The sequence below is a fragment of the Populus nigra genome, chromosome 4 (genome assembly GCF_951802175.1).
Source record: "Populus nigra chromosome 4, ddPopNigr1.1, whole genome shotgun sequence".
Taxonomy (NCBI): domain Eukaryota; kingdom Viridiplantae; phylum Streptophyta; class Magnoliopsida; order Malpighiales; family Salicaceae; genus Populus; species Populus nigra.
Genome location: NC_084855.1, coordinates 12,892,471 through 12,962,538, shown reverse-complemented (window position 1 = coordinate 12,962,538; position 70,068 = coordinate 12,892,471). Strand labels below are relative to the sequence as shown.

The window sequence follows — 70,068 nt, the reverse complement described above, 5'->3', positions numbered from 1 at the left end:
CATGTTCACAGAACAGTACATAGTGAAATACTTTCTCAGCGACCTGGTACCTTGGATCACAATCCAGCTTGTTGCCAAGGACCTGGGGACTTGGGATTATTTGTCCTTTAATTCCCATGCTGTCTGCAGTACCCTCTAACTCAAAAGGAAAATGGATCTTATTTGTGGGATTTAATGACCATAGTGACACTTGCCAAATTAAACTGGTCTTAGGTTTACTTTGTTCTTATGACTTAGTATGTGTTATATATTTGATTGTACAACCTCAGCCTCACTCCAAGTTAGGAAGTTCAACTAGGTTTACCTGAGTCAGGTTGTGCAACTTATGGCGCATTCTCATGGTCAAACATTTTCTATTTTGTAACCTTATTTAATATACGATTAGTGGTAAAATAATTGAGTTACAATTGCTCTTATTGCAGTGTATGCCCAATTGCTATGCGAGGATAATGAGTGTTGGTGACGTGGAGAATCGGATTGTTCTCATTGCCAAGACCGATGTTTCTGCCGGCGACGAGCTAATGTATGATTTAAATAATCTCTCTCTCTCTCTCTCATTCTCTTTAAGTGAATTACCATGGTTTTGATTCAAGTCACTGGTCCTGATATTTAATTTGGGAAGGACATGTGTGCCATTTGTTGTGTGGACAGGTACGATTACTTGTTTGATCCAGATGAGCGTGATGACTTGAAAGTTCCTTGCCTCTGTAAAGCTCCCAATTGCAGGAAGTTCATGAATTAAAGCTCGAGATTGACTTTCTGATGTACCTGTGTGAAAGCATCAGACTCATCTATTAATCTGCAATGAACCTGTAATTTAATTCATTTACGTACTCTGATAACGATCCAATTTTTTGTAGCTATAAAATGTAAATTCACTAGCTGTCTGGTTGGCACCTTGAATTTTGTTTTTTTAAAAAACAACAGCTGCTGATCCTTTTAATCCAAATTGCAACGTTAACCCGCATCATCTGGTTTCAACTTTCAGTTCTGTCCTCCTACGGTCGCAGGGGTTGGATTTGAATCTGAATCTGATGCATACTCGTGTAAGAATGGATGAGTATTGTGCTAGTTTTTGTCCATCAGAAATTTTTTCGGTATATTTTCCATATGAAAGGAGCCAAATGATGGAACGAATTGAAAGCAAGCCTCAAGCCTAACGGCTATTAGCTGGAAATGAGGCATGTTTCAGTGAAAATAGTGGCTGTAAACCAATTTTGTTTTTGCTTTTAAAAATATATATTTTTATTTGTTTTAAATTAGTTTTTTGGTTTAGATTATTTATTTGATGTCTTGATATTAAAAATAAATTTAAAAAAAATATCATTTCAATATATATTTAAACATAACTGTTATTATAATACTAAACTATAATACTAAATAGACTCTGAAGTAAAAAGTTGTTTGGAAGTGTGATATTAATTGTTTTTTAAAGTGTTTTTCACTTGGAAATGTATTAAATTAATTTTTTTTATTTTTTTAAAATTATTTTTGATATTAGCACATTAAAATGATATGAAAATATAAAAAGTATTAATTTAAAATAAAAAAATAAAAAAATTTATTTTTTTTTTAAAAATATTTTTGAAACACAAAAATAATCTACATTAAATCTGATTATAGAGCTGTAATGAGCACCCCAATAGCTCATGGCAACTACATCAGGTGTCTTCAAAGTGATTTCCAAAGCATTGATATTTTTTTCTTTGATGATATTTTCATTGAAAGACTTTTGAAAAAAGTATTAATTTGTTTTTTTTTAAACAAAAATTATTTTAAAAAAGCCAGATGAACAAACACACGGCATCTATAGAATTAGCATGCAAGTTTACTGGAAATCGCTGATGAAGGCTTAAGGATTTTGTCAATGGTTCTTAAGAGCATAACCATTATCATAAAGAGTCAGCTTGCATTCATGGATTATTTATATTACAACCATCCATAATTATTTAAAGACTAATTACAAAAAAATATATAAATAAAGGGAAATAAAGGTCTAACACGCAACTCAAGAGTCTGAATATTTCAAATTGAATTTGAAGTACAAAAATTACAGTTTCTATTATTTTCTCATGAATGCTGCTAAACAGATCGGAGTTGAGTTTGAGTTTGTGTTTAGGTTTCGAAGCTAAAGATGATCAGATTTAAGTTTCTGTGAGGAAGAAAATCAGGCAATTAATTATTTTGTTTTACACTTCAACTGAGAAAGGTATGAAGTGGATCTATGGACGGAAATAACTAAGTTTTTGGATAGGAAGTCTCTGGCGAAGCTTGCGGCGACTTGCCGATGGTTTCACACCGTCATCATGCATGGCAGTGTATATATGGAAGTTTTCTTGCTTGCGTGATCTTCAAGTCCTAGCCCCATCCTAGCCCCATGTTATGTAGCACTCTTGTCCGAGAGGCTCAGCTTGCCACTGAATATAATTAACAAAGATGATGTAGAGAAGGCCCAGGAATCCTGTGGAGCTTGTGTGCTAAGTAACATCAGAGAAGGAATCTGGATAGCGGGCAACTCTAATTTGGTTTTTTCACTCTAGAAATTTTAGTTCTGAACACATTTTTGTCAGCAAATCTAACAAATTCTGGATCACAAGTGAAAAAAATTGCCATTGTCTTCAGATCTGCAGCTCAGTTCGATGCCCTGCTTGTGAACTCGATACATGTGAGGGCGAGCTCAAACTACTCTACTGGCTAACTATAGGAGCTCCGTGCAGGTCAAAAGATGAGCTAGATTTGTTTGTTTACTGGAAAATATTTTTTTTTTAAATAAATTTTGAAAAAGTAAATTATGAGAAAATAAATTATTTTTTAATATTTGATAGTGTAATGAAAAATAAATTGAAAAACACTTTCCAGTATTTGGTTATGTTATGGAAAATGAGCTGGAAAATAACTTATTAATATTTTATTTTTTTCAAGTTTATTAAAATAATGATGAACAAATTTTACAAATTAAAAAGTTAAATGAGAATGAAATTAAAAAAAAAATTCATAAATTATCTCAAATAAAATAAATAATAATCAAAATAATAGAGATCAAATCTAAAAAATAAAAAAAATAAAAGATAAAAAAATTAAAATAATAATAATTAACACTTTATAAATTATTTCAAATAAAATAAGTAACAATCAAAAGAATGAGGATCAAATTTGATACATAAAAAGTTTCAATAAAAAAATGATAAGGGAAAAGCAAATAACAATTATAAAAATGAGGATCAAAGTTAATATAAAAATTAAATTTTAAAAGATGAAATTGAAAAATAAATATTTAAAACAAAATATATATAGCAATCAAAAGTTTGAGGACCAAATTTGATATAATCAGCAAATAATATGACATTTCTAAATTTTTCACAACTTTCGAAAAATGTTTTCCGCCCAAATTTTTCAGGAAAACACTTTCCTGGAAACCAAGCTAAATTTTTCTTTGACTGGAAAGTGTTTTCCGTTGATCAACTTTTCTAATGGCAAACAAACATAGGAAAGTTTGGAAAGTGGTTTCCCGAAAAGTGAATTCCAAAAAACAAACATAGCCTAATAATCATTCCATAGATGTAGTATGTTATTTGATATAGATATTCATTTATTCTATTTAGAGTATGTTTGTGTTTGCATTTAAAAAACATTTTTGATATTTTTTTGAAATTATTTTTTGCTTTAAATTAATTTTTTTGTGATTTTAGATCGTTTTGATGTGGTGATATTAAAAATAAATTTTTAAAAATTTAATTAATTTGATGTATTTTCAAACAAAATCCCTTTGAAAAACAAGCTAGAAGAAGAAGAAAAATTGCTTTTCTGTACGGTAACAATGCAGACATTAGAAGCAAGGCATATAGAGCTGTTTCTGTGTAAGGGATTCCGGAATGGGAGCTGGAACTATGAGCTGATTGGATCCTATACAATCAACAAGTCTGTAGGTGCAGCTTCTGGTGGCATTTTTGATCTCAAACACATCAAGGACCGCGTAATGGCTGGTAAACTTCTCCTCTGATAAAATGAACCTTTTCTTATTAGAACCGTAAGAAAATAATATAAATCATATCCTGGACCTCACCTAACAGCTTAAATTTTTGGGTTGAGATGGTTTCTTGACATGGTATCAGAGCCTTGATGACCAAGTGGTCACGAGTTCGAATCTTACCATCCCTATTTATTTAATAAAAATTAAACACAAGATAAAGTGGGCCTGTGCAAGTTTCAAGCCCAAATAGCTTTCACTTGAGGGGGTGTGTAAGAGAATAATATAAATCATATCCTGGAACCTCACCTAACAGCTTAAACTTTTGGGTTGAGATGATTCTTTGACAACTTTCCCCAGTTTTTCCTTCGGTCAAGAGTTTGCTGTCCATTTGGGTTCTGCTTTTAGTGAAATCACATTTTTACGTTTCAATGAACCAAATTTTTAGAAGGGTTTAATCGAAGCTTGCGTGCTATCTTGATGTTTAAGATAGAGGATTGTCCATGCCACTTGTTCTGACTTCTTATTTTGAGCAATATCAGCCTAAAGGCTTATTGTTCTTGATATGATGTATATGGAATTGACAGGCTTGTTTAGTTTCAAGTCACGGGCAGGACAAACCAGTGACTTGCAGCCAAAGGCTATCAACACTTTCCTTTCAGTTGCAATCCGCACCAATTTACAAGAAAATCAAGGTAAGGCCTCCCAAGCTCCATATAATCAGAACTTCCATAATCTTGCCCTTCTGCATGTTGCTATCCATGACAATAATCGCAATCACTTCAATTATATCCCTGCGTCTGCCCTTTCTGATTTTAAAGATTTTCAAGCAAACTGAACTGCTAACTTCTTGGTATTTCCTTCTGCCTACCAATCTCTTATTTCCTGGGGAAGCAGGGCTTCTTACAAAGTACTACACGATGAGAGCAGGATCAGATGAAGAAGTAGTTTCCATTAGAATCTCTCAGCAGCTTGTGTAGTCCTGCTCCAACACGCAAATCTTCTAGGCCAAGTTCTGCGTTCTTCTCCCACAGAAATTGCAAAGCGTTTTCAATACTGTTATTCAAATTCAAAGTCGACCAAGAGAAACCAAATTAGGGCAGGTAATGGCTCGTTAGATTTTCATTTACACCTGGTTGCTGCTTCAGCGGGACAACCACCTAGATAAATGTCCTTTTGGCTTCCTTATATCTTGATAGTTAATATCTTGTTATACTGTGAAGTTCTGCCATGACCAAAAGTTAATAAAAGTTCAAAATATATACATATATTTGGGTGAAACGATCAGGGCTACTAGCTAGATTCAATTATAATTTATACACATATATTTCAACTCTATACGTAAAACTCTCACTGTCATTTTCTGACCAGCCAGGTTAATTAAATAGCGGATGGGGTTGTAAGCCTAACCTGTTTTTCTGAGCATATCAGAAAGGCATATCTAACCTGTTTTTCTGAGCATATCAGAAAGGCATATCTTAATGTTTTTCCAAAACAGTTTCAACTCTTAAGAAACAATGCGTGGGGCGCACGTAGCCACTTATGCTCATTATTTTATTTGGAACCTAAAGGCTCCTCCTCTGTTATTTAACTCTGACCATATATAGTTGACTTTCAGGCTAAAGCAATAGTATTTACTTGAAAATTGCTGCCACGCAAGTGGCCACGAATGCCTGAGCTCCTTCTTATAATGGTTGACATTATAAATGTTTGTTCCAGTGTGGTTTTAAATGAAGAAAAATCCTAGTGTTATAAGAAGGCCTATTTGTTCCTGAACCAGTCCTTTCAACGCTATGTGCATCTTAGAAGTTCTCTTTCTCATCAAGCTCCTTCATTTTATCAACGCAGCAGCAGATTGCTCAATCTCCGCGTGCAGCATCGATGATGTCCCTGTTCGATTCCCTTTCCGAATAGAAGGTCAGCAACCTCGAAACTGCGGCTACCCTGGTTTCGATCTCAGCTGCAACAATCAGAGTTCGACAGTTCTAAAACTTCCTCACTCCGGGGACTTTCTCGTGCGTGGCATCAATTATCTCACACAACAAATACAGCTTTACGACACGGATAATTGCCTTGCTAAACGCCTCCTACAACTCAATCTCTCAGGCTCTCCTTTCCTTGGTTTTTTCCATCAGAACTACACCTTTCTAAGCTGCCCAACTCAGCTCGTGAAGTCTCGCTTCACCACCATCAATTGCCTCAGTAATTCAACAATATCAGTTTTAGCTACCTCTTCCATGAACCTTGTGAATGCAATGTCCTCATGTGATGTTATTAGTACGCTGAAAATTCCAGTTTCATGGCCAGTTAAATACAATGAAGGGTTCACATCTGATCTCAGTGAGGATCTTCTATTAACATGGTTTTCTCCTGATTGTAATAAGTGTGAAACACAAGGCAGCATGTGTGGTTTCCATGGAAATGCTAGTCAAGAAATTGGTTGCTTCTATGATTCTAAAAAAGGTAACATTTCTTATCTTTATTTCTATTTGTTAAGCAACAACTTCATAACCATCTTTACTTGCAACTTAAAAAAAGAAAAAAGCGGAAATACCACTTAGAAACTGCTTGACTGGGTCAAAACTATGGTAGTTGAGGAACAAAAGACGTTGGAAAATTCTCAACTTGGTGTTGGTCAGTAGATTCAGTACAGTAATGCATGACATAGGAATCGTGCATTAGAATTTAGAGGTGTAGAGGAATTGACTTAACTAGATAATTAAATATCAAGCTACCGTCATTAGCTAAGCTACAAAAAAAAAATATTAATTAGGAAGAATGTCAAGTGGGATATGACACTGGATAATCATTCCCAGTAATATCATGGATGGTTCACCCCCACCTTGGTATCGACCTTTGTTCAGTCAAACAGGCCATGATAAAGTGTCGTACGTCGACCTTCCATTCAGTTGCCCCTTCTGCTTTTTTTATTGGTAGAAGGTGCAAAAATGGGACACTGGTTCAATAGGCATGATTGTTCAGTGAATTCTAACCAGTCAAAAGGGTAGAGTGGCGTATGCCAGGAAAGTTGATTTACTGGTAAATACGAAATTTTGGGATCATCCCAAAAATTTCTTGTTTCTTATATTTTAAAAAATTGTCATAAAAGCAAAGTAGGCTGAAGAAATGCAATGAAATCTTATGCAACACTAACAAACAGAATGAGCCTAATCAACTTAAAAATAAACAATAGATGAAGTGAGAACATCAATAATATGGATCAAATATTGACAGCTTCTAATTTCAGGCAAGTCTGCCAGTGATCTCAGAGTTTTTGGGATCTTTATCCTGTTGATTGGAATACCAGTTCTTGTATGTGCAAGTGGGATCGCTATTTCTTTATACCTTATGCCCTGGCATCCTCGAACCAATGAGGCAAATGCCACGCAGAGGAACTCCACCATAGCAGCAGTATCACCGCAACCTACCATCTTGGTGCTAGGTCTTGACGAGTCCACCATCGAATCATTTGACAAGCTGGTCCTCGGGGAAAGTAAGCGGCTGCCTGGTCCCAATGGTAGCACCTGTGCTATATGCTTATCAGAATATAACAGCAAAGAAACAGTAAGAATCATACCAGAATGCAAGCACTGTTTCCATGCAGACTGCGTCGATGAATGGCTACGGATGAACAGTACTTGTCCAGTTTGCCGGAAATCACCATCCCCTGCTCATGTTAGATCATCAAACATTTGACATTAAGAGATTTGATCTCTCTGTCTCTCTCCCCTTGCTAGATTGCGGCTGTTTTGTCCATACAACCCCCCACCACCAACACACAGGCACACACAATGTTTCGTTTTTCAACAGTACTGTTTCTTATTTGTTTTGGAGGAGCAAAATGTTTGCTAGTTTATAAATGATTAGGTTAATTGCTTTTAAAAAAGACTAGAAGATTCAAGGCAAAAAATGTCTCAGCATTATTTCGTTTATTTTTTGCCAAGCTTGCTAGTTGCTGCCAAAGATGCAAGTAGATTTGGTTCTGATTAACAAACCCACGTTCTTGGTGCCCAATCGCACCCATTATTTCTTTTGCTTAGCTTTTTTTGAAAATTCACTATCCTACAAGAGCGAATAAACTGTATGATGTCAACGGTAAAATGTTGTCATTTCTTATCCACCATCATTACATCCCGATTCATTGAAGATCAGTCCTACATGGATCATTCTGCATAGGCTCTCCGTCACTCCTTCCATTGGAGTTCTCAAAGAAAACCAACACCCATTGTTAACGAGATAGGACGATTTGAGGGGCAAAAACACATAAAACCCTGCAACCCATTATATCTCTGATAATCCCTGAAATCTAACATGATCAGGAATGCATTACATAAGAACCCTGAGGACACATAAATTAAAATAAGAAGAAAAAAAATCTTCCGGATCCGTCTTTGATTTTGCATCACCAAACCTGCAACCCGTGGTTGATCAATTCGAAATCCAATGTCAAAATTGAGAGTCTAACTTGACTTGAGCACCACGCAGGTCAAACTCTGCAAGCAGTTTGGCACAAGACTCATTGACAGTGATTAAAGCTTCATTTAACATTTGATTGCTTTCTTGATTTTCAATAGTAATGAAATTTTAACACGATAAAAAAGGCCTTTGGAGTCTTTTATTAAGATTTTAATTATGTTTAATTTATCAAATTGTATTTTGCAGTCTTTAAACCCTTCAAAATCTTAAAATTTTAATTATTAATAAAATAATGCAATAAACATTAATTATTATATCACGAATATAAAAAGAATTTTCCTATGTCAGGCCCTCTACATCTGAAAAACTTGCCCTTGAATTATTTGTTAGAAATTGAACTTGACCACTCATAAAAATAAAAAACTTTGAACATAACATTGTAGCCAACATATTTAAGTATATGTTTTTGACATGTAAACTTCAAATTTTAATTTATGATATATGTATGCTAAAGAAAAATTTATATTTAAATTTACACCTTTTGTTCCTGTAAAATCCACTTATATTTCCTTTACACATTTTTGTTCTTTCAAACTTGGTCTCTTCATCATCTATGACTTATATATCTAAAAAAACTACAAGATAATATTTCATAATATCTTTAGAGGAATTATCGTGAATTAGTATGTTCTCCATGTACTTATTTGTAAGATCTTCATAATCATTATAAGATATTAATTTATGAGCTTTTTTATTTGTTCTTCACCATTAGTAAATGAAACATTGACAAGTAGAGTAGATGAATTAGAATGCCTAAGTTAGTGTTTTGTGATTAATTAATGTAAATATACATGAAAAAGAAATAATGGTTGATGAATGATTGAAGAAATTGTTGAATGTGATATATTAAACTATGAAAAACTTATAGGTAAAATGTTATAATTATTTGAATTTGATTTGAATAATTATGAAGGTAAATATGTTAATTAGAATAGAAGGGGTAATTGGATAAGGATTTCATTAGAAAAACTTGAATGAATTTCTTGTTTTGGCTAAAGATCATAACCGGCCATGAAAGGGGTTAAGGGTTAGTGAAGAAATTATTTGAGTTATGATATAATTGTGTGGAAAATAGATTATTTAGATGATGTAATTTGGTGAAGAGAATACAAATAATAAAATAAAGGAAAGAGTGATTAACGGGGAAATTTCATAAAAAAAGAAGAAGAATTATATATGATTCTAAAAGATTTGATGAAGATTTGATGATGTATGAGAGGTTGCTGGAGAGTCGCATGCGGTGAGAACCATGGTGCAACATGCAGGTACAGGTGGATGAATAATTTATCATAATTAAATAAATTATATGTTTATTTGTTGAACATTAAGATGGGTAATTATATGGAGATTTAATTTTAGGTGGATAATTAAGATCGTGATAAAAAAAGAATCAATGAATAAAAAACCTAAAAATATCCAAGAATAAATATTTAATTTTGTGGGTATTCGAAAGTGAATACTGGATTAATTGACTTTCAAATTAGAAATGTCAAAATTAAAAATATCAAAGAATAAATATGTAATTTTATGGGTATTTAAAACTGAATACCAGACTGATTGACTTTCAAATTAAAAATGTTGAAATTAGAAATATTTAAGAATGAATATTTAGTTTTTTAAGTATTTGAAAGTTAATACCGGATTGATTAGCTTTGAAATAAAAAATGTTGAAATTAGAAATATTTGAGAATGAATATTTAATTTCATGGGTATTTGAAAGTAAATACCAAATTGATTGGCTTTCAAATTGAGAATGCTAAAATTATAAATATAAAAGAATATACATTTAATTTTATGGGTATTTGAAAGTTAATATCAGATTGATTGATTTTTAAATTGATAATGCTAAAATTAAAAATATTCAAAAATTGATATCAAATTTTATTGGTAATGAAAAGGAAAAATAATAATACTACGTGGATTGAGTTTCCGCTAAATTAGGAATGTTAATATATGAAACATGTGTATGTGTGAATGTGCAATATTATTATTGAATAAAGTAAATAAATTGTTAATAAATCTAGTCTTGTACTAATGAACATGAAAATGTTTAAATTTTCGGGTTTCACTCAGCTTCACCATGATTAATGTTTAGCTACACATGAATTCTCTTTTGTATGCATTTTGTTATAAATATTTTGTGTATTAATGATGTATGAAGAGGATTATGTTTAATGTTTTGTAAACAATGCTTAAATGAATATGGTGTGTAATTAAAACTAGATGTTAAATTGTCTATAGTTACTTAATTATTAGTTCAATACGTATTTATTAGGATTCAAGGAATATATTTATGTAATGTTATTTATTTTCCTATGCTATTAACTCTTAGGTGTGTCAAGTTTGTTTCATGTCATTACTAGATTGTTTCATTTTTTTTTATTAATGAGCATTATGACATCAAAGGATTGATATATGTTGCTTTAAGTAGATTTTGAGTTATAAAACATTAGATGAAAGTTTAATATGGAGAAATTAATAGATTTATTATGGATTATGTACGTTGAAAGATTTAAAATGATTGAACTATTGAATATTGTTCATTCAAATTGTTGATGATATGAAATTGAATGATTATTGATAATTTGGATGCTCTGAATATAAAAAAACTTTACTGAAATTTCAATAAAAATATAAAAATATTGATGAATATATATATATATATATATATATATATATATTGAGTTCTTTATTCTCTTAAACATGAGATTTTGTTTAACAACTTGGAATTTAAATAGAGGTGTTACAAATTTAATCGACCAATCAAGAACTAAGTAATCATCCCAAATCAAATTTGCAGGCTAACGGCATGACATCGGCACCAACTCAAGCTTTGTTAAAAGAACCTATTTGGTGTGAGAAAAGTACTCTACACTTGTCCTATTTATTGTGAATTATAATAGTAAATTAATATTTTTGTCATTCGCTGGAAAAACCAAAGAACTAGTCTTGAAGGGTAAAAAAGTTTTTTTAAAGGGTCCATTTGTCATTCTAAAATTGTTTAAAGATATCTTAGTCTTTTTATAGTTTTTTAAACAGTTAAATTACTTTGTTACCCTTAAAAAGAAAAAAAAATCTTTGGTGTCTGGGCTTTTTTGACAATTACTTTTGCTATGCACATTGTGATTACTCTATTACCTTTGAATTGAAAAATTCTTAGGGTTGACTTTAAGGGCATAATAGTTATTTCACATTAGTGTTTTGGCAATAGTCATGTTGTCCCAGAAGCAATTCAATAATATAATTAATAAAAAAATAAAAAACAAAGAAAAGTTGATGGCATGTTCATGTGAGTCACTCTGTTATCTTCCAGCAGCACACGTGGTGGCTTATAGAGGTAGAAAATGAGTTTTCTTGGTGTTTTCTGATTCCTCACGCGATTAATGGACAACGTGTTTTACTATATGACCTTCGGTTTGATAATAATTGGCTTTCTTCTCCTTTCCCCCTCTTTTCTCTCTCTTTTTCGGATTTCATGCCTAGCCGTGCAACATCTCATATCATCCTTTTAGTTTGTTTGGTCCTTAAGATTTGGTCGATGATTTTTTAATTGTAATTTGTTTATTTCAATTAATTTATAGAATTGAATTTATTTTTTAATTTTATCCTTTATTTTTTTCAGATTTATCATTATTCTTTTGATTTTTATTTATTTTATTTAGGATGATTTTTAAAATTGATTTTTTTTACAATTTCATCATCTTTTATTATATTTATATATAAGATTTTATCCTTTTTTTATTGCTATTTGTTTTTACTTTGACAAGTTTTTTAAATTAATATATTTTTTAAAATTTCATCTTTCAACATTAAATTAAACTTAGTAATTGACTCCAAATCTAGGATTTAAGAAGTTGCGAATTTGAAAGCTTAATCCATATTTAGAAAATTTACCCGAGTTTATTTATTTATTTACTTATTTTAAAACTCATTTTTTAGTTTCATCATTAAGCATTTGATTTGATTGGATATTGGAATCCATAATTTATTTATTTATTTTTCTTTATATATGATTTTTCACTTATTTTAAAAATTACTTGGTTTATTATGGTTTCTTTTATTTGTTATTCTTTGTTAGATTTATCTTCTTTTAAAAGAATTTTCTTGAATTAAATTAAATTGATTTTTCAATATTTTTCTTAAAATATGTTGTCTAGCATGTCACCATCTTTATTTTTTCTTTTATGTCTCAGATCACGAATTAGATAAAACCAGCCCAGTCCATCGACATCTTCATATTTTTTAACTCGTAACTATGACAAAGATGACCAAAAATGGCGGTGATCAAATGTTCTCTCAAAAGGTCCCCTGAAGTCCAGGATAGTAATGCTGCAAAACTGCAAAATCATTCTAACTCTGCATGGATTAAAACTCGACTCCAGCATTCAATAGCACAGATGAATACGCTACATGGCAATTTCAGCATGCATTTGAATATGAACGCTAAGAATAACCAAGAACACATGTCGTTCTTCCACAAGCAAGCTCCAACCATTTATGTTGTGCCAAACAAGTAATAATATAACAAGTAAAAAAGTACGAATTTCAAAACTATACATTGGAAAGGAATGAAAACCTCAAAAAACTACCATGTCAGATGAATCAAAACAAGTAGGCTCATTTCTTAGCAAGTAGTTTTTTGGGAAGCTTCTCCAAAGGGGTAGATTTCAAGAGGAAAAGCCGTGCAGCGCGTTCCTGCAAAGTACCTCCACATTTAAGCCCACGGACCTGCAGCTCAGTCTTCAGCCTTTCCATGCCAAGTACCTTCAGAAGGAAACGACAAAAGAGTGTGTCAAGTAGTTGCAGAAACTGAGCTTCATTAACTAAGCAAGCATTATACCATTGATAGCAATGAAAATGCAGACATGCTATTTTATATCATAAGTTCATGTTTGCATTAACAAATGAGCCATCAGCTCTCAGTGATTGGAAAAACATGTTCTCCTATATTTATTTAGGCTTATTTCCGATGGCTTCTGGAAGAGATAGAAATACAGCTCAAGTTACAGTTCTCGAACCACATCTCTAATCAGAGCAGCAACAAGTCTTATTGCTCCAATTTCTGTTAATTGTTTGATCAGGAAAACCATCCAGGTCCATAAATTCAAATTTGGAACACCTACCCTATCCCAGCAGTCGCAAGACCCATGCAGAGACATAGGCATACTACAGCAGAGTGAAAAGTTGAAAGTTGATTAAGCAGCTGACCTTCTGACCAACCTTCTATTACTTTGCTTACTTCGTTAGAAATACAATAGTGAAGAAATGAAGAAAAATGAAGATGGAAGGGTAGTCAAGAGGTCGCAATTCCATTCACACTCAACCTATAACGCTAATCATGACATGTGACCCTAGGTTTCTGATACATGCATATCGACTTCTTTTGTCTACTCAACTGTACTCAATAAAAGCATAATTTCCCAGTGGTATTAACTCTATGGATCCTTGTTCTCCATCCACATGTGTAAGATCACATCATTATGTATTGCTAACCACATAATTTTTGTTTTTGATAGGTCAAAACTTTGATATAAAGAAATGGGAATTGACAACATGGCACTTAGTCAAGCAAATTAAGTAAATGTGTTGATGAACACACCTCCAACTCTGATGCTGAATTGAATTCATCAAAAATTAGTGGTTTCTCCATATCTCCATTGCCTTCGTTAACTAATTCATTTGACTCAGGTTTTGATTGAGAGAAACCATTGGCTTCAGGAATAACCAGTCCGCTTTCAATAATTCCTCCATTTCCAGAACTTGAAGCATCTGGACATTGAGAATCAGGTCCAACATTCTCCTTCTTTTCAGCCTCAAGTGCTTCAGTTTCAGAAATCTCTTCTGTCTTCAAGCAAGCTACATTGGCATTCTGTGCTACTGTTTCCTCAAGAATCTGTGCTTCAACCAATTCATCCTCTTTGTTCAAGGCAACTTCTCCACAGGGATTAGATTTCAAGCTTCGCTCTGAAGAAGCCTCCTTTTCTTCCTCAGAGCTGCATGAGGCACCACCAGAACATTCTCCGTCTCGAATTCCAGTAACTGAGTCTGAATTTCCCTCAACTTCTTTATTTGAATCTGAATGACTACCATTATTTAAAACAACAGATTTCTCATTTTCCTCATCACTGCTATCTTCGTCCATTCCTTCACTGTCACTTTCATCCACTTTTCTCTTGCCCATCCTAACAAAAATTCAATCAACAAAAATTCAATGTATGCATTACACGGAAGATAGGAAAGAGACAAAAATACAACACCACTAAGAAGAATCAGGTAAAATGGTCCAAGAAAACATGTTTCAAGCATAAAATTTTCATTACCATGCGCACCAAAACAACACTAATCACACACCTACACAATTTCGATAACCTAGAAACTTGAGGTTACTAAATCAGAATCCTATATAGCACATAAAAATTCAACTTTGCACTCCCAAACCCTTAATCTTCATTTTCATACACCCCGCTATAAACCTTTCCAATTTTCAAAACTTAAACTATTTCTTATCCAGCTAAGAAATAAAGAAAAAAGCAAAAGCATTTAAATCCAAAAAGTTAAGAACACTCACCAAATCTTTAATTTCTTCGCTTCTGCGCCGTCCACAACCCCCTTCCCCTTCCCCTTTCTCTTCCTAAACCCATTCCCATTCCCAAGAACCTCCCTCACAGCCTCCTCAACTACTGCAGCACATTTCGCCGAGTCCTCCCTATACTTTGCCACATACTTCTCCGCCTCACCATCTCCAACCCCTTTCTTCCCTTTCTTAGCCTTCTTCTTAATAAACTCCTCCGCCATCTTCTCCATCCTCCTATCCTCTTCCTCCGCCTTCCACTCCTCCAACTTCTTCTCCGCATTCACATGCCTTAACCTCCTTCCACTCATATCCCGACACGCGTCAAAATTATTCGTCTTCTTTTGGCCCGCTTTTGTAGCGGCCCCACGGAGAAGTGACCCGAAACCGCCTTTGCCACCTAGGAGACGGAGGAGAAGACAGACGGTGGATTCGGGGGTAGTGATGATTGCATCGTCGTTTAATTGCAACCCTCTGCACATCAAGCGTTGATAGTGAATAGGGATTTGAGTGACTTGGAAGATTTGCTGCTTGATTGCTTGGGCGGTACATGAGCTTGGGGTTTTGAAATTCAAGACTTTTGTTTTGCCGTCTAGAAATTTTGCGAAGATCTGGAAGGGCATAGGATCCTTGTGATCTTCCATTGCTGCTGGTTTTGGTTTTGGTTTTGGTTTTGGAGAAGGGAAACTGATTGAGAAGATTTTGGTCAAAGAGGGGAATGGAGGCAGGATGCCCTTAAATTGAAAGGAAAGCCCTCATTGTTTTTGGGCTGTGATGGGCTTGTGAATTTTGGGTTGTCACTTGGGCTTATAGTTGACTATATTAAAATCCAAATTTCATTGTATTTTCATCCTTTTCTATTTTGACTATTGCATCCCTTAAAAAGATGGGTGGGTTGGGCTGGCCCGTTGGGAGATTGTGACTTGAGTCAGACTTATGGGTTTGGAATTCTTACACGGGCACCTCCAAAGTCTTCTAGGCTCAAGGCTCAAGGCTCAGGCCAGCCCGTCGAGCTACGGCTAGTCTAGTAGCCTACCCTTCTAAAAACATTTTCCCATAAAATAAATAAATAAAAAACCTCGAAACTGCTATGGTATTGTTTAGTTTAGCTAGCAAAAACAAAACAGAAAAAGGAAAAGAAAGTAACCAAATTACCAATGAAGGAGGAGGATCCTATGAGCGATAGGAATCAGACCTTTCAAGCGGATCCAAATCTTCCTCGATGGGTTTGCCAGAACTGCCGCAACCCTCTTTGCATCGTCGGCGTCGATTCCTTCGCCGACAAGTTCTTGAACGACTCTTCTTCTCGTTCCGGTTAGCCTTTTCTTTTTTCTTTTTAAAAACTTCAAATCTCTGTTATAGAATTATCTGTGTTTATGACTTGCGATTGATGGAATTTGAATTGGTTTTGTGGTTTTCACTGGGAAAGATGGATGGGTTTTTGGTTGAGTGTGGAGGAGATTAAATTGTTACTGAATTGTTTGAATTAATCATTCTCATATCTTAATCTTATCCTCAAACTGTGAGATTTATTCAGTGGCTTATGGCGATTATTGAATTTTAGTCTGTCAACTGAAAGTTAACTGCTATCATCAGTCACCTTACTAATTGGGGGTTTAAAAACGCGACCGGTCCAATAGCTTTCGATGTTTTGAGTTTGTAAAATCTAGGCCGATTTATCTAGCTAGAACATGCTTCATTGTAAGGGGGTATTTGATTTTTTCTTTTTTTGATTGCCTGGAATGGGATAAATGCAGGAATGCAGGGCTGTTCTGTACATGGGGCCAACAGCATTTTAGGCTTAACACGTATGGACAATTCTTTTGTTGTGTTGCCAAAGCAAAAGCCCCAGGCACCAGGAGTCCCTCCACGTCCTCGTAGTGGAGCTGTTCAGCCTGATACTGGCCAGTCTGGCAAGGCAATGGAAGAATCCTTTGTGGTCGTGTACAAGTCCGAGCCATCATCTGATGGAGGTGGTTCGCATTTGCCATCAATAGAAGGAGGGCCTAATGGTCAGCTGCATCCCAATAATGCTGGATTCAACTCTACCATAACTGTTCTCAAACGAGCATTTGAGATTGCCACAACCCAGACACAGGTATAAAAATCTCAAGGTCTTTAGATTGGTTTTCACTAGTCTTAGGGATCATGGTCTGTGCGGCTGATGTCGAGGATTGTTATTGGTGCATTGGGATCATGATCTTTGTTTTTCATTTTGTGCTTCCAGGTTGAGCAACCTTTATGCCTTGAATGCATGAGGGTGTTATCCGATAAGCTCAATAAGGAGGTTGAAGATGTAAACAGGGACATTGAAGCTTATGAAGCCTGCCTTCAGCGCTTGGAGGGGGAAGCTCGTGATGTTCTTAGTGAGGCTGATTTTCTTAAAGAGAAACTAAAGGTGCCTACTTATTAACCAGCTCCTTTGCATTCATCTATAAACATGCCAGGAAGGTTTATGAAACCTCATTCATGGATCAAGGCATCTTTAGATGGTAAAAATTAAAATATATTCTGATTTTTAGCAAGTCCTTTGCTTTATACTGAATTGTTGGTATACCTGCTGGGCTACTACAGAATCGTATTGCATTGATATGAGGAATTAAAATGTTTTATAATTCCTTTAATTTCAACCTTTTCCTTTGCTTTAGCTGGGTTGTGGCTGCAGGCTATCCTGCATGCAGTTGAATGTACTTTTGAGTTCCAGTTTAATCTGCTATTATGGAGATGATGGGTATAATTTCAAGAATTGATGTGATGAGTATCAGGAATCCTGGTCTATTAGTGATATCAAATTCTTTCCGTTCTCTAAGTAATGAAGCAGAAGTTTAAGAAATTTAAATGGATAAACAAAGTTGCTAACTATTGGGTTGGTTTTCTGTTAAACTAAATAATAATTTGTATATAAAGTTATGGACAGATCACAGAAATAGTGCTGGTTCAATTTACTTGAACATGCTAACAATCTTATTTGGAAAGGAAAAGGAAAGAAAGAATTTGTCATGGGTGATAACCTTTTGAATATTATATTTTCTATCTGATATCAAAATACTCATTTGATTATTTCTGGACACTCTTTAAGATTGAGGAAGAAGAAAGAAAACTTGAAGCAGCAATTCAAGAAACAGAGAAACAATATGCAGAAGTAAATGCTGAGCTGAAGGAACTAGAAATTAAATCTGACCGCTTTAAAGACTTGGAGGAGCGGTAAGTTTCTTCCCTGTTTTTGGCTTTCAATTTCTACTTATGTGTGTGCATGCTTGACTAGATTGTTCCTTTCTGAACTGACCATCTTAGAGATTGACGTTTCAATGTAATATTTGTTTTATTGGAATGCACATCATGCATTAGAAACTTCAGCTCATGAGTTGTTAGCTGTTCATGTTTACAAATTCAATTTGTAACAGGTATTGGCAGGAGTTCAATAATTTTCAGTTTCAGTTAATTTCTCATCAGGTGTGTTGCTGATTATCTACTTTTTGTAGTTTCTCTGTTCCACTAACACTGCATTTCATCAGATATAAATGATTGTTCTGCCTTACTTTTTTGGTTTGATTTGGCTGTCATTCTAAAATGGTTTTAGAGCGTCGTACGGCATGTTGAATGTCATCTATTGATCAAATATCTTTGTTTCCATTACACTCTTATTGTTTATCCATCTTATATGTCCACAAGAGCTGGATAGAGAGGTTGTTTTTGTACAATGAAATTTTTAATTGATCATTAGAAACCTTTTACATGCAAATCAATAAGGTGTCTTTACACGAATTCTCTAGATGGATATTGTGTTAATATTGTCCTTGCAATGACAATATTTAAAGCAGTCTGATACATAGAGCAGCAGCAGCAACAAGACATCTTTCTTTGGTAAATTGTTTACCTTCAAGCTCAACATGGTAAATGAATTAACGCATCTTTATGTTAACTTTCTTGGTGGAAGCTACATAGATATTACCCTTCTGGTTACTAATTTGTAAACATTTTTGTGAATCCATCACTGATCCTGAAGATGTATGCTTATTCAAATGCTGCTTTTTTTATGGCCTTTTATGACAAAAAACTTGGTCAACAGGAAGAGAGAGATGCAATTCTGGCAAAAATTGAAGTTTCACAAGCTCATTTGGAATTGTTGAAGAAAACTAATGTACTGAATGATGCCTTCCCCATCCATCATGATGGAGAGTTTGGTACAATAAACAACTTTCGACTTGGAAGGCTTCCTAAAATTGCGGTAAAGAAATAAGCATATACTTCTCCTTTTCTTTTTTTCTGCTTTTAAAGATTCTGTGCTGGGGGTTTGATCATAAGGCTTGTCCTTTTTCATCTTCATCATTTGGATATGACAGCTGGAATTTTTTATGCTACACAGAAATGCACTGTATTCTCACCTAGGTATTCTAGGCACCAAGTTAAAATGAAATAAACACCCTCCTTTTTTTTTCCCCTTGGCTATTTGTAATCGGCCCTAATGTAAAGGTGGGTTGATTTTAGGTTCAACTTTCCATCAAGATGGTACTAAATCGAGCTCAAGCCAGAAAAACCATAATCCCAACTATTACTATTAGATTATTCAATTTCTATGTTGAAGATTATTTGTAAAGCATTCAATAGGGAAATCTTGTCAGATAGTGTGGCACATGGTCTATCGTCTATGTGCTTTTACAGATGCAGATTTAAATATGGACTCTTTAGTCATGTACTCTATGTTTTTGGGGAAACTCATACACGTCATAATGAACTAATATTCTGTCATTCATATAAATTGGCAAATGTTGATAGTCATGGATCTAGATAGAGATCTGGGAGTGGAGAGGGAGTGCTTTTTTTTTCTTTTTTTCTTTTTTTTTGGGTGGGGGGGGGGGGTTGTTGATGAGATATAGATTGTGGGCGGTCATGCCTCGCTGAGTTTAGAATTCCTGGTCAAGGGTCATGTTGAGTAAAAGAATAACCTAAGTGCAAATGTCCTCTTGCTCTGACAATTACAGGAATTCCTTCATCAAGCTGATTTAAACTGCTATTCAGGACTTCTTTTCTGTGTAATAGTTTGCTTGGATACTTCTGTATTTCTGAGCGTGAAGATGTCTTGATTGGTTCTGCAGGTCTTATAACTTTATGCTGCTGTTAAACATGGAGTAATGTTTTCTTATAAAGTACCATTTCTTCTAGTCTTGCCATTGTTCTTTACTATTTGTTGATGAGGTTGTATGAACATGCAGGTTGAATGGGATGAGATAAATGCTGCCTGGGGCCAAGCCTGCCTTCTCCTTCACACAATGTGCCAATACTTCAAGCCAAAGTTTCAGTATCCTTTGTTTCATATTACATATTTGCTTCCCATCAGCCATCTGTGAAGAAAAACAATCTATTAAAATTCCTTGATACATTCAATCTGAAATGAGCATGGAGATGCTGAAAAACTAGCCCTTATTGTTAAAAGAGATTATGTCCTCGAGTACCTACATGATGCTTCTTGATAAGTTAATACATGAACCAATATATGATATGCCATATGTTTGAGAAGCATAGACCATGGTGAATTTTTTTGCTCTTTGTTCTGTGAAATGACTTGATAGATAGAAGAACTTTTTTCTTGCCTTTGAGAGGTGGTGGTATTTTTACAGGAACCAGTATATAATGATGCGTCTTAATAAGTTAATACAGGAACCAATATATAATATGCCATATGTTTGGGAAGCATAAACCATGGTGGATTTTTTAGCTCCTTGTTACATATAGAAAAACTTTTTTCTTGCCTTTGAGAGGTGGTGGTATTTTTACAGGAACCATATATAATGATCCATCTTGATAAGTTAATTCAGGAACCAATATATGATATGCCATATGTTTGAGAAGCATAAACCGTGGTGGATTTTTTAGCTCTTTGTTCTGTGAAATGACTTGACATATAGAAGAACTTTTTGCTTGCCTTTGAGAGGTGGTGGTATTATTAACCATATTTTCTAGCATTTTTATTAGGCGTGCATATCCCAGGTTGTGCACTTACCTCTGTAAGTAGTAGTTTCAACCTGATTTTTAGGACCCTGAATGCACTAAGCATAGATACTGGCAACAACTACTAATCTTTTTATTCAAGTAATAATAACTTTTAGTCCGTGTTATTTTTATATGTCTAAATTGATTGTTAGCTGCTGTCACTACCACTGCAAGTTTTCTTTTTAAAGTAATTTATAAACAGAAACAAAAAATATCTTTGATATGAAAGATACAAGTATTCATTAGATGTGGAGTTACATATTTGGCAATTTAGTTATGTCAAAAACCTGCTCTGGGTGTTTACAAGTTTAAAACATGTGCTTTAGCAGAAAATTGATTGTCTGATTTCTCAAGGTATTGCAAATCTGACCTGGTGCAGTAAATCTATCTTTTAATTAGATTATATTATAGAATATGTTGTAACTTTACTTGCGTTTGGCATTCAATTTTTCCTTCTTTGATGGACACCTAATGTTAAAGTCTTTGTGTTTCCTTCCACAAGTTTTCTGTTTGAGAAAACCATCTGGCTTTGAGCTTTTAAAGCATCTTTTTAAAATTGAAGTTCATAGTTTCAAAATCATGTAAAGTGATAGCCATGTCCTTAATTTTTACTTTCTAGATATAGAATAAAAATACTTCCTATGGGGAGTTACCCCCGGATTATGGACAGCAGCAACAATATCTACGAGCTGTAAGTATTAATTACTCCTTCATATATTATTGTGTTCCTAATATGATTCAATTTATTATGGAGAATGTGATTTGAGAACGAAAGCTTTATCCTGTTATGGGAAATGTAATTCGAGTATGAAACCTTTATCCTATGAATAGATGATGCAGCATGCATGAAAAGGGGATGTGGTGGATTTAATTTTGGTTCCATTTGTCTGGATGGCCTGGTTTGATCATTAGGACTAGTTGTCAGATTGGATCTGCAAATTATGAATATGGTTTACACTTGAATTTTTCACTGCCTTTTGGATTCTTTTGGCTGATATGAGCTTTTCTTAGGTTTGGTCCAGTGAACTTGTTTTGGAGTACTCGCTATGATAAAGCAATGACTTTGTTCCTAACATGCCTCAAGGACTTTGCGGGGTTTGCATATTCAAAGGATCAAGAAAACAACATTCCACCTGAGAAACGCTTCAAACTTCCATATAAGTAAGTTTTGTCGCCTTCATGAAATATGACAAAATAATGGATTGCCAAGTTTTCTAATTCTGTGGACTAATTTTTTCAAGTTCATCTGTTGCTTTACAAAACATGGCTGGTTTCAAGGAGCATATGTTGAAATTTCAATGTAGTGTCAGCAGTTGTATTTGGTGAACCTTTTTACATTTTTGTTTAATTAGATTACATGTGTGTGTGTGTGAAAGAAAAAAGATGCATGTAAAAGGATTTCACCATTGATGGTGCTATTGAATTTTTGCATGGACATGAAGGTATGAAAAACTTATTCCTCGGATCAATGTATTGGTGGGAAATGTTTGTTTAGAAATTCTTTTTTGTGCCTTGCTGCTTGCAACTCAATCATACAAATAAATCTTGCAGGATTGAGAATGACAAAGTGGAAAGCCACTCTATTACACAGAGCTTCAATAAACAGGAGAATTGGACCAAAGCACTCAAGTACACGCTCTGCAATTTGAAATGGGCTCTCTATTGGTTTATTGGAAATACAAACTTCCAGCCCCTTACTGCAATGGTGTCTCCCCGAGTTGAAGTTGCAGCTGTAAATTCTTTCTACACAAAGCGTGGTAATGATTCCAAGGCTGAATCTAGACGTCCGTGAAACATGCTGCAGAATCGCAAATCATGCAACATAATATATCAACGTGTAAATAGAAATAGGTATTCTGCTGTGCAAATCCCATTTTCATTTCTAGTATTGTATATGATACCTGTTTCAAATATTCGTGATGGAAAATAGATCTTGCTCTTTTTTCTTCACCATTTCCTTTACTGTAGACAATTCAATTACCTTGCTTTGAACATAACTCGTATTTGCAGACTCTGAGAGCCCTGGATTTCATTTAGTATTTATCTATTTGCTATGGAGTAAAACTAAAAAAAATGAATAAAAATAACCCCAAGTTTTTTTTTTTGTTAGTATTTAAAAAATATCACTTCCAACAAAAATAAGGAAGAATGTTTTCTAGGCTTATGTTAGGGTTTTGAGGTTTCTATTTGAGAGTTTTTCGCCATTTTTTTTTAAATGGTATGTCTATTTGAGATTTTTTCACCAATGTTGGTGTTTGGTGTGCTGATGGTTTAAAATTTCTTCATTTGTTTTTATTTTCTCTATTAGGTTTTCTTTACGTAGCAAATAGTGAATTCAATTAGGAAATGATTTGAAAAAGTATATTGTTACTTTTCAATGTTTAACTGTAGAATATAAAATGAGTTGAAGATCATTTTTTGGTGTTTGATCGTGTTTTAAAAAATAAGCTTGAAAATAATATATATAGCAGCACATTTGCTGCTTGCAAGACAAATTCCAATCACAGGTGCAGACAGTGCTAATTTAAATATTGCTCACAACATATTTTCATCTTTCGGTTTGAACAAAAAACTTGTAGTCCCAAAAATTTAAAAGCTTCAAAAAAGAAGTAATAGTAATAGGAGTGCGCAGAACGCTTACAGACATTACTAGACAGATGGTACATGCTACGCTGTGGGGTGGGGTTATTTTTTTTAATATAAAAATTGATATTCATGTAATATCAATGCTTTAAAAAGAAATGGAAAAAATTAATAATTTAATAATTAAAAAAACAATGTATTTATTGTTAGAGTAGTGATCCGGAAAACAAACACAATAAAATATTATCAAGTAAGCATTTCATGTTTACACTCACACAATTAATTTAACTTAATTAATTAAATAGGTATCAAAATTGTAAAAAACAATTGTAAAAAAAAATTAAAAAAATCACCTCAAATAAAAAAAAAATTAGGTATCAAAATAACAAATAAAAAAAATCAATGGGAGATAAAATTTTAAAAAAAAGTTCATAAATTATTCTAAATAAAAAAAGTTATAATCAAGAGAATAGTGATCAAATCTTAAGGATAATAAACCTCTAGGGCTTATTTGATTTTTTAAAAGGCCAGCATCAAAATCGAAGAGGAGAAGAAAAAAAAAAAGTTACACGCGCTAAACTAGTAAGAATTATTTCAGACACACCACAATACATGGAGGGGACGTCAAGACGCTTCAGTCACTGTCTTGGAAGTAAGATTTTGATCACTAAACAACACCACATGCTTTCTGGATCCTACAGGCACTGTTCACACACCTCTAGTTTTGTTTTTAAATTTGTTTATTTATCAAATTACTCTAATGCCCCTAATAACACTCAATGACTAACAAATAACTAAATGTGAAAGACAAAAGAACCCTTAAATCAAAAGCAAAGGTTTTTAAATTTCAAGAGCAATAAAGTAATTTAATTGTGTTAAAATTAAGTTGAAGATCAAAAAACCTCTTTACCCAAGTTTAATGTTTTTTTGCCTTCAAAAGTAATTTAGTAAGTACAATAAAAATATAAAAAGACTAATTAACCTTATTTATTATTGTAATGACCTATAAGTTTTATGAAAAAGATCTTCCTACCTCTAAAACCAAGTTAAATAAGTTTGTTCTTCAAGAAAAATATAATAATTTTAATGTGCGAATACATAGTAAAATGTGAGTGTATATAAAGTAAAATACCGAGCCCTCTTACTATATATTTTTTTAAAAATATAATTGTAATATATTATTGTTAAGAACTACACAAACATAAAACAACCTTGCAAATTTGTTACTAGCTTGCTAATGGAAAAGTGGCCTAAAAATTAGTGGGCCGGAAGGTGGAAACTAGAGCAATGAATGCTTCGACGTCGTCTTTCATATTTGAGTATAAGAAATGGAGGATTTTCTTTCATCGGGAAGAAAAAAGAAAATCAAAGCCAAACATGATGTATGCCACCTTATTTTTTTTCTTTTTTGAGAAGCTTGTATGATATATACCATCACCACCACCTTAGTTGCCAGAAAATATTTGAATAAAAAAAAATCTATAATATTGAATATTGAATTATTATGTTTTGTTGAAATTGTTTTCCATTTAAAACATTAAAAATAAGTTCATGAAAATATTTTTCAGTGAATCCTAAAGCGTATTAACTTATAAATAAAATATATTAACTTGATAAAAAATTATTTTTTTAACAATATCATCTCTCATGATATTTACTCATATCATAGCAACCATAATCGCTCTAAAACCATCACCATCACGGTCTCTCCGTTCACCATTATAACCATCATTTTGTTATTAATATAATTATTATCATTACTATATTACTAAAATAATCATCATCACCATTATAATTGTTGAACCGGACCAAGATTCCGACCGGCTAAGTGCCCCGCTTCACTCTTTCGCCTTTATACACGTGCCAAAAAATTCAGTCTAAACTCCTCGGTATATGAATTTACCCGATACCACGAATTTCCTTCACAAAATAAGGATACGGAGAGTACATTGGATTTGCTTTCCCCCATGTGACGAAAATCTGCTTTTTAGCTTTCTTTTTTTTTTAATATTTTTTTATTTAAAAATATATTAAATAATAATTTTTTATTTTTTTAAATTAACTTCATTAAAATAATTTGAAAACATAAAAAAATAATTATTTTTTTCATAAACACTTTTAAAATATAAAAACTAACAAACATATATATTCCCTTTTGTTTTTGCCTTTTCAATCATGCTTTTACTCTCGGTAGAAATTTTTGCACAAATAAGAAGTGTATGTAGTCTAATTCACAGTTTACCTAAAAGAAATGGATCTTCTGATTACTGTTTCTGGTAGATTCATTCTATACAACATTTCGGCCAACATTGGTGTATTTGGCAACACTTATGCTCTACAAAAAGAAGACTAAAAATCATCATTATAATATAATATAGTGGTAGTGATAGTGATGATATATATATATATATATCCCTGCGTCCGTTTTTGAAGCCTGTCAGGGCAAGTACAAAAATGATTACAGTCAAAATCACAGAACACTAAATGCTCAAACCATTATTATATACAAATTTACACCTAGACCTCTGGCGTTTGAGCATGCAAATATGAGGCAAAACTAGGATAGAGTCACTTGAACTGTTCTGTTACTTGTGATGTTGAGCGGAAAAGTCCGGCTCTGTTGGTTTTTGAGGCAGAAATGACAATCTCTGCGCCAATCTAGCTGCGTGTGTGCCATTCTGCCGCAGATTTCTTAATGCGTTGGCAGCAAACTGTGATGCATAAATGGCAACATCAAGGTTTGGCGAAGTACTGGCCTCGTTTGCCAAAGCATCTTGCAGTTTTTCTTCTGCTTGACGTAAGCTTTTAGCCTGCTTCCTCCTACAGTGACGATGCCAAGCTGCCTGTATGAAGCATGCTGCCCACGTCCTCCACTGCACTGAGAACAACCTGAAAACAAAATGTCACCAATAAGAGTTGTGACTTCAGTACAATGGTCAGTTGCAAACTTGCAATAGTCACTAGAGCTTATAGGGAAAGCAGCAATCCATCGTTCCAGTTGCATAATTCTGAGAGAATCTGCTTATATCAGGCCCTGAATGATAGCAGGAGAAATATTCCATTACTAGCCTCTCTCCATGTCTACAGGAGAAGAAAAGGAAGGAGAAACGATCCCTGAAAACTTGCCTGAATGTGTGCTGGATATCCTTGTGATGTAATCGGCGAAACTGGGAAGCTACAGTCTTCAAGTCTTCAGCTTCCAAAGCAAAGGCCTCAACCTCTGACAGAGCTTGTACTGTTCTAGTTGAGATAGGGAGGTTGGAGGATTGGGGATCTAGGGCCCATGTAAGAAGCCCTTCTCCACAGAAGTCACCAGCCTTGAGAGAGACAGCATTGAAAAAACCAGTTCTTCCACCATTTGTGGTCACACTTAAAAGAGTACCTCGCATGATAAATAGCATCTCGTCAACTGGGTCCCCTTCTCGAACAATGTAACTATCCTTGGTGTAAAGAGTTGCCTTGAGACGATCGCATACTGCATCCAATATGTGCTCATCCATTTTTTCAAATATTGGCACCTGAAGAGTTGTTAAACATTCTAGATATTGTTATTTCTCAAAGAAAAAGGGCAACAGAAAATATTTTAGCACGTGTTGAGCCCATCCAATAATGCTAGAAATTAGTACACAGACAAAGACTTGGAAAAGAACTCACTTTCTTGATCAGATCCAAGCAAAGATGGCGGTTTATGTCCCTCCTGAGATCTTTAGGAAGATTACGAATTAGCCCCCGCTCTTCCACTCCTCTGGTTTCTTGCCATTTGTACTGTTCATGCCGCCTAATTCGTTCCTTCAGGTTATCAGGGAGCATTCGGTGGGACATCCACTGCTCTGAATCCCTCCTTTTCACTCTCATTTCCTCTATTCTAACAGTTGTGGATTCGAGATATTTCTGCGACAACCAGGATGTACAATTGTTTAGTGCTTCGAATCATAAGAACGGGCCTCAAAAGAGACAGTTCGCAAGGTCGAGATAATTTATCACTTATGAGTAGGGAAAGGAAAGAAAAGTAAGGGTAAACATCTTGTGCTTTTTTCAAGGGAAAGGTACTCAGTAGGCTTAAATTGTCAGCAGAATCACGAAAGGACAGCCCTGTGATATTGAGATAGCAGAATCACAATATTCCATTATACGGACAATTTTTTAACCATCATTTCCTACTGCAAGGCCATGTTAAGGAATTACCTGCATATTACCAATAAGCAGTGCAAACAAAACCAATCCAGCGATGGATATGAAGATGGCAAAGAGAATCTCTCCAATGAAGGTGCTTGTTTTAAGGTTTTGTCCAAGAGAGCTGTAAAACAAAATTTAAAAAGAAAATATGTAAGCTGGATGAAGTGACTAGAGTAAGGATGTAAATAATTTCATTTGTTTATCATATATTTCCTTCTTCTTTTTATTAAAGGTTCATAGACTATGTTTCCATTCAATTCAAATAAAGACAGGGCCTGCTGCATGCTGTCCAATTCTAACCCTGATGGCAGGTGCTTGAAATAGCTGGTTTTAATAGGGTTCCTTTATCTATCATTCAGAACTAGAGGGTTCAATTCCACAAACTGCCTACTGGTATTCAACATTTCAATATAGCCAATTTTTTGCTGCCTCGCATTCTTAAATTGGTAAAATTCTGAAGTGACAATTCAGCTTTTAAGAATGAATCAATGGAGAATGTAATTTCATATGATACAAATGAGAGCATGGTAACTGGTTAAGGACTGAACTAGACAAACCATATATCCCCAAACCTGAGATTGCGCAAACCCCACCAAAAGCAGTAAAAGAATTTCCGCGGAAAATAAGTTGATTCCACCACTCCAGAATCAAGAGCATCAATAAATATACCAAAGTTGAAGACCGATGAGTTTTGAATTTGATCAGGTTGGATAAAAGGGCATGATTCAGTCAGGAATGTGTAGTTTTCTTGACGATGATTTCCACAATACCAGTACGTAGAATCACACCCTGCTCGGTCCTTACACACTTCACTCCAGCATGAATCTTCTCGTTCGATTGAGAACAAGTACCAAAAGGCTCCAATTATCTGGCATATCACGTTTTTCTTTATCAACAATCCACTTTAATACACCGGAAAAATGTTGAAGATTGTAAAGTATCAAATCCAACTTACATGACTGGCTAGCATGTAGAGAAAGAGGTTGAAAACAGCTCCCGCCCATGCTGTTTCAGTAAGTATGCCAGAAGTTCTAGTTATTTCTTTGAACAATGGATAGATTCGAACAAATCTTGGTATGTATTGGAAGAAAATTACAATCTCAAGCAAGTTCTTTGCAGCCAATGAAACCGGGCCATCAACTGATGGAAGGATGATTATAACCACTACCTGAGCAGAACAAGCACGATATGTCAAATTTCTAGGGCTTACACCAGTTGAGCAGTGAATGATTTTTGGCAAGAAAGAAAAAATCATGTATACAAGTTTCAATTAGAAATGGTCAATAATTTGCTCTTGGTTCATTCTTTTCCCCCATATTTTGTATTAAAATTTCAAATTTGAGTTAAAAATCAGTTTTTCCAGTGATAATAATCAAGAATTGTAATGCAGTAAGTCCAATCAAAATCTGTATATATGCCATGTTAAAACGTGAGGATGGGAGCATCAGATGACATAAAATCGTCTAAATGAACCGTTTATCATACAAGTTTTAGGAAGATCATCAACGTTAAGCATACGATTTAAAGCATCCCCCACCCCCCCACCCCCCCCAGTAAGTGTAAGTCACAGGTTGGATTTCATCTTTTCACAAGTCCTCTTCATTCCCGCCACTATATCAAGCAAAAGTCAAGAATGGTTCTTAATGCAAGTTAAAAAAACAGGGAAAGAATACCTGAGGAAGTGGAAGGATTGCTAGAATATCAACGATAAAGTGAGATGTAAGGTACTTTTTGGCGATAACTTTAGGATCCTCAACCAACTCGCCCCTCCCAAATACACGAGAAGAAGGGGCTATGAACCCAGTGCGGAATTGAAAGGCTATGCGAAGTATGTATACGACATCAATGAATGTACGAAGAACACAAGCAGCAGCTTCCATCTTATGGTCCAGATCAAGGCATTTGTCTTTGTCAGTGCCATTAACCCATGGGATGTAAAAGAATAAGGGGTCTATAGCCACTGCAAGCACGCAAACAAGCATAAATATTTTGTTCCAATTCTGGAGAAATGAACCTTGTGGATCAAGAATCTTCTTCTTAGGTCCTTGTTCTTTCACTGAGCGAGCACCCCTAGGATAGAATCTCAATGGTTTCTTTAGGCTTCTAATCCTCTCGCAACCCATCTCCCACCCTCTTCGGATATTATCCCAAACTGCATTGAAAGTTGGTTTGACTTTTCTTGCATAAAATCCATCTTCAATGGAGTATCCCTGCTCTGAACTGAAGGATTTCTCTGATCTCCAATCCTGAAACCTGCATAAGAAAGTAAAAGTTGAAACTTGAAAGCGCAAAAGGCACAAGTTACATTAAAAAAAGCAAACCATCAAGGAGATGAGAAACTCAACCCAGTAAACACCAATCTCTTATCGAAACAATCCAATTTATTGAACTATAGGGTTCGAGAAAAGGTTAAAAGTCGTGCAATTTACAAACTGGCATTGATCTCAACCACCCTGAATATTGAATATAAAATTTGCATCATGTTCAAAATAAGACAACCCTGTAACAAAAATATAACCCGATATCGTTAACTAAGTATGGGTAAAAAAACCCTGTAATTGAGTAATTCACACACTTGACAGTGATTTCAACCACCCAACATGCTCAACAAGAATCAACACAAATCCACCCTTTCAAGTCATTTGATAAAACATTCACAAAATACTATGATAAACAAAATCCAATTTACTTTTGGTTTGCTCTGCTTAAATCCATACAACACTGCGTTTTGTGTCTAGGATTAAAAAAGGTGACAAACCTGACAAATTTATCTCCTTTGAGATTCATAACTTTGACCAACTATAATTGACTCACTCTGGCTTCCAAAACCAATCCTGCAAAACATAAAACAAAAAAAAAAGCATAAATAAACTCAGTTCGGCTGCTAAAGAAAACAAGAGGGTGAATGATCATATGCAAATCATGTTTTCCAATAAAAAAAAAAAAGGAGAAGAACTGACCAAAGCAAAGGCGGTTTATTTCATTTGGGCTTGTACAAGTTTTTTTCCCGTTTGTTGATCAATATATATATTCGAATTAAACGAAAAGACAAGGATGTGTGGAAGACTGTAAGGAAAAGACACCACCAGGCTATTTCCTTTGTTTTATGGAGCACGTGCATATATTGAGTTTCTCTGTTCTTTATGAAGAAAAGAGAGTTCGTAGACAAATTTCGTGCTGAGAGGAGAAGAAAGTTCGTCGAGAGACTCACTCCAATGGCTGGCAGTCACGGTTTGCGCTTTCAGAGAGTCGAGACGAGAATGAGAAAAGAGAGGGAAAAAAATAAATGAAAGCAAATACTAAAAAATGGTAACGCCGCGGCAAAGTCGTAAGTCAAGCCCAAGGGGAGGCTCTAGGAAATTGTTTTAGAAAAGGAAATTGATGACTTTTCTTTTCAAAGCCTGCGGGCCCATTATTATAAAAATTGACGATAGTTGAGTTTGTTTTCTTCCTCCCACGCTTCATTTTTTTAAAAAAAATAAGATTATTGCAGTCAAAATTCAGTCCTATGATGCGGGATTGTATTAATGATTATTTTTTAAAATATTTTTATGTAAAAATATATTTAATTAATTTTTTTATTTTTAATATTAATAAATTAAAATAATTTAAAATCATAAAAATATTAATTTAAAATAAAAAAAATAAAAAAAATTTTCAATACAAAAACAAACGCACCAATCTATGTATGTAAATTGCAATGTTCATGAAGGAAGTTTTAAGCAGTAAAGCATGGACCGTGGAGGGATTGAAGTAGGCTTTTTTTATGGTCATTTTCTTCAAATAAATGTTCTTTTTTATATATATATATATATTTTAAAACGTATAGGAAAAGCACCGTAGCTTTCCTCACGTCTTCTATACATCAGTGATTGAAAGCTTTTTTGTTTCACGCCTTTTACTTTACTTATTATTAATATATTATTATTATTATTATTATTATTATTATTTAACTGTCTTCTTCTTCTTTTTGTTTTTAATTTTTTTAATGAATTTTTTTTTTGATTTAGTTTGTTAATGTTAAATTTTTTTATTTAGTTATCATACTTTCATGATATGAATCCCGGGTTTGATGAGTTAACCTGAATTTTTTTAATTAATTTTTTTCGTTTAGTTTAGTTTGTTGATGTTAAATTTCTTTCTATTTAATTATCAAACTTTTATAACACCTAATACTTTTAAATCTTAGTTTTGTTTTATATTTTTTATGTAAAAAAATATGACTCTCGCGGCGAATGTAACTAGTGTATATATATATATATATGGTGAGGTAGGTTATCTTAACCTCTTCGACCATCCGAGGAGGTCAACCTGGAAATCATATCGCAGGACTAGTAAAAGCTTCTCAAAGTGGGTAAGTATAACAAATAAAAAGGCAATAATAATAATAATAATAATAATATTGGTGGAGCTCACTGGTTCCTAAAGGGACAGACAAGTGGGGTGTATTCCTTTTCTCGAAGTATATATTTTACAAAGGTAGGCGGGTTGACTCTGCATGAGATTTGTTTTTTCGATCTTCTCTGCTATCTGGTTTGAAGTCGTCTCCTATTATTTTTTTATTTTTTTATTAGCCACATGCAAATTCCTTATTCATTGTATCGAGTTATATAATGTAGTGGCAGGAGAAGGGCATCTCAAGGAAAAAAATAAATGTTTGGAAGATTCATGCCGACTTCATTTCTGTGCTTGTGGTGCTCTTTGAACGAAACCCATCCAGTGATTCCAAGATAATTTACTTGGTAATTAATTAGCAGCTTGAATGGAAGGGCTGAAAGGTACTCTGTTAGGGCTGTTTATTTTTATATTTTACAAAACTTTAAATTTTTTTATTTTTTTCTTTAAATTAATATATTGATATCAAAAATAATTTTTAAAAATAAAAAAATATTATTTTAATATATTTTTAAGTTAAAAAACGAGAAAATGTGCAGGCTGATTTCGTTGTATAGAAAAATATTTACAAAATTAAACGTGATTATCATTTTTCTATATAAAAAAGATGGGCTGGGGGGGGGGGGGGGGGGTTCAGGCTCCATTCAACATTAGCGCGTTCGGGGCAAACCTACCTATTTTGAAATAATGTTACTCGGTAATTAGCAACTTGAATGAACGGTCATGGGACCAGAGACGCGGGGGAATTACGCTCGTAAACTCCACTTGCCAAGGATCACGTCAATTTTTTCCCCACCAGAAACTAGCCACCTGCTTATTAATGCTCCCTGTAGAAAGCCCTCCAGCGCCCCAAACCTATTTTAGCTTGAAGATTACCAACCCTGGAAAAAGACGAGCCGCCATCCTTGTAAGAAAGGAGATGCAAAACACGTATATTTTCCTTGCTGGGACTCCGTACTCAGTCTTGAGTCACTAGTCCAAAGATTAAAATCTTGTTTGTTTCTTTAGAAACGTTTTAAAAAAAAAAATTGAAATTTTTAATTTTTTTTATTTCAAACTATTTTTTTAATGATATACTAGTGTCAAAAATAAATTTTAAATTAAAAAAATTAAAAAATATATATGTACGAACTAAATCGATCAAGTTCTTACATCCAACAAAAGAAGTTCACAAGATTGATCAATCCAAGGTCAAGGTGATTATGACACCCCAATTAGTTTAAATAAATGTTACAAATTATGCTCTCAAGCTTTCCGTTTAAGAGTTCAATTTAAACAACAAAAGGGAGAAGGGTGTAGGAAGTTGCAATTTGCCTTCTTTATTTCTGAGCTGAGAATTACAACTACTATTGACATTACTCTCCCCTATTAGCATACTAATACCATCAAGACTACATTACTGGAACACTTCTAATTTGTTCAAACTTGTTGATAATGACAAACTAAATCCTAAAAAATAGATGACAAACACTTAATTTTATTCATCTAATTTCTCTCTATTCTGACAATTTCAAAGAGAACAAGGATGGGCCTAACCTCACACTAGGACCTCTCTTCATCTGACTGGGATGGTGGCCCTGGGACAGAGTCGACAAAAAACTCCTCAACTGTTGCAGGATAAATCTATCAGCATCGCTTGTCAAAAACAGAGGTAAACAGACTTTCAAATGAGGGAAATAAATAGAATGATTTTACAGGATCTTGAAGTGATTTCTGGGAAGTACTGCATTGCCCAAATAATCGAAACTATCTCTTTTTTTTTCCTGAGAATTGCTAATAATCAAGCTGAATGATGCAAAAGCATCCATATAGCCGACACTAACTACTCTTGGATTGATGCTTTGTGGTGGTTGTTGAGAATTGATAATGATATATCATGAGCACACCAGTCGTGACAAAATTAAAGCCAGTCTTAAGCAACACAATCTGATTCCACGGTAGAGAAAAGTTATCTTTCTAAATGTGTAAGGTGGAGTTTCCTAAGAATCTATCCAATCTTCTATTTATTTCGCTTGCACATAGAGACATCTAGAAAAGATTAATGATTTTCTATGTGACCACCATCAAACTGTTAAAGAAGAGAATCAACAAAAAGATGATAATATAAAAGATGCAATGCCCTTTACCTATGTCCTCATTCTCTGGAGAATCAAGCAAAATTTCTGAATCAGATGGCAGAAAGGGGGAACCGGGATAGTTTCCTAGAGCTCCTAAATCTGCAAACAGTTCCAAGGTAACACATTTAATCAAAAGACCTGAAGAAACGAATAAGCAAAGCACTGAAGTTTGCTTAATGTTAAGATATCTTCAAAATTTGCTATGATATAGCATCAGGGTAAAACATCTCCATGGACATAAAATATAAAGGTGCTGAATTTATCCTAACAAATTTATACAGTCTACAAACATTAGTCCCAAGCAAATCAGAACATTAAAATGTTTCTTCAAAGCAGAGAGGAAATGGGAGAGATTGCAGTTGCAGAACTCGTTCTTTTACTTGCCTCACAATATTTCTAGCAAAGCATGCATCTTAAAGCATCCTACAAAAACCAGTAACATGGCGAAACATGAACAATTAGGCATCAGACAATTTCAGAATGATCATATCTTTCTAGAGGAGCCTTTTCTAACAATATAAACTTCCAATACTCCATGATGGTTCACTTACACTTTCATCTTTCCCAAATAACAACATAAATTTCCAATGCATTTAACCATATGCAGGTAGGCCGGTTTGATTTTTGCTGTTGTATTAACCAAACGCATACGATCAGTTACAAAAGAAACAATTGCACTAGCTGTATTCCATGTACCAGCTTTTGTGTTTTATCAATCAAGCAAGTATATGGACGTTCATTTTTCTTACTTCAATATACCAACTTTTTTTTCATTGTGCCAATCAAGTACTTCTATTAAATCCTCATTAATACATTCATTATTTGATGATGTGATGGTTTGACTTTGACCAATCAACATCATAAAGGAGTTTTTAAGAGGCAAAATTCCCTCTTAAATAATATAGCAACTAAAAATAGTAATAATAATAGAATTTTTAATCATTGATAGACTAAAGTTTTCAATATGTTACCGTTTAAAAATAAAAATCACAACCATTCACTCATTTGATTATACTAATAATGTTTCGAGACTTCTAAAAAAATTAATTTTACCAATTCATACCATGAAAGGGTTTCTCGGAGGGAAAGTTCCTTCAATACATTTTTGTTAAAAAATAAAAACATTTCCAATAAGGATTACAACCTTTTACTCATTTGATTATAAAACAAATATTTCAAGACATGTAAAGTATCTTTTAGGAATGAAAATTATTATTACCACCAAAAAAAAAATTAATGACGATTTTTAATTATTGTTGTTGTATTAATATTTTTATTGAAAAATTATTTTGCGAACTCGTTGAGTAAAAGGTTTTGATGTTTATTAGAAAGTAATTTTTTTATTGATTTTTATATTGTCTAGGAGGAAAACTTCCCTAAAACAAAACCCATGCCATGATGTTAGCCGGTAAACTTCAAACCACCACATCATCAGCTAACAGAGATACTAACATGCATTTGATGGAAGCACTAAATTAGCACGATCCAAAAGGTTAGTGTATTGAATTGAGAAAAAATAAATTTCATGTACTTTATTGAAAAAAAAAAACTCGAAAAATAATGGCAATGCCATTATCCCATTGCTAAAAAGATTTAAAACTTACCTCCCAAGTTTGACAAATCTGCCGTTAGATCAGAAAGGCTGAAATTCCATTGAATCTGATCCAATGATCTGGAATTCCCAGCCCCACCATCTGGTCCAAGCTGCAATCCTACTGAGCTTGCCACATCAGATGTAAATGTTGTGTCTAATGCTGTGTCTACCCCCATTCCTGCCATGTCAGATGCAGTAAATGGAAAATGGCCACTAGACGCCACTGATGTAGGGCTCACAGGCATCTCAGACAGGGATGAAATGGTACTGCTTGGCGGCACTACATGAGTTGTGTCAGTTGCACTGTTTTCCATCACCATACTACAAGGACAAGGCAGCAGCAATTAGCTGGTCTTTTTTCTTTTTCTTTTGTGAAGAAAAAACTAATAACCAATACCAAAGCAGGGAGAACATAATTAACTGGATTTAGAATTTTCCAACATCACTGATGTACATACCATTACATAAATTACTACCACTTTCAGAAGACCAAAAAATGATCAAGTGTTCGATACCAATGTGCATTCACTCAGATGAACTGTTTTAATAGTCCATGCAATGTAGCATAATCATATGTGTTGGACACATTACCATAATTATAAGTGTTCAACATGCTAGAAAAAAGCAACTATCTCATTCAGCAGTTAGAAGTGACTGTTAATTCAAAGCACATACATTTGCATGCACATGGTAAGGCATATAAACCATGTTCACATGTCTAGGTAGGTAGCATTGAAAATGAAAAAGAGCCTTGACAAAGGTAATTTTTGTTCATTAAGTAGACAATTTAACAATAATAAAGTGAGGATAGAAAAGTTCTCACTCATTTCCAGAATTCATCCGAATAGGATGAAAATTTCCTGGTGCAGGGACTCCATTAACCACATGACAGCTTGATACTCCACAGCCCATTGAATCAAGATGAGGTTGACCAGGAGTAGCCATGGGGGGTTGTTGCAGGACAGGGTATCCCATGGGTAGATTGTTAACTGCACTGCAAAACAGAGATGTTGAATAATAGATATAATATTATCGTAAAAAAATGCCTTATTCTGTCATCAAACCTTTTGGCACCATTGAACTTGCATTGCAGAAAATGATAAAAGAACCACATTTTCGATATCTAGGATAACTTGCAAACAAAATAATGGAAAATATAGTTCAGTTAGAAGCCTCAAGAGAAAACAATAACAGAAAAGTCAAATGAGACGCTAACACTTTACTAATATCCCGCTTAAAAATAAAATTACTAGCCTGATGATATTAACAACAATTGGTGCATAAAAACATCCTACAGGCGAGAGGTATTTTTCAAGGAAGTTAATAAAATAAAAGAAGTACTAAATATCAATGGTGTATGGTTTCTTTACAATGGAGATAAAACTTAGTAATCAATATAAAAGTTGGAATTAAAGAAAAGAGTTTTTGAAGTTTCATTATTTCTCTTTTTCAAAAATAAAGAAATGCTTAGTGTTTTCCGCAATCATTCCATTAGAGAATTAGAACTTACCAGGCATGGGGTGAATCCCGTTTTGTATGGGAGCCAAAGGAACTTTCGGAGCTACTGGATACTTCATTAGATGATATTGATGCTCAAGTAAATAATTAAACAAGAGGATCTGTTTCTTCAATTTCAGCCTAATGTAATAGGCCCTGAAGAAATCAGCATTTTCTTCTTCCAGCTTCTGCCATACTGCGAAATCAAGAAATTATGAAGGAAATATTAGGCTAGATTTCTAGTTTGAATGCTGAACAAGAAAATCAGGTTACTGTAATATTAATCTGTTCAAAGGAAAATATCTATGATAACATGTTTCATAATTACTCTACTCATATTCAATTGAAAATAAATGATACAATCCATGCGGGAAGAAGACTTTGAATAAGCAACAACTTGTTGACAGCAAAGACAGACTGGAAAAATGAAAATTTAAGAAAACCCTACCTAGTGTTGTAAACCCAGGGTCTATTCTTGCACGAGTCAAGAGGGTTTTAACAACCTCATCTCTATTCATATACAGTTGTAGGCACCGTTCTATTAAATTTTGGACCTGCAATGCCCATAATAGATATGATCAACGGCAGGACATATTAGTTAAGCTTCTCTTACGAACAGATCCTGTATAAGAAAAAAGTAACGAAAATAATAATAATAATTAATTAAAAAAACCTTAAACAGGATTGTGTTGTCTTACAAGTTCAATATCTTGGCGTGAAACCTTTCTGCTATCATTGCTTGAGGCAGATTTTGAACCAGAGTCTGCTACTGGCGGCTCTATATTGTGATTATTCTGCTGCTCACTTTGGGAATCCTGCGAAACTTGGGTGGAGGACTGTTCTTGTGCACTCTGAAATCAAAAGGAAAATTCTTGTCAAATTTTTTACAAACAAATTATTTATGTAATAGTTTTTTAAGTGCCAAAAATTACATGAGGAATGAAGGGCCACGAACAGTCCTTCAATGTGTAACTTCTAAACTGAGTCCCTGAACTTGGATTCAGGAACTAGTAAGAGGGTGTTTGGGACATCATTTCAGCCAGAGTTTTCAAAAGTTTTGATTTTTTTTTGCTTCAAGTTTATTCATTTTTTATGTTTTTTAATTGTTTTAATGTGCTAATGTCAAAAATGAATTTTAAAAAATAAAAAAATATAATTTTGATACATTTTCAAGCAAAAAATACTTTGAAAAGCAACCATTGTCACTGTCCTAAACACCCCCTAAATCCACTGCTTGCCAACTATCCTCCTTTCTTTTTCCAAACGACAAGGCTTATCATCAAGTCAAATAAATTCATCTAGCATATGGTTAAGTGTAGTGGTATCTATAAAACCATCTTATAATCTGGGTGGTGATGAGTAAAAAGCAGAGGTGGGAATGCACCACATCATCACCAATTGACTTGGCCAAGTTAGAATATATTAGTAAAGAGGCTTGCAGCATGATGAATCGAAAGCATGATCAATGCATCACTATTCAGTAGCTGCAGCCAAAGATCATAGCAAAAAATGAAAATAAAAGGCATATGGATGTGTGGAGAAGACAAGTTCGGGTCTCAACTGCACAAACAACACAAAGATGATAGAAGAGATGAGCATTTGAAATGGCTGGGTGTGTGTGTGCTTGTTGTGCAAAAGGGTGCAACAGAAAGGGGCAGGGGTGTGGTGTTTAGAGCATATAGTAACCTTAGAAGTTTCAGTTTTTCACTATCCTAGAAGAATGACTACAAAATAACGTGACTTAAGAGAAAACATTTGTCAGGAAATAGAACAAACAAGAAAAGGGAGAGGAGGTGGGGATTTCTAGCATGCGCACACATACACGAACCGAGACACATACATGTTATGCAACAAACCTGTAAGGTCTTCATTCCAGCTAATTGCAAGTTGACAGCATCTCTTTGACTAGCTCACTGCTGCTAAGGTCATATAATTTACTAAGGTGAAAATAAGAGCTTCTACTTCTGTCGGGGTCATATATTTAGGCAATTCGGACCTGGGAATTAGAAAAATATATAAGAAACCACAAGCTAAAATGTGATCTTGATTGGAAATATCAATCAACAAAGTTTTAACAGTGCAAACTGAAATAATACTTAAAATGCTTGCTTTCAGATTTTAAGTTTCCTCTCACAATCAGGACAAATAATATAATCTTGATGTTCCTTGATTCAACAATATTTGTCAAATTCAACTATATTTGGCAAGTGGAGAGATCACCAAGTTAAGAGATTTCACAAGCACAAGCTTAAGTTCACAATCTTTCAAATATTAACAAATATATAAATTCATATGCTAGTAGCTCCATTCTTTGGCCTGTGCACCATATTTCATAACTAATCATTCTCGTTACACAAAAACTCGGAACCCAAACACAACTATAGTACTGCATTGCACCAAAAATCTACACCGATTATCTTTTCGTTGTAAGAATCAGGATTGAGGATTTTCTAACTACTAGCATAATGGGCAAGTATGGATTTTGTTAGCCGCTTTAGGAGACATGCTACCAATAAATTATTGAAGTTAGAAGCTTTCTACAAACCCTAAACTCTAATATCCGTTCCAACTTCAAATGCTAACCCATTATTCTACTGTTACTTGCAGTTTTCTTCTTCCTACTCCACATTAGCATCTCATATGCTACCATAGCATTAATCGAGCAGGAAATTTTGAAAACATCGTAGCCAATTTTTGGAGATTGGGTAAAACAAAATTCCTTTTAGACACTCCAGAATTTATACTCCGTGTCAGCCACTATTTACGAGCAGACACCAAAAACAAAGAAAATCAATCAGATCCTAGTCCACTAATTAGTTTAGCATCAAAAAAATTCTATAATAAACGGTTAAAATTGCCTTAAAAATGAAAACATAATTAGGTGAAAGCACTTGAATACTTAGCAGAAATACTCCCTCGTGTAACCTAATCTAACATAGAATAAAATAACAAAAATGAAGATAAAATGTAATACATGAAAACAAATAGAATTAATTTTGTTCAGTTCAAAGTTGTAAGCTATAAACAGTAAGATCTAAAAAATAAACTGCCTTACACCAATATTCTGAATCTTCAAAACTCCGAAAACAGAGAAAAAATTATTTCGACGAATTAGTAGAGCTCAAAATTCGACGAACGGAGCTCTATTTTTTAAAATTACTTATAAGAGCTACAGTAATTGACAAGTCGACAACCTCTAGGTTAAAAGCTAGACTGTAACTGTCAGCTTGAAAAAAAATCTAAAATTAAAGGTCGCCATTGGAGCTACAAGGCATTGACTAAGGTCTTGGCGGAGATTTTTATATGTACAGAAGCCAGAAATTGAGAAGGTCGGCTGATTGGAGAGATATTCGTTGGTTAGAAGCACGGATTCTGTGGCATTACATAGAGGGTTGAATGATTGAGGAGACGCTCTGCAAAGAAGCGAAGAGAGAGAGAGAGTGGGGGGGGGGGGGGGGGTGGGGGAAAATCTCGCCAAATTGTTTCCTTTTATTTTGTTTTTTCCCTTTTATACTTTTGAAAGTAAGTGGTGAAATGAGAAATAAATTAGTCGGTATTTATTTATCATTTTCTGACACCGATACTCCTCAACATAACGTAGTAATTTTAGGGGTGATTATTATTTTTTATTTGGTTTGGTTATTTTGAGAAAAAAAAATTGGTTTAAATTGATTGGTTTGGTGTATTTGATTTAATTTTTTTTGTTTGGGTTTAGTTTGATTTTTTTAATTTTAAGTTTATAAAATTTAAACGAACTGATTAATTTTTAAAAAATTTTAATTGATTTTTTTTATGATTAGATATTTTTGGTTTTTTTATTTTCTTGATTTAATCTGTTTTTTGTTTTTTGCTTACCCCTAGTATTTTTAATATTATTTTTTAAAATATTTTTTATTTGAAAATATATTAAAATAATATTTTTTATTTTTTAAAAATTATTTTTAATATAAATATATTAAAATAATTTGAAAATACTAAAAAATATTAATTTAAAATAAAAAAATAATTTTTTAAAATATAGAAAGGACAAAATTATGGAATAATGCTATGAAGTTTTTGTTAACCACGCCTCACGAATCTCATAAAGGTTTTTCATTTTCTTTGACAGTAACACAGTATCACTTTTTTTATTGGGTTAATTGCAGTTTCATTAAACCTGGTTTAATTCATAACTCGGTTTAAAACTTAGGATATTTATTAAATAGATTAATTAGGATTAATTTAAAATAATATTATTTTAAATTATATATATTATAAAAAAATAAAATCAAATTAAATTCTAACTAGATTGATAGGGTTCTAGTTTGCAATGAAGTCAATTGAATCAATTCATGATTAATTTTTTTCAAAATCAAGGTCAGGTCCTTAATTAATCCACCAAGTCATCCAATACCTTATTCATAAACAAATCACATGCTAAATTAAATTAAATTCATATACAAATTTGAATTTAATTGATAGTCTATTATAAAACTTATGTTTATAATAAAATGCTAGACCACAAAATTAAATTCAATTATATTATTTGAAATGCATGTGAAAATGAATTCAGCAATATTGATTATTTTATCCTTAATTTATAAAAAACATTTTTATTATAAAAATTATTTCCCTTTGTTACAAAGACCCCTGTATTTCTTTTAAATGACATAAAATATAGATATTTTTAAAAAATATAAATAGATATATATTATATTAATATTTTATTAAATATTTGATAAAAAATAAGAATATATATATTTAAAAAAATGATCAATGTTTTCGAAAGGGTTTCAAACATAAAAATTCATTCACTTCTCTAAATTGAATTCAGTTAAACGGATCCAAATGAGCTGAATTACTACGATTAATTAATTATACATGCACATGATATGATTATTTGAATTCCTTTGCTGGTTTTATGAAATCAATAGAGAAAATGTATCATTGGTACTGTTTATATTAAAAATAAACAGTAGGTAATTAAATAAAAATATATTTTTTAAAATTATAATATTTAGGAAAAAAAGCAAAATGTAACAAAAATTGAAAATTTATTCTACCCTCGAACAAAATACTAAAAGAAAACGGTATTTCACTATAAATATTGTGGATAGTGCTTCTGTAATCCTTCGTAGCTCTTGTATTGGAACATATTTTTCAAATTATAAACTATCGATCTTTTAATCTTTTACAAATTTAATTTTTAATTTAAAACTTTATTTTTTATTTATTTAATATTTTAATATATTTTTAAATAAAAAATACTTTTAAAAGGCACCTGCACCATATTGCATACCAAATATACATTTAAATTGACAATTTTAATCATACCATGCTTACTTTTGAAAATCTCTATATCTATTTTGATATAATATCCATCCATTAAATAAATAAAAAAGTTTCAATTCAACTTCAAGTCTCCCGGCTACTCCACGTAATGAACCGCTTTGGATACTTCACTTCATCCCTACATGTAAACCGGACGCAGCAAGATGATATTCACAGCCATTATCCTCCACGTCTTGCTTGTGTTCACTTCCTCTTATTTTGCATGGCGGAATTTCGAAATTGAACGTGATGTTTTGTTCACTCTCTCTTTTTTTTATATTTTTGTGTTTTAAAAATATTATTTATTTATTTTTTTTAATTTTAAATTAATATTTTTTTAATATTTTCAAATCATTTTGATGCACTGATATTAAAAATAATATTTTTAAAATAAAAAATTTATTATTTTAATATATTTTCAATCTAAAAATAACTATTATCACACTTTTTATCACTACTTAAATTTTATATATATATATATATATATATATATATATATATATAAAAACATTAAATGGTTAGCAACGCCTTTGCTTCCAGAGGAAAGCATTGTATAATTTGCCATTTGAACTTACAGACAAAAAGTCCACTAACACCGGTTGCGGTCTGCACTTCCTAGGGTTCATAGGAAAATGACAAGAAAGTTGCCTGTAACGCAGAGCCAAGTTGTTGGTTGTTGTTTTACTCCGTGGCTAGCATAACTATATATTATCACCATCATAATTCACGTAGTGGGGTCCAAGACTACTGGTTTGTGGTCCGACTCTGGAAATCTTAATGCCTGCCGAGCCGATCGTTTTGATTTTGATGGAGATCTACTAGATATTATGCTTCTTTGAATGGCCAGGAGGACCACCACTGCCCACAATTGTGGTAATGCCACCTTTTTTTTTTATTGGATCCGGCAATAGCTTTTTTCGGAACTATTGATTCCTGTTCTTGGTTGGTTTTGAAAAAGAAAAGAAGCAAAGATCCACCTGAAAATATATGGTGGTTAATTAACACTGTACGTGGATCTTGCAAAGGTTCCCAAAAATTTATTTTTTTTACACGACACTGAAAATATACAATATAAAATGAGAAGAATTTTTTTTTAGCTCATTATACATTGATAATCTTGGTTAGATATTAAATAGCATTATAACATAATTAAAATAAAAATAAAATAAATAATAAAAAAGTTCAAACACTTTAAAATATATAAAAAGCTAAAATTAGTATGGTAGCTGGTCACCTAATTTATAAAAAACCATAAACCGGTTGACCAATTATTCGTACAAAACCAATAAAATCAGTCATTTTATATTTTCTATAAACTTAAAAATTCATTCTGATTTTGCTTTTTTAGCAATTAAACACACTTCGATTGCATGCACTCTTGTGTCCAAATTCAAATCCATAAACACACTTGGAGTATGTTTAGTAATGTTGTAATGATTGTTTTTCAAATAATTTTTCGTACTGAAATGCATGTCAATGATATCTTTTTATTTTTAAAAAATTATTTTTGATATCAGCACATCAAAACGATCCAAAACATACAAATCATATTAAATTTTAATAAAAATAAATAAATTTTTTAAATACAAAATTTACACAGTGTTCCTAAACAGTTTCTCAAACTCCGGAGCGTGAAGTGATGGCATATTTATTTTTGGTAGTTAGCGAATCGTATATCAATAAGATATGGATAAATTATTACACCTGCTGAATTTATTTAGTGAATTCAAGCTCTTAATTGGTCGGAAGCAATGAATTCTGACATTATGATTGACTACCAACTATCATCTAGCTGGGTCCATGTGGATCAAGTAAATGTAATAACGGAGATGAAGAAAATTAAAAACAACATATCCCTATTTTTTTAATCTAATCTAACTATTTGCAAATAGATTTTGAAAAAAAATTGATTTTTTTAATTTTAAATTAATATTTTTGGTATTTTTAGATTATTTTATATACTAATATTAAAAATAATTTATAAAAATAAAAAATTTTATTTTAATATATTTTTTTAAAAAATTATTATTATTACATTTTTAAATATCCTTTAAATATCTCAATGTATAAAAAACCCAAGAAATAGAAAATTACTAGCACGGTCATGGGGGCCTGACCTTTATTTATAAACGATGAATCTCACGAGACCTTCGAAACGGGCTCGTGACCCCTCATGAGCCGAGCATGCACTGGCAGCCGCAGGTGATCAAATTTAAGGCTTTACACGAACTATTTTCTTAATTCATATCTAGAGGGGACGTGAGAATGCAGTAATTGTTATTTTCAAGATAAAACCGTGGAGTCAATGTAATTACGAAAATTTGTGAGCGTAGTAGTTTTTTAAAAAAATATATTAAAATAATTTTTTTAAAAAAAATATATTTAATATCAATATATCAAAATAATATAAAAAATAAAAAAAATTAATTTAAAATAAAAAAATAAAATATTTTTAAAAACAAAAACAAACTGTTTAAGGCTTTAAGCATCCATTTTGTTTGGTTGCAGACACCAACCGATGAGAAGAGCGAGCTAATCACATAAATCCTGACATTAATCTCGACCTGTCACGTTCGGCAGTCAGACTACACGTGTCAGAGAATTTGTGACAGAGCGTGGCTTTCGCGTGGCTATAACGGCATTGGAATTTGGGGGCAATATTGAGAAAAGCTATCGGGGGTTTGAAAATCGCCGCGAGTGGTTGCTATCTTTGATCTTTGGCGCTATCTTGACTCGTGAGATCTCTCCATCGGAAGTTTTTCGGTCCACTTAGGAATTTGATGGTGGCATTCACCGAACGATAGCATATTTTGAATCCTCTAATTCCTCTCTTTCTAAGCTCTTTGATTGTCTTCGAAGTCATATGCCCTCGGCTCTTAACAAAATTTTAAAACATGTGGATTTTTATTGTACATTTATGTATTGTGTACTAAAAAATAATTAATTGGTTGTTTTGTTGTATATTAAAATGTATGGGGATTTTCTTTTGTATATACACTATAAATCAAGATATAATTTACTGTATATGACACTATAGCATCTTGATGGACGTTCTTTTCCTGTGTTTTTAGTTAAGAATTGTAGTTGGGGACATGACTTTCTCTGCCAAAAGACACTGGTTCTGGCTTTGGTAGCCGGACCCAACATTGTTGGGTCTGGTTGACAAGCTAGACCCAAAATACTTCCAAAAAATACCAATAGCGTTGGGTCCTGTCTCATTGTGGACGACACTGTAGCGACTGTGGAGGGCGTTGTCTTTTCTATTTGTAAATCAAAAAGGGTTGTTGGGTCGCTGCAGTAAGACTCAATAACTTTGGGTCTCGCTTCCACCAGTACCCAATGTCGTTGGGTACTACTGGACCCATTAGAGTTGGGTATCCAAGACTTTAATTTCTTTTTTCCTTTTCATACAGTAAATAGGAATAAATAGATGGGAATTTTTTTTCCATTTGAGGTTGGGTCAGATTTTTTTATTTAAGCATATTTGTTTTTGCATTTCAAAAATGCTTTTAAAAATAATTTTTTTCCTTTACTTCAAATTAAGATTTTTATTTTTTTTCCTCTTGAATTTTTTTTGCAAAATAAAAGAATTCAGAAAAATTATAATTCTAATATTGTCATATTAAAGTTGACGGAGCTTTAAATAAATTTTTTGTTCACATAATATACTTACAATAAAAAAAATGATACTCATCATTCAAATCTAGAACAATTGCTGGTATTTCTATTTCATTTCTTGTATTTCAAGTTTTTTTTTCTTTTGCAAACATCCATTTTTACTTCTTTGCTTGCATTTTTTCTATTTAGATGTTTGCGCTGTGGAGTTCTAAAAAAGAGGCTTGCATCATACTCATTTATTAGTCTGGCTAGCTCCAGAGTTCAAATTTCATTCAACTAGGGATGCTGACTCTGTTATTTCAGCTGAGATACTTGACAAGAATCAATATCTTGTTTGTTATGAAATAGTTTCAAAATTTATGATGCAAGCCCATGCAATGCTGCAAATCCAAAGGTTCAATGTATGGAAAAGAATAAATGTTCCAAACGATTTCAAAAAAAAGAGAGGATGCAACTATGTTTGATGAAAATGGTTTTGTGTACTATAAACGCCGCATGCAACTTATGAGTCATGTTATTAAAACTGACATTTCTCTCTCAAATTGTCATGTTGTCCCATACAACAGAGAACTTTTGCTCCTATACAATGCACACATTAAGGTTGAAATTTGTTGTCGATCCATGCTTATCAAGTATCTTTTTAAGTATGTTCTGATTGAAGCAAAAAGAGACTTAAGAAAAATATAATAAATTTACAATAAATATTATTACTATAAAAAAACATAGATTTTGATTTTAAGAGTAAAATCAATTATTATTATATTAACTCGGATCTGACATCCTCTTCTAGACTTAAAAAACTTGGGACTTGAAAGGTGCATCTCACCCATAATTTTAAAAATTCTTTGAAAATTTTGAATTTTTTTAATTTTGTTCTCTAATATTGTCATATTAAAATTAATGGAGCTCTTAATAAGCTTTTGATTCACATCATATACTTTATAAATTTTTGGTATTATATCAAAGATTTTATTCTGGGTAATAGAAGATATTTTAATTTTATAACATTAGTGTATGAGATTCAAAGTTTTATCAATTTTTTATTATCTTTAGATTTTTTATATAGTAGTTTTAAATTATATATATTATTAAATATATAAATAAATTATGTGTTAGGTCCAGCCCCCTGCAGGAACCATTAGAGTTGAGTCATGCCAGGTGGAGGACCCAAAATTGCTTTGACTTTTAACGTGTGCAAGACCCAATTGGGTGTTAGGTCTTGCCGGGTACAGGACCTATAGTAGTAATAACAATAAGGATACTAATAACAATAATAATTTTTAATTTTACCATCTTTCACTATATTGAACCATGGTCCAAATACACTTGGTCCACCTTCTAGCAAGATCCAACACTGTCAACCAGACCCAAAACACTTCAAAAAAGTACCAATATTGTTGGATCATGCCTCCAAGCAAGACCCAACAATGTGAACACAGACACATTACAATGTGAACGACATTGTAGCCATAGAGTATTTATACTGTGGACGGCACACTAACACCCTAGGGGCGTTCATGTCCTGCGTTTTTAGTCAAGAATTGCGACTGTGTTTTCTATTTGTAAGTCAGAAAGGGTTCCTGGGTTGTTGCAACACAACCCAACCATGTTGCGTTTTGTTAAACCCATTAGAGTTGGGTCTTGCCCCTAACAGGACCCAAGATTATTTTTTTTGTTTTTCATACAGTAAAGAAGAAATAAATAGGTGAGAATTTTTTTTTCATTTGAGGTTGAGTTGAATTTTCTTATTGAAACATGTTTGTTTTTTTTCCTCTTGATTTTTTTTTTCAAAATAAAAACATTCATAATATTAAAGTTGATGGAGCTCTAAATAATTTTTATATCCACATAATATACTTTATATATTTTTATTTTATAAGAGAATTTTGTAACAATAAAATTCATTAAAAAACAATTCATAAATACTATAATATAATATTATTTTGGAACAACGATGCTATGTTTTTTCCAAAACATATGCGATAAAAATTATTTTTTGTTTAAATACTTCACTTAGAAGAATAAGATAGTATCTTTTCAATGTGGGATAAGAAACCTTTTCCAATAATATTTTAAACTTAATTGTTTATAACATGTTTAGCCTATATCCACATGGATTATTGCTTAATTTTTTCATATAAAATATAAAATCATCAAATATTTTTTTCTCAATTTTCCCGGTTTGAAATTTTCTATTTTTTACTTTATTTTAAATTAATATTTTTTATGTTTTTGTATTATTTTTTTAAAAGTTTTTTTAAAATATATTGAGATTGTGTCTGGCTGTGAAGCGAGACCCAAGAAATTTTAAAAAATTTAAATTTTTTCTTTATTACAAATTAATATATTTTTTATATTTTTGTATTAGTTTTTTAAAATTTTATTTTCAAAAAAAAAATATTGAAATTGGGTCTGGTTGCACAGCCAAATTCAAGGCGATTGGGTCCTGTTTTCTCGAGGACCCAACACAATTGAGTCAGGATGCGCTTAAGGAACTACCTTTAAGGGGTCCTGACCTCCTGGGTCCTACCTCCCAGCAAGACCTTGACTCGACAAGGACCCAACTATGTTGGGCCTTGCCTTTGACCAGGACACATCAATGTTATGGCCTATTATTATTTTTTTAAAAAATAAATTGAGAATGTATCTGGCTGCGAACGAGACCCAGGAAATTTGAAAATTTGAAAATTTTTTTCTTTACTTCAAATATTATTCTTCTGAAGTTTTTGTATTAGTTTTTTAAAATGTATTTTTTAAAAAACTATATTGAGACCGTGTCTAGCTGCAAAGTGAGACCCAAGAAATTTGAAATTTCTTTTTTTAAGCAAGACCCAATAAGGTTGGAGCCTTTATGAAGCAGGACCTAACAACGTTGGGCCCTGCCTCCCACTCACCATGACCCAGCGCCTAATTAGACCTTTCTGCCACTACAACCCAACATTTTTAGACCTTTTTCTAACCAAGACCCAACAAGTTGGGCCATGCTTTGAACAGAACCCAACGCTTGGGTTCTGCAAGTAGGCCAAACCCAACAACTTTGGGTGGGTCTATTTCATTCAAAATTTGAGTTTGTAATTGACCCGGAGTAAACCAGTTGACCTGCCAAGTCAACCCATAACTCGGGTGATCCGATAAAAATTCAGAAGGGACCTTTTTTTAAAAAAAGTTTTTTTCTCCTACACTAGACCTTTCTTTTTATATATTTTCTAGTTGGTTACTAACTCATTTCATAGTTCACTATATAAATACTATAAGAATGTATTTTTTTTTTCATGTGGGATTTGAAGCACTTTAGTGTATAATTATGTTTTGTCAATGTGGGATAATAAATCATTTTGGTTTAAATACCAAATAAAATGACATGATGGGTTAAAAATCAAAAACTAAAAAAATAAACAAACATCTTCTTTTTTTATTTTATTTTAGAGTTTTTTTTAAAAAATTAATTATTTAATCCATGATGAAACACAAACCACATAACTAGTTTATACTAGGAATCTTTAGATTGACATTCGAAGCAAGATTCGAAGCATGATGTTGTAACCAATTTTTAGATCCCCATACAAATAACAAAAAAACAAAAAGCACGAAACAGTGTCGTTTTGAACGACATTGTGCTTTTTCTTCCCCTGCACATGCAGAGACAGGGGAAGAAGAAGTTTCTCTCCCCTGCAACACACCCTCTCAATCATTCCCCTGACTTGTCCCCTCACTCACACTACCCACACTCGCATGCACTGTCACCATGCTAAAGGAAAAAGAGAATCATGCCATACAGTGGCAAGGGTCGATGGTGCAGAGCTGCCACACACCACCCCGCCCTGCACCATGACAGGACAAGGCATGGTCACTCTCCCTCCCGCTGGCTATAAATACTGAGAGGTATAAAGAGAAAAGAAGGGGGGAGGGGCAGAGGAAGAAAACAAAGAGCTAGAATGATTTTTTTAAAAAAAAAAGTGAGGAGAAACCGAGAGAGAGGAGAGACAGACAATGTTGAGAGTTAAAAGAAACAGAGAAAAGGAACGAGAGAGGACAGTTTGAGAGTAGAGACCAAGCAGAGTGAAGGAGCAAAAAAAACTCGCAGCCAAAAGAACAAAACAGAGGGGGAAAGCTTTTGAAAAAAAAGAGAAGAACAGAAAGAGACAGAAAAGAGAGTGAAAGAGCAAGACAGAAGAGGGAGGATATGAGCCACTGTTGCACCTCCACCGCTCTTCCCAGCCACCGCCAAGGATTAAACAACAAAGAATAGGATAAACACAGGAGAGGGGCACATGCAACAGGAAGAAGAAAAAGCAGCCCCTTGCAGCAACCACCGTCTGCCACTGCAGCAACGCCACCGGGGTTCCCAGCCACCGCCAGCCCAGCTCTTAGAGGGCCTCCACTCCAGGTAACTTTCTCCCCTCCCCTGCCGCTTTTTTTGTTCACCTTCATTTGCATGGAAAACGTGAGCAATTCATGTTCTGTAGCAAATGAAGTTTAATTAGTTAGTTACTGTGTTGTGCATAGTAACTAGCTAATTATATTTTGCTGGTTAGCACAGTAACCACCCCTTTTGTTCTTTCGGGCTGGAACATCAGCCCAGCCCATGCGGCTGGGCTGAGTCCAACCCTGTAGCTGGGCCAATACAGGCCCGGCCCAGCCCAGTTCATTTTATTTTTTTTGTTTTTTTTTAAAATATATTTTCAAAGAAACTGTGATTTCCCCACATATTTGTTTTACACCATTTCGTTTAATATCGGTCTGTATTTTTATCATAAAGATACAAATTTGTTATTAAAATACCTGGTTTTCGTCAAAACTTTGAAAACATAAAAATAAAAAAAGAGAAATTTTTGTGTGTGCATATGGCCAAGTCTCTCAAAGCTAAAAAAAAATCATATTGTATTTTTATGCAACAAAGAAAACTTCAAAAAATATACATTATATTTTAGCATGTATTTTGGCTTTAATAACCAGTTTATTAAAGTCATGAGAACTTGGCCAATATTTCAAAAAAACCAAAAAAAATATTTTGTTTTTTTTAATGTCTGGGATTACTAATTTATACGTAAAACGTATTCTCGATATTAAAAAGGTAGTTCTTTTATAGACTTTAGACCGGTTAGGTTTTTACTCTATAAGATAAAAACCTCTTTACTGAGAAGGGCTTTTCTTGAATCATAGACGGACCAACATAACAAGACCTTATATTTTTTATCAGACAATAAAACAATGCAGCTTACCTTAGGTAGGGCGTATTTGGGGTGCTAATACCTTTTCTTTACGCAACCAGTCTCCGTACCCGATATCTAAGACCAGTTAGGGTTACTAGTGACCAAAATACTAGGTAGCGACTCTCATTCTATTTTTCACCGCTAAGAGGCAAAGAATTCCTTGTCTCCCCACATTTATCAGAAATACATCCATACATTTGACATGTCGAAGTTCAGTAATTAATACACTCAATTAAAGAGGTTCAAAAAGAAGAAGAAAAAAGCGTTAATACATTCCTTTCAGAATTTATGTTGACGGTGAATCTTTGCAAACCGATATTAATAGTTGCACTTTACATTGCTGTCTAAGCCATATGTTTTGTTTTGAATTCAATCCAGTTGAAATTCGTGGACCACACAGTCCATTATAGATGGTTGGGAGGGAGAGGTTGCCACGTAAGCCAAGGTCTTTAGCCTTAAAATTAGGACCCCCACAGAAAAACGACTTGATTTGTTGCCCGTGATTCGAATAATTTTTTTTTATGTAAAAAGGAAGGTGTAAAAAAATTTGAGACCTAGATTATTGGTTAATTGATAATTTAAATAATATAAACAAAAAAATACAATAATAATAATAATAATAAAATTGATAAAAAAAATAACAATAAAAAAATAAAAAAACCAAATCTGAGTTATCGAACAACTTAATATTGAAGGGGGAACCATTAAAAAAAACAAACAACTTTAAAACAACAACATAAAAAAGCCTCGTTAAATCAGGTGAATTTGCAAACTTCACAACTATGGGTATAAGATTGATATAATTTTATATAAAAAAAGTAGAAAAAAAGTTTGAGAGATGAATTTAAACAAATCAATCTTAAAAAATGACAAAAAAAAAGTCAACCCGCGTTAATTTTTAAAATCAATAGTCCTGGTTATAAACTTGAGACTAACCTCGTAGAAGGCAAATTGTAAAGAATAACAAAGCAAAACTCTAAAAAAAAAAGTAAAAAAAGAGAGAATATTAGCTTAAAAAAGAAGTAAACTCATGCGAACCTCTTAAATTTTGTATAATTTCTAAAACTCGTAATTCATAAAATCTTGGACCGAGATTCAATCAAGAAATTTAATCTCCAACCAACTTAACTATGAATGATAAAATCATGAAAAAAATATCAACACAAAAACTTCTCAAAGCAAAAAGGTAACAAAAAAAAAATGAAGATAAAATTTAATAGAAAATAAACTCAAGGGGGATGAAATTATATAAAAGAAACGATTTAGAAAATGATCTTAATCAAAACAAATAACAATTAAAACATTAGAGACCAAATTTGAAAGATTAAAAAATATCATGGGATGAAATTGAAAAACGTTTGTAATTTGATAAATTATTTATATATTAAAAATGATAGGGGTAAAATTAAATTTTTTTTTGTAATTTTATAGATTATTCAAAATAAAAAATATTAATCAAAACTCAAAAGAATAAGAACAAATTGTGAAGCAAAATGAAATTGAAAGGGCTGGTCTTAAAATTTGAAGGGATTGGTGTGGTATATGAGGAGGAGGGAAAGAAGAAAAAGAAATAGTTGCTAAGGCCAAACTAGTTCTGTGCTTGAAACACGCGTCTCTCCACCACGTAGGGGGAATTGAGACTTTCCAAACACTACTTCAGAAGGTGGCGTTTCATGGCTGAAGAACCTCGCATGTATCGCTTGAAGGATGCGAGAGCTGTTAACTTTCTAACGAGTGTCATGTAATTGCCATCATTTTTTAATAATATTTAATATATGATCAATTACAATAATATCCCTGAATAATTTTCAAATTAATGATAAAACCAATGTAAAATGATAAAAAAATAATTTTATGGGAGAGATATTGATTTTGTTTGTAAGAATATAAAAATAATTTAATATTTTGTAAAAATAAAAAAGAGAAAAAGCCTGATATTATATATTTTTTTTATTCAAGAGTTAAATTAATAATTTTATTTTCATAATAAAAAATGAAATAATTGATATAACCCGTATGATTTATACAAGATAATCATGTGATTATGAAAAAACAGAGACGGGTTAAGATGTGGTGGCCTCCGCCACTCATCCACGTTGCCGAGGATATGTCGTCAGCCCACTTCACTTGTTTTCGAATTGGAGAAGACAAAGATCAAGGAGAGGAGGACAAGGAAGGCCTTAGCCTCTGCAATTCTATTTTGTTGTGAAACCTTACCTTCTTCACGAGTCACGAGATCGGAGTAGCAGCATCACTCTTTTGTGAAACCCTACCTTCTTCACGAGATCGGAGTCTTTTTTTTTTTTTTTAAATTAAAATATTTATATATATATATATTTTTAATGTATTACACAACACACTGGTATTAAAATGATTTTTAAAAATATAAAAGAATATTATAAGAAACACTTTAAAAGACTCCCGGAGCACCAGAAAGCACAATCCAACAACATCATTTTCGTGCTGAAAGCAATTACGTTGACACGATGAGGATAACGACGATACCAAGACAACGACGGTGATTATAACGATGAAAGAGATCTTAGATAGCAAGGGCCAACAATCCCATCACCCTTCACTGTTGATGCCTACCACCTAACCAGTCCCTCAATACCTACCAGCTCTACGCCACACAAATCCCGCATCCAGTTCATTAGTCACCCAAGGTTTTCTTCATCTTTGATTTCGCAGTAGTTGCATGAATAAGATATTCCGTACCGGCGATGCAATCAGGCGATTTTCATTGGAAATATATAAAACAGCTACTGTGATTCAACAATCTCAAAATTGACTCCAACTGACATGTTAATTTAAGTCATCATCTCCGAAAAACATCACATATACAAAATAAATTCACAAGGGTTTGTTCAAATGCTAATGAGAAGATTCATGGCTAATTTCTTGATGTTGTTGTATCTATATCGGATAAAATCTTCATTGAGAATTTTAAGAGGATTTTTGAAAGTGTGGTAATACTTTTCATTTTAAAATATATTAAAATAATATTTTATTATTTTTAAAAAATTATTTTTGATATTAGTACATCAAAATGATCTAAAAATATCAAAAATATATTAATTTAAAGTAAAAATAAAAAAAATTTGAAAAATTTCAAAACTTATTCAGGGTATAATAATTTAGCTCGTTATCTGCAAATTCACCCGAAATATCCTATATAAATTAGTCTGACTCTTCTTCTATATATTATATTCAAATAATGTATAATTTATATAATTATATAATAAGACACATAAAGAAATAAGATAAAATAAATTATAAAAAATATACTTAATCATCTAATTTTATTAGACAATTGAAATAATTTTTTAATTGCTTAGAGTTGTTAAATTTTTGATCTTTTTATTTTATTAATTAAAAAATAATCAATAATATTTATTTTTATTATTATTTTAATATGCTCCTTTAAACCCGTGATAATTTCTTTTCACGAGTTTGACATGCAATATTTTTATTATTAGTCATTTTTTTTTTTTAGGTTGGAGCCACATTTCTTTGACCAAATATTTTTTTTCAAGATTTAGCTTTTTTAAGATGCTATTTTCTATCCTGGCCTCTTTTTTTATTAACTAGAAAATAATCGGTAATATTTATACCAAAAGTTCCACCAAGTGTAAGCAAAGGCCAGGAACTGTGCGCCGCGCACAGCACAAGCTGGTGACGAACCGTCAATTTTCACACAAGCACTCATCTTTTCAGGTCGTGTGCGTGTCACGAGCCCTTGCTAAGCTCTTTACAGCAACCATTTGTTGCTTCGAAAAGGCCTCACTGAAACAACAGGCCATGAAAATAAAAACAACCCAGGAGGAACAAATATCAACACTGTCAGGCCCCACGCCCACAACGAATTCTGGCTATTTCACGAGAGCATGTCCTTAGCAGTCAAGGCATCCAGACACGTCTCTTGTCCGAGGCAAAATTGCATCTCTAATCATGTGTGTCCATGACTTACTCCTTAGTAGGCAACATCTTGAAGACCTTATCCTGTCGAACCCATCCCTGCAGTGGCCCAAGATACAGGGGCCTATGCTTGATTAAACCTGTTCTGGGAATTATTGAGAGGACCACTTCATATCACCTTCATCCATCGACTCTCTCCCGTAAAAAACTTGTCTACATTTACAGGGATGGTTGCTCGAGAGCCACCGAGCACTTGTGTCCAACAAGGGACAGCATTTGAAGTTATTCTCGCTACTTGCAGTTTCAATCATCTGGGTCGACGTGACTTGAACATTTGTGAAAAGGTGAAGTTAAAGTATATCAAATGGTCAAATATTCAAGCAACCAGTAGACTCTACAGGGAAAGTGTATGGGAATGTGGTGCATACATGTTTTTAAAAATTTTATTTTTTTAAATATATTTTTTTATGTATTTAGATTATTCTAATGTGTTGATGTTAAAAATAATTTTTTAAAAATAAAAATAATTTTATTTTAATATATTTTTAAATAAAAAAAATATTTTAAATTTACAATCTCAAAAGAGTCGAATCAGTTATGTTTTTAAGATGTCATCTTGCCAGCGAGTAAATAATCTCAACCTCACGTAAACGAGCCAGCTCAGTTAGGCCACTAACGAGGTTCGGCCATATGATTTCCAATGACTGGACCTTTTTTATATGTGATGCGGCTTGGTCCAGCCTATTTCTCCCTAGACCTCATGAGCTCATGCACCTGAACCACAAGAGACCATATCCGCCCAAGGAAGAAGATGTTCTGGATCCCAACTTTAAACTTTAAGCCCGAATACCCTGCTAAGTCCACGCTCTATTTAAAATTGTGTTCTAAGCCATATAATATTTAGATTTTTAGATTATTTTAATATATTAAAAATTATATTTTTAATACATTTTCAAATAAAAAATACTTTAAAAATAACTACTACTGCATTTCTAATCACTTTAGTTAATGAAAGCTACACATGATCCAGATATATCATATCTGCTATGTCAAAACTTGTGTATTTTCTTTGTTTCTCTTTTCAAATGGGTTTTGAAGGATTCTAAACTTCATGCTGGTTTTAATTTCATGTTCTAGCTTATTGTGCTGCCTACAAAACCAATCAAATGTAGATTTTCCAGGTAGAGGTAATTGTTCACTTTTCAAAGGTTCAGCTATTGCCCTTTTCTTTATTTCACGTGAAGCTTAATCACCTGGACTCTGAGGTTATTATAGTGTAAGAACACCATGTACTTCGGAGCAAATTAATTGCATCTGCTGTACCAAACCTTCTGGGAGGAAACTGATTAGAATAAATGCACTCTGCGCCTAGCATGCTTGTGATTTGTACTCGTATTCTCTTGTTTTTTTCTTCTTTTTAATCTATATAAGGATTTTGTAGAGAGACTACCATTATATAAGCTACTTGAGCATCCCTGGATTGTTCAAAATGCTGATCCCTCTGTCGTCTTCAGGGTTGATTTTTCTTTGTAAGGTGCCTGCTTCAGGGGAATCGATGGTGTAAGATTTTGGAGAAGAACTCAAAGAACCTCCTGGCAAGTTCTATGAATCTGTGACGAACTAGATCACAAACTTTATAAGAGTTCATTGCCCATGTTGTCTCCATTCTCCAAGCTCTGCAGAGCAAAAAAAAAAAAAAATTGTTTATTGAATTTATTTCAATTCAATTCTATGTTATTTAAAGCCCATATTCTTTTCTTTGAAGACCTTTCATTTCCATTTCCAAACTGCACACTTCCTGCAAAACCATGCCTGTTTCTTTTCAATCTTCAAACAGCATGAGACAAAGACCCCAAGTTTAGAAACACTGCACTGAAAATTAAGATGTTTCCAAGATATATGGTAACGCTAATATACTTTTGCATTATTAATGCAGAATATAAATTATTGGGATAATTTTGTTCATTCATTTACAAAATGATGTAATTAAATGAGAAAATTGAAGTGATTATTTTTACTATTTTCCTATATAACCTTTCTTTGTGTAATAACTTACAAATTTATTATTTATTATTGTAGAAAAATTTTATTTGTAGATGCATGATATTCAAATAACTATGCATTTTTAGGTTATTATAAAAATAAAAATTATCATTTGTTAGATTTTGGATGGGGTACCAACCAAGAAGTCAAGAAAAAGTATTCAATTATGCATGCTCATCAATATATAATATGATTGAATGTATTTTTAAAGTGTCGGTAAAAATAAAAATTCTTGCAAAACATGTTTATTTATTTTATAAAATTCAAATTGTAATTGCATCAATAACATTACATAACTATACTAAATCGAGGTCTCAAAATAATCATGCACTTGTAGAATTTGATTATCATTTAAATTTTATTCATGATAATATTTTAATCAATGTTGTGTCATATTCGTAAAATCATCTAATTCATAGACCATCTCGAATTAATGATATCAGTGATGAAATTGCAATTAGTTTAATAAAATAATGAAAATAATTTATATTTCAGGACATGTATAAATAATAATAATAACGAGTACATTTTTATTTGGACCAACTTTGCAATTGTTACATTTATTATTGTTTTTTTGTCATGCTATACTTATTATGTATTAATAATCATATATTTTTTATATAACTTGAAGTTATAAAATTAATATGCATCATTTTTAGTTATTTTATCATTAACCACACTTTCAATATAAGTTTTAATTAAACACCTTTTAACTATTTTTTATTCAAATTTAATTTTAATAGCATTTTTAATTAAATATATATATTTTAATCTAACTAGTAGTAACTAAAAGTGTTTTTTATAAATCTATTTTTTAAAATTACAATTACAAAAGTTACTACAATATCAAACACATACTATTTAGGGTGTATTTAGTAATGTGGTACAAAATGCTTTTTGATTGAAAATATTTCAAACTAATATTTTTTAATTTTTAATATTAACACATTTAAACCATAAAAAAACATATAAGATTTTATGTTTTTTCAAGCAAAAATTAGTTTAAAAAACACTTTAAGAAGCAGGTTAAACTGTATTACAAAACACACTTTTAGTGTCTGTTTGATATTGTGGTGCATTGTATTTTTTTAAAAGTGTTTTTCGCTTGAAAATACATTATTTTTTTTTTGATATCAACACATAAAAATTATCTAAATATATTTTTAAAAAATTAATTTAATATATTTTTAAGACAAACAGACTTTTAAAAAGCACTAAAAAAACAAAAGCTACCTTACTTCATCTAATAGAACTTATTTGTTAATGAGATCACACTTGTGTTTTTTTTTTAAATTAATATTTTTAAATTATTTTAATGTGTTAATATTAAAATTAAATTTTAAATATTTAAAAATATTATTTTTATATTTTACCAAACAAAAAATATTTTAAAAAATAAATTTTACCTCAATTCTAAACTCTGCCTAAGTTATTTAGAACACCGCATCGACTCATTAATTATTTTAATAAACAACAGTAACTAAGTTAAATTAACACGATAAAATATCCCACGGACTTATCTTTTCAAAAAAACAACAAAAACAAAAACAAAAACGGTGCGTTTAGAGCACACTGGTATTTTCCTTCCACTTAACCTAAAACCCTAACTCCACAACGGCGCCTCTCTTTGAAAACCATAAAAACCTTAAACCCTAGTCCATTCACAAACAAAAAAACTATACTCTATTTATCTGGCACCCAAAACCGGAACCTGGCAAACCCAGGTACTCCTAATGCCCATTAAATTCCTTCCACCTCTCCGTTTCCTTAACCCGTCTCTTCCCGTAACCCGTTTCCCTCTCATGAATGTCGGACTCTCCCTAAATACCCCTCGGCCCATCCCCATTTTCGCTCGCGTCTTCCCTTTTAAACTCAAGTGCCTAGGGTTTGCTTCTCAATTCTCCACCCGTTCATTTCGACCTGGACCAACCCGGTCAAGACCCGAATTCAGCCGCCTTACTGGTGGTGGAGTCGAGAGAGGAGAGTCTAGGCCTTCTAAGAGTTTAATTGAAGACGAGGCCGAACTCAGTGACTGGGTTAGTGACTTGCGGACTAACTCGATTCGTGGCCAAGTCACTAGCGAAGACGAGCCAGATTCTGATATGGGTCGTCGTTCCAGAAGTAAGAGTGGTCGCGCTAGAGAGACAGATAGCGGTGGCAATAAAGGTGGCGGTGCAGGGGGTTTTTCGATGAAGAGGAGAAGGGAGAGTAACTCGAATGAGTTTAGTGAGCCAACTCGAAGGAGAACTGAGTCCAGGTTTGGTTCGCCGACAACGAATCGAGGAACTGTGGGTTTACCAAAAGAGAGAAGAGGACGGAGAGAGAGGGATTTAGGGGTTAAGAGAGATGGTAAGGGATTAAGAGGCAAGAGGGGTTTTATTGATGATGATGTGGTGGATAGTGGTGAGGATGAGAGAAAGGGGTTAATGCAGAATCTCGGGGGTTTAATTACCGAGGAAGAAAGCGATGGTGATGATGATGGAGGTAATGATAATGGGTTTTTTGAGAAAAAGGCACTGTCCTCTATTGGTTTGGAGAATGATTTTGAGGTTAAAGATAGGTCAAGTTTGTCTGCGAATTCTGATTCTTTTATGAGTGAGACTAGGTATGATAAATTGATTTGTATAGTCATAAATTTGATGTGGCAAAGAAACATGTGTTGAATTTATCATATCTGCTCTGTTGGAGTTTTTTTTTCTTTTTCTTTTTTCAATGTTTATAGGATTTTGTAGATCTCTAGTCAAATCTAACATGTAAAATGGTTGCAGATTTGATCAATGTTCAATTTCTCCATTGTCATTAAAAGGAACCAACCATGCTGGATATGAGAAAATGACAGTGGTCCAGGCGGCAACACTTCCTATTATACTCAAAGGTTTGTCTATTTATTTTTAAAAAATGGTATAGTCTTGTTTGCTCATGGCTCATGCTAATTGATTTTTTGAGAAACAGATGTCACAGTTTTGGATGTTGAAATGCTAAGTTTGTCCTTGTGGTTACTGCGATACCATCAGGAGATTGTAGTTATAGTTTAATTTCAAAATAATTCTTTCCTCGCTGTTAGTTTGGATTACGGGGAATGTTCTCAAACTTTGAGGACTTTTTTCTGTTTCGTACAAGTTTCATATTCTCCATTCACGAGTTTCAATGTGCATCCATTTGTTTTAGTAAGTGCTGCCAAAGAGTTAAATGCCCTAACATAGTCAATCCTGAATTGCCACCATTGTGACTAATTTTCATTTTCTTATGTATCCTCATTTGTGGTGCTGCACTGCAGCTGACCTGCTTTAATGTCAATACCTTTTTCCATAAGTTGATAACTCTTGCATATCATGTTTCCAGGTAAGGATGTTCTGGCCAAGGCTAAGACGGGCACGGGAAAAACTGTAGCTTTTTTGGTAAGGTACTTTATTTGAATAAGCATGAGCATGTTAACCAAATGAGGACTGTCTACACCCATTTTTAACGGACTTCTTGTTCCTTCATTTTTTTTAACAACTCCACATGCATTGGTAAGTGTACGAGTGGGGATAAACTTTTGTATAGCCTTTATTTCTGGGTTTATATCTATGTTTTGCTGTAGAGATATTTTGTTTTCTACAATAGTAGATAGAAGCATTTCGGTTATCTTATGAGTGTGGGATCATGAAAACCTCTTAGTTGAAACTTTTTTGAATTCTTTTTTCCAGCTTCCTTCTATTGAAGTTGTTGTAAAATCTCCTCCTCATGATCGTGATCAAAAACGTCCCCCAATTCTTGTACTTGTCGTATGCCCAACAAGGGAGCTTGCAACTCAGGCTGCCACAGAAGCGAAGGTCCTGTTGAAGTATCACCCTGCTATTGGTGTTCAAGTTGTGATAGGAGGGGTGAGAATTGCTTTAGAGCAGAAAAGTATGCAAGCAAACCTTTGCCAGGTGAGTTTATCATTGTCTAAAGGGTAGTATCATTCATTTAACTGACTGTCTTGTTATGTTACAGCCCTCCCTGTGCATTTATCTCGGCCAAACATGGAAATATTCTAATTTTCCTCACTGTTTGATATGCTGTGAAGGGCTGGTTTCACAGTGGTTTGAATCTAAATTCATCTGGTTAATCTCTTAATATCACTTGGAATATCCAACTGACCAGTTAGATACCGAGTCATCATCCTGGATGTGTACTGAATAAATTTTTAAATTCCGGCTTAATTTCTCAAGAAAATGAATTCCATCTAACCATGGTTGCATATCGTTATACTATTCACACATTTAAAATTCTCAGATCCTTGTTGCTACACCTGGAAGGCTCAAAGATCATATTGAGAATACTGCAGGATTTGCAACGAGGCTGATGGGTGTGAAAGTCCTTGTACTTGATGAAGCTGATCGTTTGCTAGACATGGGATTTCGTAAAGATATTGAGAAAATAATTGCAGCTATTCCAAAACAAAGACAAACACTCATGTTTTCTGCCACGGTTCCTGAAGAGGTTTTCTTTTTATCTTTGTCGTGTGTTAACTTGTCTTGTCATTTTATTGAATATTCTGAAGTCGTTGCTCTGTATGAAGGTTCGCCAAATCTGTCACTCTGCTTTGAAAAGAGACCATGAGTTCATCAATACAGTTCAAGAGGGAGCTGAGGACACACATTCCAAGGTAGGCTTCTTCATGGCATTTGCCATCCAATACTGATAATATATATGAGCATTTTCTTAAATTGCTGGATAATTTCAGGTCAGACAGATGCATATGGTTGCTCCATTAGACAAACAGTTTCCCTTTTTGTATGCCATTTTGAAAGATCATATGGCAGATGACCCCGATTATAAGGTACACATCACAGTCAAGCCTGTTTCTGTGTCTACTTTTTTTAGAGCCTGTTACTTGATATACCACTGTCATGCAGTATATGTAATCGCCCATGGTTTGCGCAGGTTATTGTTTTTTGTACTACTGCTAGAGTGACTGGACTGGTTGCCAGACTTCTTGGTGAACTGAACTTGAATATCAGAGAGATCCATTCTAGAAAGGCTCAGACTTATAGGACCAGGGTGTCTGATGAGTTCCGCAAGTCGAAGGGCCTCATACTTGTGACTTCTGATGTATCTGCACGTGGAGTTGATTATCCAGATGTTACCCTTGTCATACAGGTATATCTATGTTATGTTTCTACTTTCACCGAGGTGAGTGATTGGACTTCAGTAGTTGTTCAAGGACCAAAGGGAAAAAAAGGGCTGGCCTTTCACGCTTTCATTCCAATAGTGTTTTATACTATTAATACCAACTTAACCTCTTGCAAACTAAAGGAATTTTTATGCCCGTGGCATAACATTAAGAGTTTGAGCAAATCGACCCTTGCATACCGGTCATTTAAGCTTTTCTAACTACTACCCCAATTTTTGCAGAGAAATAGTGTCCTTTTCCCCATTTTTACTCTCATGAAGTTTTAAGCTTCTTCTAGATCTTCCATATTCAATCTTCTCCTTCGTGCTTTCAAACTTTTTCTGCTCCCATGGATAATAATTACATTTATTGCAAATGTAGGTTGGGTTACCGGCTAGTAGAGAACAGTATATACATCGACTTGGTAGAACCGGGCGTAAAGGTAAAGAAGGAGAAGGTATTTTATTACTGGCACCTTGGGAAGAATTCTTTTTATCTACTGTCAAGGATCTGCCAATAACAAAAGCTCCAGTGCCTTCAATAGACCCAGACACAAAGAAAAAGGTAGTCTACTCTGTTCTTTCTACTGTTATTCTGAAGAATAATTCCATCCTGTCTACTTTGTTCTTTCTACTGTTATTCTGAAGAACAATTCCATCATCAATTAGAAAGCACAGATTCAGAATTTCTTAAACCAACCTTTTCTGTGACACTGACAAGTAAACATTCCTGAACAGATGGAACGGGCACTGTCCCAGGTGGACATGAATTCCAAAGAATCAGCATACCAGGCCTGGCTAGGTTATTACAATTCACAAAAGAAAGTGGGCAATGACAAGCACAGGCTTGTGGAGCTTGCTAATGAGTTTAGCCGAAGCATGGGACTTGATACTCCTCCTGCTATTCCCAAACTCGTCCTTGGCAAGATGGGTCTCAGGAATGTTCCTGGCTTACGCTCGAAGTAGATCAGCTCCCTACTAGTGAACTGGATGGTTTTGCATGAGATCAGGATCGTTTGCCTGGAAATATCTCTGTAGGAAAACGTCATTCGTTACATTAAACCTCTCTTCTTTTTTCAATCGCTATCATGCTATATAGAGCATGAGAGTGTCATCCTAACTGAGTATGCCAATGCTTACATTGGATGAGTGAGAGGTGGTATAATTGCTCCTGCTGGTTAATATGCGATGAACAAGTGATCATTTTTATTTTAAGAAAGTACGTTTCCTTTATATTGATGTTTCTGTAACTTTAATATCTACTTCCCTGCAGGCAAGATCTTTTTTTGACAAGACAAGCGATATTTCATTTAACCAAAAAAGATTACGTCTCAATTTTGGAGTTGTAAGGCCTGCCTGATGAATTAACCTGGATTTTCGTCGACCTCGGGTGTGTTTCGTTGATCTAAGACTTGGCACAGGCTCGCTCATGAATTTTTTTTTTAACGAGTGAGAGTGGCATCCTACTTAAAAAGGTTTTTAAGTGTGAAATTATACAGAAGTGTAAAATCTTATTAGAAGGCTCTACGAAAAAGTGGAAAATTGAATGACTGCACCTCGCTGCCCGACTCTTCCAGTCAAGATTTTTGCCTTCAAGACCTTGCCTATCTAGCTGTGCTTACCTAGGTGCAGAACATTCATTCAAATCATTAACCATAACCCGCCAACGTTTCCATTACCCTGTCAAATCGTGTTAGGTCTTGTTCATCTAAGAAATAGAAGGGTGAACTTGCAATTTATAAGTTAATTCTCATATGATTTTTGGCTTAATACAACCCCTTGATAAAGTCATTATAACTTTATATTGGATTTGAGCTTTTCAAGGCTGCCTTTTGGGATGAAGATTCCGAGCTTGAATATAGGGTGTCTTCGAGCTTGGTATTTTTCGCAAAACAAGTTTTTTTTATCAGATTCTTCGATACTTAAATTAGTAACTTATAAGAAAAAAAAAAAATATAACAAGAAAGCAAGAGTCTAGGAGAGTGAATATTGTGATGAATTTGTATTCTATTATTATTGAATGAATTTCTTTACCAATTGATCCATTTTTATCCAATGGAGAATAAAATAATGATGTAAAATAATTGTTCTTCCATGCAAGTATCTAAAAAGATGAGTTATTGTGCCTTATCGTGACATTGGTGGGAAAAGTTGCTGCTCGAGCGTGATTGACATGGAAGGCGAGTGAAGGTAGGCGCTTTATGAGGAGACAAGTTAGCAAGAGATAGTCATTGGTGAGAAACATGAAGGAAGGCACCACGCTAACAATTCATGTGTAAGTATATGAAAGTAAAGTGTGTCGACGTACTAACTTTCTTGTATGTAGTAACTTTGCATTGGGGTGTGTGCTAATCGCTTGATTTACTGGAATTTACATGGAATTTGGTCCCAAGTTGGCTGGGGCAAGGACTAGTTTGTGGTTAAGAGCTTGACAATGATTGAGAGGGAGTCCGCTTGAGTTGGAGTGCAGTCCTTTGGCTAGAGAGGCTTGAGTGCAAAATAATTGGATAAACTAAATAGTATGGATTCCTAAAAAATTCCTTTATTTGCTCTTTTTTTTTTTTTTTAACTCAATTATGGAGACTAAATTAGAGAATTATATGAAGACTTAGGATTGAAGCGAAGGGACTAAAAGGGAGGGAAAAAAAATCTTGGCTAACAGATATAATACATGTGCTAACATGTGAGCCACACTCATATGCCTTTAACAAACATGGTAGCTTACCTTTGAATTCTTCTTGTCGAGATTTTTTTCAATGATACAATACATGTATTGATCAGAGTTTTAATATGACACCAATATCCTTTTTTTTTTTTTTCTTTTTTCTTTCTCGTCACTTGAAGTCCATGCCATTATTTCTTCTTTTCTTCTCTCTTGCACGTCAACTTTTCCTTGCCATTTTTAATCCTCGCTATTTTTATTTTGATTTAGCTTGGTTTCTAGTTTATTGTCTTACCTCCTCCTATTTAGGTTGACAAAAATAGCAAGGGTTGTCTTTATTTTTTTGCATCACCATTTTCCCTCTAGTATTTGAATTTGCATGTAATTTCAAAAATCATGAATTTATCTTCATCAAGTTGTACAACACTACTAGTGTCCACTATGATTTTTCGAATAAAGAAAATCTTCACAAGTAGAGAATGTTTTTACATGAAGACATGGAGTTTTTATTGGAGACATATAAATTCCATAAAAGACATGGAGATATAGAGAATCCACTTAAAAGACATGGAGATTTCGTTGGAGATATAAGGATTTCATTGAATGCATAAAGATTTCTCTTGGAGACATTATCATGGAGAGATGAAAACTTTGTTTAAAAACATTTCATTAGATACATTGAGATATGAAGACTTTACCGTGGAGATATGAAAAGTTCTTGTTAGAGGCCTTGAGATTTTGTTCGGAGACATGGAGAATTTGTTGGATACATTAAGACTTCATTTAAAGACATTTTGTTAAAGACATAAAGATTTTATTATAGGCATGAAAAATTATAGTTGGAAACTTAAAGATTTTATTTGGAGACATAGAGATTTTCACTTTAAGATATAGAGATAAATGAAGAAAAATATATGGAGATTACTTGGAGAGATAATATTAATTTGTTCATTGAAGAGTTCGAAAGATTATTTTATATAAGTTGAGATATAATGAAGATTTTGTTTGGAGATATTTTATTAGAGACACAAAGATATAAGGATTTCATTATAAAAATAAGGAGAATTCTCGTTAGATGGAAACATGTAGATTTTATTTAACAACATGAAGATTAAATGGATAATTTGTCGGAGATTTTTTTTTGGAGATAGGTAGACTTCATAGAAATTTCATTATAAAATAATGAAATATCAAAACATATACCAGAGTTCTGTCATAGTAGCAATTTATATGCAAGTATAAAAGAGTACATCATTATATTGATTTTCTTGGAGGCAGTAACTTTGCACTATAGTACGAGTCAGTGGCTTTTGCATTATTGTATGTGCAAGTCGCTTGGCTTCCTAGAATTTGCATGAGATTCGATCCAAAGAAGGGTAGAACAAGGCATAGTTTGTAATTGAGAGCCTGAAAATGACTTGGAGCGAGTCGTGCCATTTTTTTTATTAGTTTGGTTTGGTTTTTTTCATGAAGCATGGTCTATATATAAACTTTGCATTGGGGTATGTGCTAGCCATTTTTCTTTTCTTTCGTCTTTCCTTCCTTGAAATCCATGTTGTTATTTTTTCTTCTCTTCTCTCCTGCGTGCCTGCTCTTCCTTGCTGCTTTTAGTCCATGCCGTTTTTACTTTGGTTTGGTCATTTATTACTTGTCTTGCCTCTTGCCATTTGGGCTGTCTGTTTTTTTTTTTTTTTTTTTTAAAAAAAATTTCTTTCTTTCCCATCACCAGCCCCCTTCTTTAGTTTAATAGGTACATTAGAAGTTCACCCAAAACCCAAAAAAGCGAAGGAAAACTAGCGAAGACCTATGTACATAGCAAGTGCATAGCAGGAGGTTGAAAACTAACAAGAAAAAGTGAAAAACCAGACATTTAAAGGTATAAAATCAACATTGAGTTGAGGGTTTAAGTTAGAGGTGCGGGTTGACTATAATTGAGTGAGTGAAAATAAAAACTATTTCTTTTTATATAAAGTTTCATGTATAAAATGCAGCTTTTGTATATAAAAGATAATTTCTAAGCAGTCCTAAGATAATACATCTAAGTATATATTTAAAAATACAGTGTACAATGCTTTTCAATTAAAAATATATTAAAATAATACTTTTTTATTTTTAATATCAATATATCAAAACCATCAAAATATTAATTTATAAATCATTAAAGCTGTCAATATTAGGTTCGATTTAAACATAATAATCGATATTCATGCACTTGCGCTTACCTTTACAAACTAAGGATTTTAATGCAATGTTTTTTTTTTTTACATGCAGGACCAATGTGTTAAGCCAAGGAAAAATTAGGATTAAGTTTTAAAAATTTTGAAGGTTGCAAACTCATCCATCATTAGTTTATACATTGCACTGTTGTTATCCCAAAATAGAAAATTATGCTGAAGATCTTCACATTGCATAGCTAACGAAAATTGTTTTTTTTTTTTAAATAAAAAATAAAATAAAATAAAATAAAGAGCAAAGCCAAGTAGAAGGACGGGCAGATAATCCTAAAAAAGAAAGGATGTGGAAGTCTCAAAATAATGCCTCAACTATCCCCCAATTCTCAGTAGTCTCCCAGTCATTTTTGTCCTCAATTAAGTCGCAAAATATTTACAACATCGTGAATTTTTTTAAAAAAATTCCTTAATAAAATCACCGGAAACTTAACAGTATTTGACCATATAAAGAACAGAAGCTTTCCTGAACAATCACCATTGGAAACCTAAGAGCATCGTGCATTTTCACCCCATCTTTGGGGGTAGTATTACTACACCGTACTTTTTGAAACGAGTATAGTTTAGCTGTTACACCGAACTCATGAATCAAAATCCCTAATACATCGTGGAAGAAGATCCCGAGAAACGTTTTTTTGAACATGATAAAGTTCTAGATTCTAAATCTGCGAGCTTCTACATCAGTGGAGTTACATGGTGTTGAACCCTAAAATATATTTTAAAAAAGAACTAATCACAGAGCCTGCATCCCATTACCTGCCAATCTGTTAATTCTTGTAAGCAGGACAGGTTAGATAATGACCTCTAGTGTACAAACAAGCACAAGCCACCAAGAAGTGCGACCTTGAGAAAATGATGACATGGATCAAACTGAGAAACCATTAACAATAAGGTGAGAATGGAAAAACCTTGTAGTTGAAGGTTTTCTCTTCATCGTTTCTCCCACCATCGTTTTCTGGTTTGGAAACGCACGAGGAATTGTCATCCTTTGATTGATAATACCTGATTCCTCTGGGCCATAGAGTTTGCAACGAAAGTCAAATCTCCCTGTTAACACAATAAATCAAATCCTAAAATTAGCTTGTTACGTCACATATAATAATTTATAATATGGACTAGACCACTAACCACATTGCATTATTAACTCTTGTACTAGTATGATACACCGCCACCTTACACCAACTTGCCTTTAACACACAGCAATTCTGAAATCTTGCACTTCTATAACTGATTTCAAGAAATAAACAGTGTAACTACCTCTGGACATGGGGTGAAGAAGGCTGATCTGGAGATGGCTGATGAGCAGAGCTGCTATGAAACCTTTGGTCATCAAATCCCCCACTTGATCGACTCACCTCATTTAAATGCAAGGTCTCATTTGCACCTGAGAAAGCTACTGGCCCAACGAACCCAAGCTCAAGATGCTCTGCAGAACCATAGCCAGTATTATGATCATAAGGATACAGCATGACAACAGAAGGAATGGTAGGTCCATTTGATGCTACTCCAGGATTCAAGGATGGTAATGGATACATGCCATATGCCACATTGCTGGAACCATTCTGAGACTGGCACGAAGGGAACATATCATGTCTATGTGAGCCCCATGTCCTCTCAGTTTGACTCTCACCAGCCAACCGGTCTGGCCTTGTATTAGACTTCTCAGCATGGCTGCGATTGTTGCCGCGACCAGCAGCTCGTGCTCTAGAATTATTGTTCCAGCTCACTTCCCTATCACCATGGTGGTCACTTCTATTGTAGTTGTGATTTCCCTTTCTCATATTTGTAGCATGCCGGTCTCGGACAGCAACCTTCTGCAGTAAGAACTTAACTGTAAAAAATTATAGATTTGAAGTGTACAAAATGCTGCATAATTCAAAACTATTTGAATATGACAACAAAATCAAATTATTTTAACCAAAAAAATGCCAACTTTCCAAACCAGTTTAGAATCAAACAATCACAGCACATATTTTCCACATCCAGGTAAAATAAAAGTGAATGGTTGTCCAATAATATGCAACCAGAACCAAATTACTCTGAACACCAAATAAAAAGCACATGGCAAAGAAAACTATAAGCTCATCAAACAAGCAGTCATTACTGGGGAAAAGAATGTCTAAATGGAGAACTAGAAGGGTCTACAGTTCAAGAAAACATGGCAAGAGAAGTGCAAACCATCCATGCAAACATAAGTACATAAAAAATATTACAATTGAATGACGGTTGCAACTCTCTGCCTCTCTCCAATGACAACTGCACTGTTGATACAAAAAAGCATACACAAAAAGGAGGGGGAAAAAGCATGGAAAGCACAAAAGATAAAGCTGGTCAAGTAATCTTACTGGATTCGGCAAGTAGGTCCCAGTTCCACCTCGATATCTAGGCATTTCATCAACATAATGCTGATAGACACCAGCAGGTCTATTAGATGCAGACTGTAGTGGAGCAACTGGAACAATACTTAGCTGAGTAAAATTATTTGTGTTAGTTGAAACTGGTCTCCCAGAACTACCCCAAGGAAAACGGCCCTGTAAATACACAGGCGGCACCATAACAGGTGATGGATA

At 33.4% G+C, this 70,068-nt stretch overlaps 8 protein-coding genes across 19 annotated transcripts in view; 4 read left to right on the top strand and 4 right to left on the bottom strand.

The window, feature by feature from the left end:
• Positions 1-967, top strand: part of LOC133690822 (histone-lysine N-methyltransferase ATX3-like) — a 10,341-nt gene extending 9,374 nt beyond the window's left edge. The window contains exons 22-23 of the mRNA XM_062111088.1: positions 423-523; positions 652-967. Of these exons, the coding sequence (XP_061967072.1) occupies positions 423-523; positions 652-742 (192 nt within the window). The 3' untranslated portion in view covers positions 743-967. The remainder of the gene's footprint in view (positions 1-422; positions 524-651) is intronic.
• Positions 968-5,680: 4,713 nt separating this feature from the next.
• LOC133693012 (putative RING-H2 finger protein ATL21A) lies at positions 5,681-7,942 on the top strand. Its single transcript, XM_062114200.1, has 2 exons — positions 5,681-6,430; positions 7,215-7,942. Exons 1-2 carry the CDS (start codon positions 5,761-5,763, stop codon positions 7,661-7,663), a joined length of 1,119 nt encoding a protein of 372 aa, XP_061970184.1. The 5' UTR covers positions 5,681-5,760; the 3' UTR covers positions 7,664-7,942.
• A 4,951-nt stretch (positions 7,943-12,893) lies between these two features.
• LOC133690841 (uncharacterized) lies at positions 12,894-16,072 on the bottom strand. The gene is made up of 4 exons (XM_062111110.1): positions 16,063-16,072; positions 15,012-15,768; positions 14,043-14,625; positions 12,894-13,207 (listed from the first exon to the last, which is right to left on the bottom strand). Exons 1-4 carry the CDS (start codon positions 16,070-16,072, stop codon positions 13,061-13,063), a joined length of 1,497 nt encoding a protein of 498 aa, XP_061967094.1. The 3' UTR covers positions 12,894-13,060.
• A 22-nt stretch (positions 16,073-16,094) lies between these two features.
• Positions 16,095-22,955, top strand: LOC133690889 (beclin-1-like protein). Of its 2 annotated transcripts, none has more exons than XM_062111161.1 (10): positions 16,095-16,328; positions 16,772-17,112; positions 17,242-17,412; positions 18,094-18,218; positions 18,419-18,467; positions 19,084-19,242; positions 20,228-20,313; positions 21,631-21,696; positions 22,017-22,166; positions 22,557-22,955. In XM_062111161.1, the coding sequence occupies exons 1-10, from the start codon at positions 16,172-16,174 to the stop codon at positions 22,795-22,797; spliced, it is 1,545 nt and encodes a 514-aa protein (XP_061967145.1). In that variant the 5' UTR covers positions 16,095-16,171; the 3' UTR covers positions 22,798-22,955. The 2 variants fall into 2 exon arrangements, with proteins under 2 accessions (XP_061967145.1, XP_061967144.1); XM_062111160.1 differs by having other exon boundaries at positions 16,096-16,328; positions 21,625-21,696.
• Positions 22,956-25,924: 2,969 nt separating this feature from the next.
• On the bottom strand, positions 25,925-31,044 carry LOC133691167 (probable cyclic nucleotide-gated ion channel 10). Of its 5 annotated transcripts, XM_062111543.1 has the most exons (10): positions 30,725-31,041; positions 30,523-30,598; positions 30,110-30,264; positions 29,438-30,017; positions 28,720-28,932; positions 28,322-28,632; positions 27,774-27,885; positions 27,243-27,479; positions 26,715-27,106; positions 25,925-26,477 (listed from the first exon to the last, which is right to left on the bottom strand). In XM_062111543.1, the coding sequence occupies exons 4-10, from the start codon at positions 29,885-29,887 to the stop codon at positions 26,174-26,176; spliced, it is 2,019 nt and encodes a 672-aa protein (XP_061967527.1). In that variant the 5' UTR covers positions 29,888-30,017; positions 30,110-30,264; positions 30,523-30,598; positions 30,725-31,041; the 3' UTR covers positions 25,925-26,173. The 5 variants fall into 5 exon arrangements, with proteins under 5 accessions (XP_061967527.1, XP_061967524.1, XP_061967526.1 ...); XM_062111540.1 differs by lacking the exon at positions 30,110-30,264 and having other exon boundaries at positions 30,725-31,042; XM_062111542.1 differs by lacking the exon at positions 30,110-30,264 and having other exon boundaries at positions 28,337-28,632; positions 30,725-31,040.
• Positions 31,045-33,453: 2,409 nt separating this feature from the next.
• Positions 33,454-40,836, bottom strand: LOC133691063 (uncharacterized). Of its 3 annotated transcripts, none has more exons than XM_062111386.1 (9): positions 40,423-40,836; positions 39,224-39,363; positions 38,066-38,218; positions 37,816-37,921; positions 37,381-37,563; positions 36,694-36,859; positions 35,881-36,191; positions 34,286-34,375; positions 33,454-33,766 (listed from the first exon to the last, which is right to left on the bottom strand). In XM_062111386.1, the coding sequence occupies exons 2-9, from the start codon at positions 39,236-39,238 to the stop codon at positions 33,702-33,704; spliced, it is 1,089 nt and encodes a 362-aa protein (XP_061967370.1). In that variant the 5' UTR covers positions 39,239-39,363; positions 40,423-40,836; the 3' UTR covers positions 33,454-33,701. The 3 variants fall into 3 exon arrangements, with proteins under 3 accessions (XP_061967370.1, XP_061967371.1, XP_061967372.1); XM_062111387.1 differs by having other exon boundaries at positions 40,562-40,836; XM_062111388.1 differs by lacking the exon at positions 40,423-40,836 and having other exon boundaries at positions 39,208-40,397.
• An 18,249-nt stretch (positions 40,837-59,085) lies between these two features.
• On the top strand, positions 59,086-63,841 carry LOC133692282 (DEAD-box ATP-dependent RNA helicase 31-like). Its single transcript, XM_062113118.1, has 10 exons — positions 59,086-60,074; positions 60,238-60,344; positions 60,812-60,867; positions 61,159-61,383; positions 61,730-61,936; positions 62,016-62,102; positions 62,181-62,276; positions 62,381-62,596; positions 62,991-63,173; positions 63,347-63,841. The coding sequence occupies exons 1-10, from the start codon at positions 59,203-59,205 to the stop codon at positions 63,572-63,574; spliced, it is 2,277 nt and encodes a 758-aa protein (XP_061969102.1). The 5' UTR covers positions 59,086-59,202; the 3' UTR covers positions 63,575-63,841.
• A 4,137-nt stretch (positions 63,842-67,978) lies between these two features.
• LOC133692309 (uncharacterized) overlaps positions 67,979-70,068 on the bottom strand; it is an 8,822-nt gene continuing 6,732 nt past the window's right edge. For 3 of the 5 annotated variants that reach the window (XM_062113160.1, XM_062113158.1, XM_062113162.1), the window contains 3 exons: positions 69,844-70,068; positions 68,756-69,312; positions 67,979-68,545 (listed from right to left, as the gene is read on the bottom strand). The exon at positions 69,844-70,068 is cut by the window's right edge. In XM_062113160.1, coding sequence (XP_061969144.1) covers positions 68,536-68,545; positions 68,756-69,312; positions 69,844-70,068 — 792 coding nt within the window. In that variant the 3' untranslated portion in view covers positions 67,979-68,535. The remainder of the gene's footprint in view (positions 68,546-68,755; positions 69,313-69,843) is intronic. The other 2 variants (XM_062113161.1, XM_062113159.1) reach the window with 2 other exon arrangements.

Excerpts from the sequence above, each read along its gene's own strand:
- LOC133690841 (XM_062111110.1), bottom strand. Across the intron at positions 14,626-15,011 it reads GCGAAGAAATTAAAGATTTG|GATGGGCAAGAGAAAAGTGG; the intron begins GTGAGTGTTCTT and ends AATTTTTGTTAG. Across the intron at positions 13,208-14,042 it reads ATTCAGCATCAGAGTTGGAG|GTACTTGGCATGGAAAGGCT; the intron begins GTGTGTTCATCA and ends TTCCTTCTGAAG.
- LOC133693012 (XM_062114200.1), top strand. The coding sequence starts at position 5,761 with ATGTGCATCTTAGAAGTTCTCTTTCTCATCAAGCTCCTTCATTTTATC. Across the intron at positions 6,431-7,214 it reads CTTCTATGATTCTAAAAAAG|GCAAGTCTGCCAGTGATCTC; the intron begins GTAACATTTCTT and ends TTCTAATTTCAG.
- LOC133691063 (XM_062111386.1), bottom strand. Across the intron at positions 34,376-35,880 it reads AGATTTGTCAAACTTGGGAG|ATTTAGGAGCTCTAGGAAAC; the intron begins GTAAGTTTTAAA and ends AACTGTTTGCAG. Across the intron at positions 33,767-34,285 it reads TCCAGAGAATGAGGACATAG|TTGAGGAGTTTTTTGTCGAC; the intron begins GTAAAGGGCATT and ends ATCCTGCAACAG.
- LOC133692282 (XM_062113118.1), top strand. The coding sequence starts at position 59,203 with ATGCCCATTAAATTCCTTCCACCTCTCCGTTTCCTTAACCCGTCTCTT. Across the intron at positions 60,868-61,158 it reads GAAAAACTGTAGCTTTTTTG|CTTCCTTCTATTGAAGTTGT; the intron begins GTAAGGTACTTT and ends TCTTTTTTCCAG. Across the intron at positions 63,174-63,346 it reads ACCCAGACACAAAGAAAAAG|ATGGAACGGGCACTGTCCCA; the intron begins GTAGTCTACTCT and ends ATTCCTGAACAG.
- LOC133691167 (XM_062111540.1), bottom strand. The coding sequence starts at position 30,551 with ATGAATCTCAAAGGAGATAAATTTGTCAG. Across the intron at positions 27,107-27,242 it reads GCTTGGATCTGATCAAGAAA|GTGCCAATATTTGAAAAAAT; the intron begins GTGAGTTCTTTT and ends ACAACTCTTCAG. Across the intron at positions 26,478-26,714 it reads GATATCCAGCACACATTCAG|GTTGTTCTCAGTGCAGTGGA; the intron begins GCAAGTTTTCAG and ends TTTTGTTTTCAG.
- LOC133690889 (XM_062111160.1), top strand. The coding sequence starts at position 16,172 with ATGAAGGAGGAGGATCCTATGAGCGATAGGAATCAGACCTTTCAAGCG. Across the intron at positions 17,413-18,093 it reads TTCTTAAAGAGAAACTAAAG|ATTGAGGAAGAAGAAAGAAA; the intron begins GTGCCTACTTAT and ends ACACTCTTTAAG. Across the intron at positions 18,468-19,083 it reads TTCAGTTAATTTCTCATCAG|GAAGAGAGAGATGCAATTCT; the intron begins GTGTGTTGCTGA and ends CTTGGTCAACAG.